Raw genomic sequence first — 72,089 nt, 5'->3', positions numbered from 1 at the left:
AAGGGAGGTCTTAAAGAAGCATCTCCCCGAGGTGTTGAACCTATCTGTCCCCCCTGACTACTGGAATGATGCAAGGGTTGCTTTAACTTTCCTTCTCGGACCAGCTGATCCAAATGGTCCCCCTAAATTTCTTTTGATAAAAAGAAATTTGGGGGGACCATTTGGATCAACTGGTCCTGTGGTGTCCCTAGTCCTGGTGTTATTGGCAATAAATGTTTTAATTGCATCTCGTGGGGTTTCTTGCCATCTTATTTGGCCATTTGAAAAATGACTCATTCTTAATCTTCTCCAGAACCTCATACACTGGTTCTCAAAACACAGCATTAACTGCCTGAGTATTGGCAGACCCTGACTGCCCAGCAAAGTCTCTCCGAGGTCGGTTATTGTTGTATCGGTCCAACCTGAAATCCCTCTTCTCTTAAGGGATAACTTTAGCATTTCCTTTCCCCTGCCGCATCTTCCTCAACCCTCTTATACTTATCAATCCGGTCCAAGAGTTAGCGCACACTGATGATAGGTTTGCCAGTCAAAGATTTCTTTAAACTGTGCTTGGCTAGAAGGCTAACCTTAAAAGTACTAATGGCCACGTCATCAAAGTTACCATCTATCTCATTGAACATCTCCCAGTATCTGTCCGAGTACGTTTCAATGTTTCCCCTTCTCGCATGGATAAGGACAGTAATGAATCCAAAGGTCGAGAAACCCTATTACACATAATAAAACGAGAGCCAAATGCCCGGGTGAGCTCCTTGAAGGAATCTATGGAATTTGCCCTCAAGTCATCGAACTATCACATCGCCACGAGTCCCAAACTGGATGGGAACACCTTGCACATCAAAGTTTCGTTCTTTGAATGGACAGTCATTCTCTAATTGAAGTGGCTCACATGCTCTACAGGGTTTGTCCGACCATTGTAAATGGTGAATGTGGGCTGATGGAATCGCTAAGGAAGTTTTGCCCCCTCTATCTTGTGCATGAAAGGTGATCTCGAAATTTGATTTAACGCCTTGCTCATAGCATTATTTCTCATGCCTTTACGAAACGGGCTTTTATACCTACATTTGTGATGGTGCTCCTCGTCGTAGGAGAAAGACTCGCTAAGTGGAGTTCTTGACCTTCGCCTATAACTACAATCTTCTTCACCCTCAGAGGAAACGTCAAAGTTGGAAGGGGTCCGTTCTCGCCGTGCATGGTGCAACTTCCTCTTCAACTGGTCAATCTCTAGTTGCATGGCTCTATTATTTTGTTCTTGAGAGATGTGACTTCCAACTCGAGAGTGGCTTCTGCTTGTATGCATAGTGTGCACGCTCCCTCTCGATTTCTCCTACGTTTGAGATTAAGAGGGCGTTTGGACTTAGCTGAAAGCTGAGTCCACGTTTTGCGTTTTTCCTTTTTTTTCTTTTTTTTCTTTTTTTCCCGGCAAGTGATCAGTAAAATCACATGATTTTACTGTACAGGAGACAAAAAATACTGTTCATACACTGTTTAGCACTGTTCACACACTAAAAAATATTAAAAATGGGTCCCACTGTACTATTTCCTCATTTAAAAATTATTTTGCTACAGTATTTTCAATTTTCAGTTTCAGCAACAATAAGTTCAATCCAAACGGACCCTAAGGAAATCATCTTGTCGTTAGGACCCCGTGGACTCTTGCTGATAGGGACTTAATCCTACCATAGCTAATCATTGCACTCACTATCACACAAGTTATTCCCACAGACAGTGCCAATTGTAGATGGGCGTTTTAGGGTCTTGGCCCAAGGTATATTTGGGTTCAACCCCAATAAGCCCTATACAATGAATTTGTAGAGAGTGAGTTAGAAAACGAGGCTCTAATGAATGGGACAACAGTTAGCTTAGGTTTTCTTAACAATCAAACAGATATGGACTGGGTTTTTATGAATAAATTTGTCCTCGGCACAATCCGAGAAGGTCTGTTCTAATATATATTGATTGAAAAAAGGTTACACAGATGGTTCAAACTGCTACAATGCTTTCTCTTACAAATTTTCGATCCCTTTTCTTAGGGTCTCCATCCTATTTTATACCATCCCTTTTCTTTTTTTTTCTTTTTTTTTTTTTAATTGATGCGGAACCTCACCAAGGCAGGGCCCTTTGGACCCAACCCTAGGGAGGTGTTATTAATAAATAAAATATCAAAGAGTTGCAAAATAATAATCAATGACCTCATACCATGTTTCTCACGTGTGAAGTGTCAGGAATGTTTGGTTGAGGGAAAAACTAGAGGGATGGAAAAGGAAAGTTTTCCCTTGTTTGATGTGGTGGAATTGAGGGAGGATGGAAAAGGGGAGTGGGTGGAGATTTTTCACCCAGTCCCACCAAAACTCATTTTCCCAGATTGGGAGGAAAAATTCAAGAGAAAAGACATACTTCCATGAAATTTATGACTTTCCCCTTTTTTTTTTTTTTTTTTTTTTTTTGGGGTTTATCACATGGAGAATAGAATTAGATAAAACAATGAAAAAAAATATATTGCATTTTATTATTTAAGTGATGCAATTGGTCTTTCTTTTTCTTTTTTCTTTTTTTGGTTTATCATACGGAGGATAGCATTAAATAAAACAGTGAATAAAAAAAAACGAATATTGCATTTTATTATTTAAGTGATGCTACAATGAAAGAAGAAGAAGAGAATATTGCATTTTATTATTAAAAATATATAAAGGGACATTAATATATATATTTTTTGTTTGTCAAACTTAAATAAACCTATTCACCAACTTAAACATTTCAAGGTCAATCAAGCATCTCTTGCATGTAATCACAAATTCTTCATAACCATAAGGATGCGGTTCATCATGGTTCCAATGTTCCATTTTAGTTTTTTGGCAAGCTTGAAAGTTTGGACTTTCAAAAGGTTACTTATGCCTTTAGGATTCGATTCACAAAGCAGCATGACTCCATTAATATATGTTGCAATAAAATCACCACATGCAACAGCTTCTTCAATCAATATTTTTCCTTCAACGACTTCTTCATTCAGGAAGTATTTTTTTGTACCCATTATGAGTAGTGCATGGGGATTCTTTGCTATCTAGTAGAGTTAGGTGACTGAAATATGGAGTGAGTCGAATTCTTTGGAGTACTAATCTGTTTTTTGTTAATTTGTTGAAGCTTTTGCATCTGATTAAGAAAAAGGAAAGAATTGAATTAACAGATTTCATAACTTATATAGAGGGAAATAAATTAGTATATATACACTGAAAAAGTTGTTTTGTTATACCTTAACTTGATATTTTCCAATTATAGTGTTGCTAAATCATTTCCCACCTTTGAAAATATTTCCACCAACATGTCATTTGGAAGATTTTGTAAAGTATTCATATTTTTTTTTGGTTTGAAATAGTGTTCTAATATTTCATTCCCTATTTATAATAAAATGATTTTTAAAGATTCATAGGATCATATTAAATTACAATAAATGATAATAATGTGTTTTTAGACTTTTTAATTGAATATACATGAATTCTGATAGGCAAATGGTTAAACGTATCTAGATTTTTGTCTTAATGAATTTGGACATGTGAAGTGTTCGGTTGGATCAAATCGTGGAATTTGAAAGTTCAAAATGTGTATAAAACACCCTTAAACGTTTAGACCCCAAATTATAAAAATACCAATTCAAGCTTTATATCAAACAATTAGTGTGCGGAACATGATAACAAGCTTATAATAGAATTGATAAACAATCTAAGCCAAATATAAACACATCCACAGCAGTAAATATAAAGCAAAGATAAAGAGAAGGAATATGCAAACACACGGACAACATACGATGTGTTATCGAAGAGGAAACCGAAGTCCTCGGCGTAAAACCTCTCCGCCGCCCTCCAAATGGTAAATAATCCACTAAAGAATGTAATTGGGATACATGAACAGCAGAAGACCCTTCAAGCCTAATCTACCCAAGTACCTAAGCCCTCCAGCTTCTTGCTCCAATGAGGTTACTCCGAACCTATTTCTTCTTTAACTTCCCGGATTTTGCTACATACCATAGCATCAATTAATGTATATTGGTTTCTTCCAAACTGCTTCCCTTAGCACCAAATGAACCTTCTCACAGACGTGGGTATGGTCAGATAAGGATTTGGCTAAAGGCCTCTCAAGAATGTAACAATGGAAAGGAAGAGAGAAGATGAATTTGTAGAGTCTCTAAGGTAAAGATTGGGATGAGGCAATCTTGTTTTTCTCTAGAGTTTCTCTCACAAAATTCTCTCTGGAAGTTCTTTCAATTTAATGGGTATAAGGGTCTATATATAGTGGTGTGTGTTTGGAATACGAAGAGTCAGTTTTTGCCAAACAGGGCTGATTGGCGGCTTGGCCTCACGACTGGTTTGAGTCGCGAGTTCAAGCCGCGAGATAATGGCCTGGCCAGCCTGGGACTTTTGTCCTGTAGTGCGACAGCTAGCGCGACCTTTAGCTCCCCATGTGTGCATCTCACGTGCCTGCAGTTGGCGGCTTGTCAGTCATGACAGCCGCGAGTCCTAGTCGCAAATCTCTGTCTTCTTGCACATAATTGAGCTTTTCTTCACATCTTCTCACACACTACCCTTACAATAATCTGACCTAAATATAGGGTTACTAAGTGCTTAAATTACAAGCAAATTGGCACGGAATAAAGCCAATAAGATGGTTGATAAATTTCAACCTTACAATCTCCCCCTTTAGCTATTCCGTGACAAAACCCTAAAATAAACTCTAGACTTAACGCGTGAGTTGGAAACAGTTGGAAAACTCACTCACACCTAACTCTAGAATTTGTAAAGCTTTAGAACCATAAGAACAAGTAACTCCTAAAACACAACAACACAATAAGTTCATTGTATGCAGAAAACTTGTAATGCAAATGGAGCAAACATAATGCGATCAAGCACAATGGAGTAAAGCAATAAACCATGGCAAGACCAAAAACAGGTAATCACTTCATACAAGTGATCACAATGTTCATCACACTTGGAATGAATATCCGGACATTCAAGTTGACAAACATAGGGCAAATCACTTGAATGACCAACACTCAACCAATGCACAATACATGAAGTATAAGCATCTAGAAAAATCCTACACGGGCACAAGAGTGACAATACTTAAAAAGGAATGCATAGCATTAGGTTAGAAGTACTGATATAACAAAGCACAAAGGCTATATAAAGCATGGTACAAACCACAAAGGCCTACAAGTGCATAAAAGTGCATGTAAACAAACCCTTAAAGCTTACAAGCAACATGGATACAAACCTTAAACATAAACCTTAAAACCTACAAAGGTAGCAGGTACAAACCAAAAGCATAACAGTACATATGCTGAAAAACATCATATTATCACAGTGTAACAAACCAATAAAACCAGCATTTAACCAAAACATAGTATCAAAGCTATAGACATAACAACACTAGAAAATTTAAAGCTCCCCCTCAACCAAAGGTTCAACCAAAGGCTCCCTTTCAAGAGCTACCCCAAAAATTCTCCCCCTTTTTGACCGGAATGGCTGAAGGATCACTGCTCCTAGTCGGTGTGTATGCTGTCAAACTTGGCTGAAAGTACATCAAGTTGATCCTACATTGCTGTCATCCTTTCAATATGCTGATTTTGAACATCTCTAAGTCCATCAAGCCTTTCCAAGATGATCTGAAATGCATCAGGAGGTACAGTTGATGAAGTAGAAGCTTTGCTCCTCTTGGCTCTGCTTTTGGGTGGGGATACCTGTCCTGTCGCCTCAGCTTCAGTCTCCATTGGATCACCTTCTTCTTGGACACCCTCCTCTTCTTCACCTGGAAGATGACTTTGTATCCTTGTGAGAATGAATTTGTTTATGGCTGATAGAGTAGTAATGAGACTGATATCTTGTGGGATTGTAACACCCTTTACTCTGAAAATCCTCATAAGAAGACTTGGAAATACCAGCTTGGGCCTCGAGGTGGTTCTAGTCTCATCCATTATAGTATCAAAAATGTGAGAACTAATGTCAATGAAGGTTTTCTCCTTAAGTTCCATGAGAAAGATAGCTTTGGCATTTGTCAGTGTAGTCATCTTCCTTATAAGATATAGGTTGTACATCATTATAGTGGTTAAACACCTCATATCTTTAGGAAAATCAGAAGTGTTGAGACATCTCTTTTCTATAACCCCACAAATTCTTTTCTGAACAGTTTCTAGAGAAAGCATTCTGTCCTTGTAGTTAGTGAATTCATAATCTTTCAATCCCTCAAGCCCTAGAACCTTATCAATATCATGAGCATCTAAGGTAAATTCCTTTCTTTTTACCCAACAACTCAACTCTTCCTCCCTTATCACAGCATTTGCATAAAATTCTCTAATTAAAGGTTCACAAACAGGGGGAAGATCACTCAGCAATTTTTCCCAACCTCTACCCTCAAAATAGCCTGGAATGAAGGTGTCCTTCAATTCCTTGAAATCAACAAATCTCTCCTGAATGATGGTTCCTCTTGAGAAATAATCCATATATCTCTCAAAGTGTTGGATTGACCTAAATAGGTTAGGCTCCATTTCCAGTCTTTTGCCAGTTTTCTTGGCAACAGTCTTCTTCTTTGTTGGAGATGCAGTCATCTGTAGACAAGCAGAAAAGGCCACAACAAGACATAACATAGAATGGGGAAATGCATACACATTAGTAACAAGTTAGTTACATAGTGAGAAACAGAGTGACCAGACAAAACACAAAATAATCACAGTTGATAACCAAACATTGGATAGAACAAGTTAACCAAGTTTAAACAGTATGTATGCAGACAAATTCAGATAGATTTGAGCAAATGACAATGAGTTATGACCTATTGGGTATGAACAGTGCAGAAAGGAAAACACATGCAGCAATACCTACAAGATATGGTGATTTAAAAATCAAAACAATGCTAATCATAAACACCAAAAGCACAACTAAACAGACAAACTTAGAACCACAAAAAAAAATTACAGAAAACCCCACATCCATATGCCTAAAAACAAACTGTCAAATATCAATGCTTAGACTAAAGATAAGCAAGCTGATGTAAACTAATAACCCTAAACACACCATTGCAACAAGAGCAAATAACATCACACACTCATTCTCAACAATAGCAAACCCATGTTCGAGCCCCTCAAAAACACAAACCAACAACACAACACCCAGATTCAAGAGAACAACAATGAAATCATGATGAATGAAGTGAAGACAAGAAAACCCATACCTTTTTCTTGGTGTTTGATGAAGACATGATGCAGAATTTGAAAGCTTTTGCAAAAAGACACGAAGTGTTGAGAGAGAGATTTTGGGAAGAAGATGAACAGACACTGATATTTGAGGGAAAAACTGAAAAACCATTTTAAAACTGTCTTTAAAATGCAAAACATGCGTTTTTCGCGATTGGATCAAGTTGCCAGGGCAAGCCGCGAAACACTATGAAACCAAGATTCTTGAAAAATCTTCTAAGTGTTTTTCGCGACTGGAAGATCTACTCGCGAGGGAGTCGCGAGCTGAGCCGCAAAAATCTTTGTGTACCCCTCGCGACTGGACCTTCCACCAGCGAACAAGTCACCACACTGAGCCGCAAAATATGCCAAAACACAAAATTTGAAAAATTTTCTAAGTCTTTTTCGCGATTGGGATGTTGACTCGCTAGTGACTCATGAAAGTCTTAGAGAGAGCTTCGCGACTGGAGCATGCGACTAGAACAACCCGCGACTGAGTTGCCAAAACAGGGCAACACTGTTTTTGAAAATTTTTGACATTTTTGTAAAAACAAAAACACTTTCCAAAAACAAACTAAAACACTCAAAAATATTTTTGTGTTTGATCAACAAAGATTAAGCTTGTAAAAACACATTTAATCAAGTACAATCACACAAATGAATATGGCATTCATTGAACATAGACTTGTGTGTTGTGTGTGAATATCAAAATGAGATAGTCCTTAGTCCAATGTGAAGCTTTAATGATCAATTCAATCAAGGTATACACAACTAGCACTAGATAATGTGACCTATTTCAATTATAGAAACATGTATATATGACCTCCCACATGCACTTGATAACAATTCTTTGAAACCTTTTATTTGGTTCCATATTTACTATATCATTTGCACTTTTTTTGAGCAAAGAAACTCTCATTATGAGATAGATGCTTGAAATTTTTTATATTTCAATTGATGAGTTAGCCTTTGGTTTTTTGGGAATTATACATTTTATATTGGTCGCTTTCCCTTTTTCCTAGTCGAATACTAGTATGTGCGACAGGGTTTTGCAGCTTTATATCTCTTTTCATTTGGAGATTTACATTTAGAGAGCTCTTTTAAGCATAAAAATAAAAAGTGGGAAGATATATAAGCATGAGTCTATGCATGTCTCAAGATCAACAAAACTATTCACTAATTATTCATGACAAAGTTGAAGATCTATTTACAACAGTCACATAGATTTCAGAATTTCTTCCACAATGATATTAGTGCATGAGAGACAAGCTAAGCTTGTTAAATGTACAAAGCCATTAGTACAAAGGTATAAGGCAAAACATGCTTTGAGACAAAACTCAACAAAGTCGATCAAACATTTTGGATTTTCTACTTTTTATGTGTTTTTGGATTTTAGACACAAAAGCAGTAAAAGATTGACAAAAAAACATAACAAAAAAATGTAAAAACATTTGAACCAAAGACAAACACACACACATACAAAATAACAATCTAAATACTAGCAAGAAGCACACAACCAAGCATATTCACAAATATGGAAAGTATTGATGCATGGACATGTTATAATGCTTATACATGAGTACCCTTCGTCAACCACACGTCACGTGCATTTGGGGTGATATCCTTAACGGATTGGGTACGAGAATTAGGACTATCAAACCTTCGTGTGAAGCTTTCCAGGCAATTTGTGAAGGTACCGATCATCTTCATCACGTCCATCATTCCTGGATCACGGTTTTGACTTCTTGGTTGCTCACCACCCCAAAACCTCATGTCATTTCTTCTTTCTCATGACTGAGGTGCACTTGCATTGTTGTTTGCTCTCAGCTTTTAACAGTTGGGTCTGGTATGTCCTTGTAATCCGCAATAGTGACAAACATAATCCGTTCTAGGACCTTATTGTGATCTTGGAACTGATCTCCCTCTAGCTCCATATCTGGATTCTGATTGATTACGAGACTTATTTAACACTCGTTGATCAGCCGCATTCTTCTTCTTCTCAACCTTAATTTTCTCAGGACTGGACCTATCTACAGTTGTCTCCTTAGCCTTCACAAACTTCACTTCTTTGGTGACCTTGGCTGACGAGCTACTTCTTCCGGTGTATCCTAACCCAGACTTGTCTGAGGAAGGTTGTTGTGATGAAATAACATCTTCTAACTTCTCAGAGGAGACCCTTTCTATCTTGGCTTGTGCTTGCACCACCTCTTGCTCAAGAAATTTTATTTTGGTATAAGCTTCCGATAGCTCACCATTTAGTGTCTCAATTTCATATTTTGCCTCCTTGTATCTCACCAGCAGGCTTTTGTAATCTTCCTCAGCTCTCTTCATCTTTTTCACAGCTGCATTTGCTACCTTTTTATATTCACCTGATTTTTCAAGAAGTAAGGTATAATTCTTCTGAAGACTAGATGTATCTTCTTCTTCTTCAGCCTCTGATTCTTCAACAATCCCAATAGACTCCTCATCAGAATATTGGCCAAGTTCCTTCACAAGTGAACCAAAATTATCCGAGGATTCCACATGTGCAATGGTCATGAATGCGGAGTAGTTTCCTTCTCCGTCATAGCTCTCTTCAGAGTCAGAATTTGATGAATCAGTATCACTCAAGGTAGTAGTATAGACCTTTCCTTTTGATTTCAAATAATTAGGACATTCCTTTTTGAAATGTCCATGTTCGTTACACTCAAAGCACACAATGTCCGCAGGAAATTGAGAATCCTTCCCTTCACTTTTCTTAAAGTCTTTTCTATCACCTCTTGAGGATGGAAACTTCCCTCTGTTGAATGGTTTCCCACTGTTCTTCATCTTCAGAAATTTGTGAAAGTTTTTCACAAGATACGCTACTTCCTTCTCCACTCCATCTTCTTCAGAAGGATCATCCATTCTTTCGGTGATGGTTTTGAGAGCAAGCGATTTACTCGTCTTGTGTGAAGGCAGTCCCATTTCTTATGTTTGGAGAGAGCCAATCAGCTCCTGAATTTTGATCTCATCCAGGTCTTTACTCTCTTCTATGACTGTGACTTTTGCTCTAACGCTTTCAGACAAGGACCTCAAAATTTTTCTCACCACCTTAGTATCTTCAATCTTCTCACCAAGATTGAGCTTAGCAATGACACTTTCGTTGAGCTTCCCATAGAATGAATCAAACGATTCATCTTCACCCATCTTGAGCTCTTCAAACTTGGTGGTAAGCATTTGGAGCTTTGTGTCCTTCACCTTTTTAGTCCCTTCATAAGTTGTCTCCAAAATCTCCCAAGCTTCCTTGGCCATTGTCATGTGAGATATCTTGTGGAATTCATCTGGAGACACACCACAGAATATAGCATTTAAAGCTTTACTGTTAGTATTGGTTGCCGCAAGAGCTACCTTATCCCAAGTAGATTTAGCAGCCTCTGGCCTAGTCCAACCTATTTCAACCGTATCCCACACGGTGTCATTAATAGAACATAGAAATGCCCTCATTCTAACTTTCCAGAAGACATAATTGTTACCATAAAAAAATAGTCGAACATTGAGAGATTGAGACCTATCCATCTCAACAAGGGGTCAAGGAACACACTCAGGTATTAAAACCACAACAAGTGTACCCGCTTTGATACCAATTGAAAGTTCAAAATGTGTATAAAACACTCTTGAACTTTTAGACCCCAAATTATAAAAATACCAATTCAAGCTTTATATCAAACAATTAATGTGCAGAACATGATAACAAGCTTATAACAGAATTGATAAACAATTTAAGCCAAATATAAATACATCCACAGCAGTAAATATAAAGCAAAGATAAAGAGAAGGAAGATACAAACATACGGACAACACACGATGTGTTATCGAAGAGGAATCGAAATCCTCGGCGTAAAACCTCTCCACCGCCCTCCAAATGGTAAATAATCTACTAAAGAATGTAGTTGGGATACATGAACAGTAGAAGACCCTCCAAGCCTAATCTACCTAAGTACCTAAGCCCTCCAAGCTTCTAGCTCCAACGAGGTTACTTCGAACTTATTTCTTCTTTAGTTTCCCGGATTCCGCTACTATACCATAGCATCAACCAATGTATATTGGTTCCTTCCAAATTGCTTCCCTTAGCACCAAATGAACTTTCTCACATATGTGGGTGTGGTGAGATAAGGATTTAGCTAAAGGCCTTTCAAGAATGTAACAATGGAGAGGAAGAGAGAAGAGGAATTTATAGAGTCTCTAAGGTAAAGATTGGGGATGAGGCAATCTTTTTTTTCTCTAGAGTTTCTCTCACAGAACTCTCTCTGGAAGCTCTCTTAATTTAGTGGGTATAAGGGTCTATATATAGCGGTGTGTGTTTGGAATACGAAGAGTCAGTTTTTGCTAAATAGGGCTGATTGGCGGCTTGGTATCGTGACTGGTCTGAGTTGCGAGTTCAAGCTGCGAGATAACGGCCTGGCCAGCCTGGGACTTTTGTCCTGTAGTGTGACAGCTGGTGCGACCCTTCAGCTCCCCATATGTGTATCTCACGTGCCTGCAGTTGGCAGCTTGCCAGTCGCGAGTCCTAACCACGAATCTCTGCCTTCTTGCACATACTTGAACTTTTCTTCATATCTTCTCACACACTACCCTTACAATAATCCCACCTAAATACAGGGTTACTAAGTGCTTAAATTACAAGTAAATTGGCACAGAATAAAGCCAACAAGATGGTTGATAAATTTCAACCTTATAGAATTGAATTGTAATGATGTTATTGATGTTAATCTTGGATTATTTAATAATTTTCATGATATTATTACACAAGGAAATATTCAATTGTTCCTATTCATGTTAAGAATGGTTTATTAAACATATAGGACATTAGTTTTTGTCCTGTGGATAATTATGTTTTATAATAAAATATGAGAATGTACTTAAAAAGATTAAAAAATATTTTCACATTACATACGCACACAAAGAAAGTAATTTCATTATCTTGTTTCTTTGATAATTCTTCTCAATCCTTCAAAAGATTAAATCCGTACATAAAATTTAATTATTATTATTTTACCTTTTTTTAGCTATTAATCGGTTGACATCCTAAACATTCTCTAAAATTTCATAATCCATTTACTAAGACCATTTTCATCCAATAATATGTAGACAACTAAATTACGTAAATGTCAGGTTGAAGGGATAGGGTAAAAAAAAAAAATACCTCTTAAAAAAATAAGTGGTTATTAGTTGGTTCAATTAATTGAGATCCAACTAAATTTCAATCATTTTTTGTATGCAACAAAAAATATTTTGAACACATGTCATGCAATTTAAGCAAGTAAAAAAATATACAAAAGGTTAGGAAAATGAAATGATCAAAATTAGTTGACTATATCTAAGCCCTCTGGTGAGCAAAATTAAGCTTTAATAATCTCCCATAAAAAAAATTCAATAATCATCAATTTTTTTCAAGCATATAATAGTGAACCTTTATTGTGCTGCATAACCTAAGTCTTTTTGTTTCAGCCAAAGTTTAGTATACCAAAACCAGTAATAAAGAATGCACACGTTATCAAATATTACACAAGCTTATTAGTGAACTTACTAAAACCTTGCTCATAGGTCATGTGATCCATTAAACTAATATGAATATATTGATTTTTCAGATAACCTTTTCAATATTCAGAAATCATAAAATACATAAAATAGAGGACACCTAGATAAGAACTTTTTTTTTTGCAATGCATCTAGGCTTTCAAGTATGTGGCCTTTTAAATGCATGAAAAAACAAAAAGACAAACATTTAATTTTATTATGTAGATAACATAAAAGAAAGACTAAGATTGAATCATACCTTTATCACTTTCGACTATGAACTCCACTGTTGCAGATAATGTTTTATGTAGGTATCCTCTTATTATATCTACAGTTACTAGATACTATCAAAAGTGTTGCTAATCATCCACTATCACTTAAATGTATAAGAAAAACAATGCCTAAATAAGGGAGGAAAAAGAGAGACAAACACAAATGGTACCTTCAACACAAAGGTGAACCTGTAGAGATTCTATCAAGACAAAAACACTCACTTGAGCACTGATATTGGCTCCATGGAAGGTCTCATAAAATCTTTCTAGGTTGTCTTTTCCTGGCTGTCTTAAAAACATGGAAAATGGTATCTGCCACAATACATGAACAATTATAAATTACAGAGGATATAACAGGAATTTGCATTTCACAAATCTATAACAAATAACAAACTAAACCAAAGATCAAAACCAAAATGCATTTAGCATGACTTTGAAAGAGAGTGGAAAAGATAAGGCTACTAAAGACGTAAACCAGACAGGAGAAGAAAAGTAACTCAACCCTTTAAAATTTATTTTATTTTTTATGAGAGGCTGACAGAACATTTAAGCTAGAAAATATGTTATCTAAGTAAATTTTAGAATTATACAGAAGCATTCAAAATTCATGGTGGGAGTAAAAAGGGAAGTTCGCACCACACATGAGGAGGAGAGAGCTTCCATAGCAGAACCTAGGAGACTTATAACTAATACTTGAGGACCAATACCCAAAGATACAACATTGCACATTTCTAGAGATAAACTATAGAAAAGGCCAATTAAAGAAGACCTTAAAGTTAAACTCTTTCATCAATAGTGCTGCTCCTGCACCATTTTTGAAATCATAATATTGTGTTTGGTAGAATATTAATCATATGACTAAATTCACAATGTCCTAATAACTTAAGTTTTTGGGATAATCAATAATTCATCATGGTCTTAAGTTTGAACCCTGTCTCCACTCTACCACTCATTGAAAAATTTTAAAAAATCTCGTGTTGGACCCCAATTATCAAGAGAGAATATGGTTCACATGTAAGATAGAGTGTGGAAATAATGGTCAAGTAATTAAATTTTCATTTCCTAACTGTTTAAACTTTTGTGACAATTGGTAATTTATCAATTTCAAAGTAAAGAATTGTAAAAAAAAAAAGAAAAAGAAGAATGGTTCTTCGGAGATGTAGTACCTCTATTGTACCCGAACCAATCTTCTCGGAAGGTCTAACCTCTGTACTCTTGTTTCTATTTCGAAGTAAGAGAAAACAAATTATCTATACAAATCTCCAAATGAGGCAAACATAAAAGTTAACTATCATGAAAGAAACAATCAACTAAGTAGCTCAATGGAATAGCTATTAATATTAATAGTTTATTATATCACAAATCATCACAAACAAAATTAACTTAGACCAAAAACAAACACAAAAACCGCAATTACACATTATATAGGAACTACAATTCACATAAACTGAAAGGTATAATTGAGTTATGCTCTCAAAATATGAACTTTGCAAAATTAGGGCTTCTCAAAGATTGAACTTACAAAATGGAGATAGGCTTGACAACACCATATAAGGACTCTATAATTCCAGCCGATCCTCCACGAATCTTCAAACAAACAAAAGCATTTCAGTTGAGATTTTACTATGATAGAGAAATGAAAAGAGAAATAGCTCTGTTTGGTTGCTGAGAAATAAGGATAAAAAATACGAATCTCGTTTAAAAACAATATTTTCCGTCATTTTTTATGAGAAACCAAATGGAGGACTGATTCAAACCCACCTACAAATTGATGGATCCATTGACAGTGAGACGAACAACATAGTGAGAAATGGGAGAAGAAGATTTTACTATGATTTTTCCCTCCAGAGGTTCCTGAAATTCCAATACTCATCCTTTTAGAGAAGAGAGAGAGAGAGAAAGAGAGAGAGAGAGAGACAGAAATAGTAGGTATCTGTGTATATAGAGAATGAGAGAGAGAGATGAGTTACCGAAGGGTGATAGATATGACTTGCACGGGAAAGTTTGAGCTCCATTGACATTAAAATACCTAAATTAATAAAAATCAACCCAAAATAACAAAACCTAAATCATATTTGATACGAATTTTTATTGTTTAAAGATACCTGTATCAGTAGTGGTTCGGCAGTATATATCGGTGGCAAGAGGCTGGGTTGAAGGTGGGAGATGGTCTGACATGGGTGGTCCTCAATCTCTCCTTCACAGTGTCTTATGACTCTCTCCCTCCCCTTGTCTCTTGTGAAATAAGTGATTTCATCGGGTATAAAAATAGCCTCTTTGGTTTTCACGTTTGACAGCAAAATCAAGAAAAAAAAAAAGCTTGACCTGATACATAGAAGTTGTTTTAATGAGAATGGGCCACATACATTTAGCCAAATGAAACAAAATTGAACTTTAATTTCAAATTTTAATTGAAAAATTAGAAAGATAATTATGATGATATAATTCATAGACACATGGCACAAAATTAGAGTTCTAATTTGGAATTGCAATTTGAGTTTCTCTCTGCTTCACCTATTATTATATATATAAATTATCTCTTGTTGTACCCCATACGAGAAAATTAACTTGATTTGGATAAATTGTACTACCTTTTTAGAATTAAAAACCTTAAAAGATACTACTTTAACCTGCTTAGTGAAATAATCGATGACCACTAAGATGTAGTCATGGTTGTCATTGCTCACCTTTTGGGTTTATTTTGCTAATGACGTCAATCTCATTGGTGGAAAAAGGCTAGGGAGACGTCAAACAATGCAGCAAGATCAGAGGTCATCTATTATTTCCATCATGCATAGGGTGCATGATGGTCATGTGCCTCCTTTTTGGACACATCCATCACGTGTTACCTTTGGATGCATTTTCGACATTGTCTCGAACTTTCGAGTGTGTTTTGGGGGCCTTTCAGGACTTGAAATTCGATTAATCATGCATGGATAGAAAATGTTGGGTTCACTTTAGGTTTAAATGTATTAGATCTTCAATTTGTAATGTTGGCAAACCATGATTTAAATGTTTAGTCTTGTTTTAGACTTGCTCAAAGTATGTTTAAGTGTAAAGTTGGAATCGAGTGTACTGCAGGATTTACTGTGTAAATCTGCCTGAAAATTAGACTCGATCGATCGAAGCTCGTGCATATTGCTTTTCTATAGAATTTTCCAACTTAGCCCAAACCCGTTTGGATGGAAGTATAGACACTTCATTTTGCACACCTTAGACTCAAGCCCTCATTTCACAATGTCAATATCACTAAGAGGCCTATGACTGGTGAAGGGCATTGCTAAGAAAAGTTTTTAAGTGGAAGGATCATTTTATACTTAAAAAATCTGGCAAAACCTAAGCCTTATGTATGGAGGAACGAAGCCTGCATACGCAACCTTATGGTTGTGTACCCATATTTACAAGCCTGCGTACATAGGTTTAGCTAGTAGAGTTATGTAAGGAAATATTTTGACATAAATTGGTGCAAAGCTAATCCCACATTGCTTGGGAATGTCTTGTCTTTACACCTCCTATTGATACTACAAAAGGCCTTTGTGGACGCAATGGGAGGGGAGTACGTCTCAGCCGAGTGAACCGGGGCAGAGAAAAGAAAATTGGAGTTGCCACCTAGATTAGGTCTAGGAACCATATGTATAGTGCCTTTACATGAAAAGACTGATCTTACTACCAGAGTATGGGTTCAAAGTTTAGGTACGGCTTGGAAAGGTGTTAGGCACTCAAGACCAACTAACCTGTGGGTCGGCTTCCACTCATTGTGTCTTACGTTTTAATCTCATTAAAGGCATGTCAATATTTATCATTTTAGACTTACACACACGCTAACATGCATCTAACAAACAAACATGGCATTTCGTTCCAAACCTTAGCATACATCTATCATGGCATTGCATTACATATCACAACTTAAGCCTAGCATACATCTATTACACATAGCATATTATCTCATCCAAAGCAGTAAACAAATCATGGCAAAAACACTAGCATGGTAAGATAAAAATAAAAATGTGATTGTATCTAATCATTAAAAACAACTCATCCAATCCAAGCATATTCATATTCATCATCAAAGCACAAGATAAATGCATGTTCATAGGAATGCATGACTTACCTCACTTACCTTGCTGCACCACAGCACTAATACATCAATGCATGGTCATACGAATGCATGTTTGTGGCAAAACAAAGAAAACATTAAAGGAACCCTAATCTAGCATGTGAAGAGCAATCAAACAAATAAATAGAGATATAGAGACTTATAAGCATAAAGAAGAATAGAGAAAGAGCATATAATATAAGAGAAATAAAAGAAATAGAAGCAGAAAGGGTCAGATTAGGGCTTTTGGGCACGAGTATGTGTGCGCATACGTAGGGCATGCATATGCAGCTCTGCGAATGCATACTTCGAGTATGTGTTTACGTGCAGAATGCATAAGTATGCATACACACCCTAAAACTGTAGCCCAGAAACTAAGAACATAGCAAGGTAGAATTTAAATCTAACAAACTAGTAGGCTTAAGAATAGAAAAGCTATGCAAACATAAACTAAACAAACATGTTAAAGCGTATTCAAACAAGAAAACTCAAGAAAAACTAGAATTAAAACAAGAAAAGGCTAAGAAAAGAAAAAGAAAGTTTAGAACTTATACCTTAAAAACACAAAGCTCCTTAGTTTGATTTTGATCGTTCCTCTCAGTCAAATCTATTCACAATCAAACAAAGAAGTGATTAGTAATCTTAAAACAAACTCCAAGATCAAGGCCAGAAAATGCCTCAATCAGAAAAATATTGACTTGAGGATGTTTGAGAAAAACTCTCTCTTTGATTCACTATCTCTAATGAATCTTAAGTTTTCCCTTAGGATGTTCTATGTCTTTTGAAAAGGTACCATTTATGGATTTTTATGGTTGAGAAATGGGGGTTTGGAACGTCTCCCAGACGATATGGGATTCATTCCAAACCTCACACTTAATGCTGAAAAACTTGTCTTTCATAGTTTCTAGAACCCTAGGCTAGGGTCCCTAGCATGTATGAAACATGCGCACACAAATTTCAGACATGTGTGCGCATACATGTGTATGTGTACACATGCCTTAGGATTTTTTGGCCTTATTTTTCCAAAAATAGATTTATTTAATTCATAAAAAAGTTATATTTTTCCGAAATCACTTTCCTCAAGTCAATTTCAATTTGATCAAGCCTTAAACCAACCTTGGGCTTTAGAATTCCAACATCATTGGGGAACGGGGGGCCTGAGTTGTGAGAAGTGCAAAATGCAGTGTCTACAGATGCCCTTCTTTTGATTCATGAGCTTTATTAATGGAATCAAAAGAACAAGAGACAAAACATTTTGTTTCGACGTACGGCTCGGGCCCAACCCATGCACATAATGCAGAACACACATACATGGGGCAGGGTGCAACTCTGCAGAGTTGCGTGAGATTCATATGTTCAAATTTCCACCTTTGTTGCTCAAGAAATGAGCAACAACAAGTTTACTATCCCATAACCTATTTTGCCAATTGCAAGCAAAAGGCAAGTGACTTATTATCCTAGAGTCACTAAAAACGAAAAACAAACATGGCCAATGGCCACAACCATTAACCAAACAAATTTGGTGCTTTTACGAGCTTAAAAGGATATATATCTGTGGTGTCCATTTAGAGCTCTTACCTCAAACTTCTCTGGGTGGCCTGTGCCTTTGTGCAATTCTTGATTTCTATCTAAATCTCTACCTTTTTAGGTAAGGCTCTTGCCTCAGGGTTGTGAGAGACTGCACTTCTTAAGGGGGTGCTCTCAAAAAAGAGATTTGGGTGCTTGTAAGGGCACCTCTCTTTTAGGTAGTGGTGTGGAGTCGCTACTTTTTTTTTTTTTTTTATACAAATAAATAAGAAAAAATAAATACAAATTACATGATCAAAATATTTCAAATGTTATTGATTGAATAAAGACAAGTATAATTTTGGTAAATTATACCTTACATGGCTTTGGGTCCTAGTTACAATCTATGCAAAAGAACACAAAACTTTGGTCCTAGTTACAATCTATGCAAAAGAATACAAAATTTTGGTTCTAGTTACAATATACCAAAATTAAAAGACAAAACACTAATCTACCTATCCAAAAATCCTAAGCTCGGGGGCTAGGTTACGGAATAGGAAGGTGTTTGGCACCCATTTCGCCTAGACATAGTTTGGTCTTCTAGACTCTAATAACCAATATACCCTTTTTACATGATATTGAATGATATATTGAACATACATGATAGACGCTTGACAAAAATTAATTTATATAAATCTGCCTTGTGGATGTGCCCTCTTTTTAAAGAATATTCAGATCTGTTTTGTGAATTAAGAAAATTGATTTGGTTCGCAAAAAGAAAAAAAAAAAAAAAAACAGGTCTGTTTTTATGTAAAAGAAAGAATAAGATTTTGTTAAAAATGATCAGATCTATTTTTATGTAAAGTTAAAAAGAGTGGTTTTATCAAGAAAGAAAGAAAAAATTAGATGTGTTTTTAGAAAAAAAAAAAAACTTTTTGAAAGAGGATTCACATTCATGAAGTGAATTTATTATGCATGCATCACATTTGACTTACAACCTAACTTTCAATACCTTCTTTTAAATTTCAAAATTTGCAATTTTGTAACAAAGAAAACCTTTTCAAAAAAATCAGATCTGGATTTAATGAAAATATAGATTAGTTTTTAGTTTTTTTTTTTTAATCAAATCTAAAAAATACAGACCCTTTTTTGTGTTTAGAGGAAATTAGATCTGAAAATATAGATTAGTTTTTTGAATTTTGAAAAAAAAAAAATCAAATCTACTAATACAGATCAGTTTTTGAATCTTTAAAGAAATCAAATTTGAAAAATACAAATCAGTTTTTTGTTTTCATAAAAGAATTTTGTTAGTCATTGCAGATTTTGAAACTTAAGAAAAAGAATTACAATAAACAAACACCTAAGCACATGTTAAAGAAAATTCTAGCAACGTATTTAAGCAAGGTAATTATATATCAAGAACAAAACATAATAAAGACATGCTAAACATATTCAGGGGACTCTAGCCTTTTACCTATATTTTTAAAAATATTTGGCAATATGCCCTTGTTTCCAAACTATTTTGGTGCATGCCTTTGTTTTGAAACTTAATTTTCTTAAAATCGAGTTTCAATGAAAAACTTGATTGGTTTAAAATCGAGTTATGCCTGATCAAACTTAAAAAAAAAAAAAAAAAAAAAAAATTGCATGGAACTCGAGTTCATGGAGCTTGAGTTCCATTTAAAACGCCACTATAGGTCTTCTTGAACGCAACTATAGGTATGGGCTGATCAAACTTAAAAGAAAAAGAAAAATTGCATGGAACTCGAGTTCATGGAGCTTGAGTTCCATTTAAAATACCACTATAGGTCTTCCTGAATGCAGCTATAGATATGTGTAGGGACTCAATTTGGATTGGACCCAGAAAAATGGTGGGTTTCTAGCCCAATAAGCCTAAACAATAAATTTTTAGAGCATGGGTGCAAGAACTAGTTCCACGTGGTAGAAAAGGTCACAGTTGCAGTGTAGGCAAAGACACTTCAAGCTGACTGTCCGATAAGAATTCTCCTCGGCTAGGTTTCAGGGGATATCTTTCTAAGTCTCCTCCCCCTTCTCCCTTTTTCTCCTTTTTTTTTTTTTTTTTCCAAAAGTCCTCCTTAATGTCACCCACTTTCTTCTTATATACTCCGTTCCTCACTCCATTTCCACCGTACATGTGTAGGCTTCGTTCTTATGACTCCTTCATGTCCCATCCAGCACCTCTCGGGACCTTTACTTAGTGGCCATAAGGTTGCTTGATTACTGTTCAGGTATCACCTCCACATTAATATGGCCAGTGAGTTAGTTGGGAAGCATTTAATGTGGAGGTGGCAGCTCCAGAAGATATTTGTTATCTCCCCCGGTTCTTCCCTTATTCTACGTTCACCATTCAGTTCCAATGTAACTTTGTGGGGTGCCCTGAATAATCAGATAGTTATATCTACCTCGAACCATGGTATCCGAGATGAGACTTATCCTCAGATGCGATTTGGGCCACTGCTTATGGCCTCCGTCCCTCTTTCTTAGACTGGTCCCATGATACATTTCTTTAATCATCCTCGGACAAGCGAATGTCCTCGGACTGGGCCGTTGGGCCCTAAGCCCATATCCTATGGTTCTTGTATCTTTTTAGATAACTGGCCCCATAATAGCCCCTCAAAATCTCATTTTTTGTCATCTCGGAAAAAATGAGATTTTGATATCCTTCCCACATTTCTTTTGTGAAAATTTTTAATCTTCAGAGTGTTTTTCTATCTGCCCAAGGCACGCTCCTGACGCTTCGATGCCAGGAACACGCCATCATTAAATGATGGCGGCTTCTCTGTCCCCCACGTTCAACGGCAAGATGGGAATCCGACGGTGGAAGGCTCTCAATATTTATGAGCGGGATTTTTCCCGCTTACAATTTCTGCACCGCTATAAAGAGCTTTTCAAATCAACTCTCTTTTCAGTTACACAAATCGCACCGTCTCAGCGCATATTCATTGCACCTGTCCCTCTCTCTTTCATCATTCCACGACCTCATAAATACTAAGAGTCTGTCCGAGGAGCTCATTTTCCAAACCTGTAAGTTTCCTTCACCCTTCTTAGCCTTCAATCTTCTTCGCTAGTTTTTCTTCGCAACTTTTAGGAAATAGGTAGGTTCAAGCATCTAGTCGAGTCCGAGGAGGATATAGAGACGTTTAGAGTTAAGTACAAGATTCCCCCCACGGTGGGTATGAGGTATGCCTCCACAGAAACGTGGTTAAACGATAGGCAAACAGGGGAAGTGGTCATCCCTATGATCGCCTTTATAGAGGGAGGGATGACTATCCCTATGGGTAGCCTTACTAGAAGTTATCTTAGGTTCTTTAGGTTATCTCCCACATAATGCGCCTTGAACATGTTCAAGGTGTTAGGGAGTATAGAAGTACTAAATGCAAAGCTGAACCTAGGTTTGACCCATCACGATGTGAATTGGGTGTACAATCTTAATCATTTGAAGCGTCAGGGATACTATTTGAAATCTAGGTTCCCTGAAGTAAGATTGATTCAGTGCCTCCCCACATTGAATAAGGGCTTAAAAGATGATTTCCTTATTTTTTCTGGGGAATGGCATGATGGTTTACCCTGTCCGACCGAAGAGGGGACACCAGGTGGGGTTTTGAACATCTTTAGATGCTTTAAGTGATGCTCATGGAGTTTGCTTTGATATACAAGTTTATTTGCATGGACTTCACCTGAGAAGCATCGATCCCAACTAAATTTGCTGTATAAACAATTTGCCACATCTTAATCTCTGTACCCTACTTCAATTGAGATCACGGTATATTGATTTTCACTAAGTTGTGGTCTGAGGACCTGACATGACTTAGTTTCTGTTTAATACTTCAATGGATTTCAGTGTATTAATTTCCACTAAGTTGTGGTTCGAGGACCTGACATGACTTAGTTTCTGTTTAATACTTCAATGGCTTTCAGTGTATTAATTTCCACTAAGTTATGGTCCGAGGACCTGACATGACTTAGTTTCTGTTTAATACTTCAATGAATTTCAGTGTATTAATTTTCACTAATTTGTGATCCGAGGACCTGACATGACTTAGATTCTGTTTAATACTTCAATAGATTTCAGTGTATTAATTTCCACTAAGTTGTGGTCCGAGGACCTGACATGACTTAGTTTTTGTTTAATACTTCAATGGATTTCAGCGTATTAATTTCCACTAAGCTGTGGTCTGAGGACCTGACATGATTTAGTTTCTGTTTAATACTTCAATGGATTTCAGTGTATTAATTTCCACTAAGTTGTGATCTGAGGACCTGACATGACTTAGTTTCTGTTTAATACTTCAATGGATCTCAGAGCACACATTGCAGAAATAAGATAAGTTATAAAAGGAAGTAAAACAGAACTTGTCAATAATAATACCTCTTTAGGTTGCTTACATTCCAGGGATAGAGTACAGTTTTTTCATCTAAATCTTCTAAGTAATAAGCACCTATCCCTGCTACGGATGTGATACGATATGGCCCTTCCCAATTAGGCCCCAACTTTCCCCAGTTTGGATTTTTGGTAGCTCCCAAAACTTTCCTAAGCACCAAATCTCCAGGAGCTAACGGCCTCAATTTGACATTCGATTCATAACCTTGCTTTAGCTTTTGTTGATAGTAGGCCAATTGAACCATCGCATTTTCTCGTCGTTCGTCTATTAAATCCAAATTCTTCTTCAATAGTTCATCATTTCCCTCCAAGGTGAATGAGCTGGTCCTTAGCGTTGGAAAACCTATTTCGAGAGGAATCACAGCCTCAGCCCCATATGTCACTGAGAATGGGGTTTCTCCTGTTGACCGCCGAGGTGTAGTTCGATACGTCCATAGGACATGCGGCAACTCCTCCACCCATCTTCCTTTTGCGTCATCCAACCTTTTCTTAAGCCCGCCTACTATGACTTTGTTGATAGCCTTGGCCCGTCCATTTCCTTGTGGATAAGCGGGAGTAAAGTATCTATTCTTTATTCCCAAATCAGAACAATACCTTCTGAAAGCCTTGTTATCGAACTGAAGACCATTATCCGAGATAAGAGCTTGGGGAACTCCGAACCGAGTAACAATATTTTTCCAAACAAACCTCTTGGCATCCACGTCCCTAATGTTGGCCAGAGCCTCAACTTCCACCCACTTCGTAAAATAGTCCGTGCCAACCAGTAAATATTTTTTATTCCCTACTGCCTTAGGAAAAGGGCCAACGATGTCTAAACCCCACTGAGCAAAAGGCCAAGGGCTAGAAAGAGGATTGAGGACTCCCCCCGGCTGATGGATGTTTGGTGCGAACCTCTAGCACTGATCACACTTCTTAACATACTTTTGCGCTTCTTTTTGCATGCCTGGCCACCAATACCCCTGGGTAATTGCCCGGTGAGATAAGGATCTTCCCTCAGTGTGACTACCACAGATCCCTTTGTGCAACTCTTCCAGAAGTGCCTCTGATGCTTCAGGGTGTACACAGAGCAGATATGGCCCTGAATAAGAGCGTTTGTACAATTTCCTGTCCTTGGACAGCCAAAACCGAGGAGCTTTTCTCTGTATCTTCTTTGCCTCAGACTTGTCCTCGGGCAGTATATCTTTCTCAAGGAATAGCTTTATAGGATCCATCCAACTAAGCGCTGACCTGATTTGATTGACCTGATGTGAGTCCCCCATCATTGGGGTGGGTGTGGTGTTCAAGTCTTCAACCATGATCACCCGAGGTAAGTTTTTCGCCGAGGAGGTAGCAAGGGTAGCCAAAGAATCTGCGTGGGCATTTTCGCTCCTAGGGACATGGGTCACTTCAAAAGATTCAAAATTTACTTGCAGGCACCTAACTCGGCCCAGGTACTCCTGTATTCTGGCATCTCGGGCTTCCAATTCCCCGTTGACCTGGCCTACGATCAGTTTTGAATCTGAGAAAATCTCCACTGTTTTTCCCCCCAACTTCCTAACCATCGCCATCCCCATTAACAAGGCTTTATACTCTGCCTCATTATTAGTGGCTGAGAACCCCAACCTCAAAGACTTCTCGATAATGACCTGTTCAGGAGATGTCAGAACCAGCCCCACTCCTGACCCCCTCTGATTTGCTACTCCATCCACATACACTTTTCAGGGTAAGGCATGCTGCGCGGAGATGAGGCCAATTGATTTTTCATCCATGCCACGTGGGCTAGTCTCTATTTCTTCAGGGCCTTCAGCAAAATCAGCCACCAGGTTGGCGAGAACCTGACCCTTCACAGAGGTACGGGGCATGTACTTAATATCAAAAGCTCCTAAAATTGTGCCCCACTTGGCAATCCTACTAGTGTAATCTGCACTCCGAAGCACTGCCTTGAGCGGATATTGGGTTAGGACAACCACAGTATGTGCTTAGAAATAATTGGGGAGTTTCCTTGTAGTGTGCACCACTGCCAAAATGGCATTTTCCAACGGCATATAGCGTACCTCAGCCTCGTGAAGCGACTTGCTCACATAATAAACTGGCCGTTGTACGCCATTATCTATTCGTATCAAAACAAAACTAATAGCGTAAGTGGCTATCGCCAAGTAGGAAAAAAGAACCTCATCCACCTCAGGACTAGACATAATGGGTGGCCGAGATAAATACTCCTTAAGCTGCTGGAATGCCAGGGCGCACTCCTCTGTCCATTCAAATCCTTTCCATTTGTGAAGCAGTAGGAAAAAAGGTTTGCACCTATCCGCGGACCGTGAGATGAATCTGTTCAAAGTAGCGGTTATCCCAGTCAACCTCTGGACCTCCTTGGGATTCCGAGGTGGCTACAAACTGCTTATGGCTTTAATTTGATCAGGGTTTACCTCAATCCCTCGGTAAGTCACCATGTAGCCCAAAAACTTTCCTAAGCTTACCCCGAACGAGCACTTGGATGCGTTCAGTCACAATTTATACTTCCTTAAGACCTCAAAAGTGTTGGTGAGGTCTGTCACATGCTCGGCCACTACCTTGTTCTTCACGACCATATCGTCAATATAGACCTCGATGCTCCTGCCCAGCTACGGCTCAAACATCTTCGTCATCATCCTCTGGTAAGTAGACCCCGCGTTCTTTAAGCCAAAGGGCATTACCTTGTAGTGATAATTTCTAGTAGGAGTAAGAAAAGCGGTCTTCTCTTGGTCGTCTAATGCCAGTGGGATCTGATGATAGCCTTGAAAGGCATCCAGGAAGCTCATCCGAGGATGGCCTACTGTTGCATCCACCAGTTGATCTATACGGGGCATAGGAAATGGGTCTTTTGGACAAGCTCTATTAAGATTTGTGAAGTCAACACATACGCGCCATTTTCCGTTTTTCTTTTTCACCACGACCGTATTGGCCAACCATTGAGGGTAGAACACCTCCTTGATAGCCCTTGCCTGCTTGAGCTTGGTTCTTTGATAGCCTCGGCATGTACTCTAGACGGACGCCGAGGTGGCTGTTTCTTCGGGATAACAGAAGGATTGACATTCAAATGGTGACAAATGAAGTCTGGATCCACCCCTGGGGCCTCGTAAGCATCCCATGCAAACACATCAATATTCCTCCTAAGGACTTCAACCAACTGCTTCTTCTCTAACAAAGGTAACTGTGCTCCCACCTGAAAGTATTTTTCTGGTTCGTCACCAACACTCACCCTCTCCATATTCTCACACTCCGTTTCCTTGGCGGTTATACTGAAGTGGGTTCCCTGAGTCTTTGATTGCTATAAGTCACCCTCGGTTGCGGCTGAAGCATCTGTCTCTGGTCGATGTTGAATGGCCATTATCAAGCACTGCCTAGCCATGGCTTGATTTCCCAAGATTTCTGAGACTTGGCCCTCTAAGGGGTACTTCACCTTCTGATGAAGAGTGGAAGAAATAGCCCCCAGGAATGCAACCAGGGCCTACCCAAGATAGCCGTATACGGAGAAAAAGAATCCACCACGATAAAATCCACTTCCACCACTTCTGAACCAGTCTGCACAGGTAATCTAATCATCCCCACCGGAACGACCGACCTGCCCTCAAAACCCACAAGTGGGGAGCTGTAGGCTGTCAAATCCTCGGGTTTCAAATTCAACCCCATAAATAGGTTAGGATACATTACCTCAGCTGCACTCCCCTCATTAACCATCACCCTTCTCACATCATACCCTCCAATTCTAATCGTAACCACTAAAGTATCATCATGTGGTTATATGGTTCCTCTCTTATCTTCCTCTAAAAAACCTAACACCAGTGAGGTGCTCAGTCTGGCTCTCTTCGGCCTTGAACTGGAGCCCTCATCCAAGCACTGAGACACCGACATTACCCTAGAAGGGCAAGACTCAGTTCTCCCTAGGGCAGCAAATATAACGTTTATCGTGCCTAGAGGGGGTCTTGAAGAAGCATTCCCCTAAAATGTTTGGCCTGCCTGGCCTCCTCGGCTGCTGGAATGGTGTAGAAGCTGGGTCAACTTCCCTTCTCGGACCAGCTGTTCTAAGTGGTCCCACAAGTTTTTACAATCTTCAGTGGTATGTCCATGGTCTTAGTGGTATTGGCAGTAAAGGTTCCGGTTGCGCTTCACAGGATCCTTTGCCATCCTATTGGGCCATCTGAAGAATGGCTCATCCTTTATCTTCTCCAGAACCCATTGCACTGGTTCTCGGAATACAGCATTAACTGCCTGGGAGTTGGCAGATCCTGATTGCCTTCCAAATTCCCTCTGAGGTCGGTTATTATTGTACCGGTTTGCCCTGAAATCACTCCTCTCCTGAGGGACTGCCTCAAACTTTCCTCTACCTTGTATCTGATCCTCTTATACTCTTTTATACTTGTCTATCCGTTCCATAAGCTAACGCACGCTAGTAACAGGTTTACCAGTCAAAGATTTTCTTAGGCCATGCCCGGTTAGAAGGCCTTCCTTAAAGGCATTGATGGCCACGTCATCATGAGCTTCGTCTACCTCGTTGAACATTTCCCAATATCTATCAGAGTAGGCCTTAAGGGTTTCCCCTTCCTGTATAGACATGGATAGTAACAATCCCAAGGGTTGAACAACTCTCCTACAGGTGATAAAGCGAGCACTAAAGGCATGAGTGAGCTTCTTGAAAGAGTCCATAGTGTCAGTTGTTAAGCCGTTGAACCATCTCATCACCACTGGACCCAGGCTTGATGGGAAAACCTTGCACATTAAGGCCTCATCCCTAGCATGAATGGCCATTCTCTGACTGTAGTGGCTAACATGTTCTACTGGATCTGTTCTACCGTTGTAAATGGTGAACACAGGCTGATGGAACCACCGAGGAAGATTCGCGTCCTCAATGCGTCTCGTGAAGGGCAATTTGGAAACTTGACTCAGCGCTTTATTTAGAGCGTCATTTCCTAAGCCCTGATGAGGTGGGCTCTTATGCTTTCGCTCATGGTGATACTCTTCATCATACGAAAAGGACTCAATGGGTGGAGTTCTTGACCTCCGTCTGTAGCTGGTGTCATCTGACTCCTCAGAGGATCGCCCGGAGTTGTGAGCCATACGCCTTCGTCGCTCATACCGCAATGCCCTATTCAACTTGTTAATCTCACGCTGCATGTCCCCTTCGTTCTGTACGTGGGAAGCATGGCCTTTCCCCTTAGAATGACTTCTATCTGTGTGGGTTGTTTGTGTACTTCCCTCACAATCCCCCCTATGATCATGGACTACCAACGGGTTAATATGCTGAGAGCCCCTAGACTCTGCTTAGTGTGGATTAGCGTCCACCTGCTATGGGCTAGCCACTGGTTGCTGCGGTGTTCCCCCTTCCATCACAAACACTGCACTTGCCTTTCCTTGTGAGTAGATCAAGTTCTTCCCACAGACGGCGCCAATTGTAGGGACTCAATTTGGATTGGACCCAGAAAAATGGTGGGTTTCTAGCCCAACAAGCCCAAACAATAAATTTTTAGAGCGTGGGTGCAAGAACTAGTTCCACGTGGTAGAAAAGGTCATGGTTGTAGTGTAGGCAAAGACACTTCAAGCTGACTGTCTGATAAGAATTCTCCTCGGCTAGGTTTCAGTGGGTATCTTTCTAAGTCTCCTCCTCCTTCTCCCTTTTTCTCCCTCTTTTTCTCCCTTTTTTTTTCCCCAAAAGTCCTCCTTAATGTCACCCACTTTCTTTTTATATACTCCGTTCCTCACTCCATTTCCACCGTACACGTGTAGGCTTCGTTCTTATGACTCCTTCCTGTCCTATCCAGCACCTCCTGGGACCTTCACTTAGTGGCCATAAGGCTGCTTGATTACTGTTCAGATATCACCTCCACATTAATGCGGCCAGTGAGTTAGTTGGGAAGCATTTAATGTGGAGGTGGCAGCTCCAGAAGATATTTGTTATCTCCCCCAGTTCTTCCCTTATTTTAGGTTCACCATTCAGTTCCAATGTAACTTTGTGGGGTGCCCTAAATAATCAATAGTTATATCTACCTCGGACCATGGTATCCGAGATGAGACTTATCCTCGGATACGATTTGGGCCACCACTTATGACCTCTGTCCCTCTTTCTTAGACTGGTCCCATGATACATTTCTTTAATCATCCTCGGACAAGCGAATGTCCTCGGACTGGGCCGTTGGGCCTTAAGCCCATATCCTATGGTTCCTGTATCTTTTTAGATAATTGGCCCCACAGTATGGAACTCGAGTTCCATGCAAGCTTTGTTTTGTTTTGTTTTGTTTCTTTTTAAGTTTGATTTCCCCAAACTCGATTGGTAGAATACTCGGTTTTCTACCAATCAAGTTTTTTGATTGAAACTCGATTTTAACAAAATTAAGTTACGAAATAGGGGCACGGACCTAAACAGTTTCAAAACAGGGGCATATTGCCAAATATTTTAAAAAATAGGGGTAAAAGGCTAGAATCCCCAACATATTCATGCATTAAACAATAGAAATCAATGAAAGAAGAAAAGAAAAAAATAAGGAAAAAAAAAAAAACAGAATACCTCTTGCATGAGTGTGCTCTTCCATTGAAAGAATATTTTAGAATTCAAAGAAATTTGTTCACCTCTTTAAAGCCTAAAATACTTTACTTACAAAAAAGAAGTTCCTAAAGAAAAAGCCTTCGGAATGCTTTAACGTAAGGGGAATTGAAAAGCTTGAAGAGGAGCCCTTAATTCTGATTTTTTTTCTTCTATTTATAGAGGTTGGGATGCTTCAATAAGATTAGATACGAATTGGAATGCGTCCTTATCTCTAAAAAATCGAAAAAGGTAGGCCTAATCTTAATCAGGGAGTCCCTGGGCTGAGCCACAAATTTGGGCCAATCGGCACTCCAAGAGTGTCGAATGGCCCTCTTAGTTGCTGAGTTTGTGTTTCAATTTTGGTCCAATTTGGACTCCTTTTTTGAGGATTTTTGAGCTGAGAATTGCACCTAGACTTGTTTTTAAACCCGTATTCTAAAAATTAATTAACTTTTCTTGATATTCAGGTCTTTAAAGTGATAATTATCTTATAAATAAATATTCCAAAAAGACTTGATTTTTCACAATTTTTTTGTTATCTGATTATTTGCTTTATTCTCATGCAAGCAAGCCTATTTTTGACACTAACAAACAACCAATCACAAAATTATTTAATTAATTTTAATTGTTTATCCAATCAGAATTAATTTAAATTAATCATGCATGGTCGGCTCCACCCAAACAAAATGCATGCATACCGTGCAAACTTGATCATGTGATATCTTTCAATCCGACGGTCCGATTTGGAAACCGGACACATTGTTGTGACCGTTAGAACTTCAAGATTATTTTTATAATATGAAATGAATGAATTAATGCATGTAATGCAACTCTAAATTTTGGGTATGTGAATGGTCACTCTAGTCATCTTTCTAGATTAAATTATGGGTGCAAAATCAAGTGTCTACAAAATGCCTCTCATTGACAGAGCTTGTAAAGCGAATGTCAATGTAAAACAAAGACACTGATTTTAGCAGCCATGATTTAATCAAGGTTGACTTTTCAAAAATCACCTAGCCTTAGAACCTAAAACCTTAGAACATAGAACTAGTGTTTTGCAGTTTTGAAAAATGAAACTTGTGGATATTTGACCTACTTGATAACTGATAAGTTTTGAAATGAATCTTGAAATCCGGGTTGACTGAGAGGCTTCTCTATCTCAGTTTGTGACATGTGACGACCAATGGGCTTCTCTACCTTGATTTGAATGGAAGGTAACCAAGGGGCTTATCTACCTTGAAACCTAGGACGATTGAGAGGTTTCTCTACCTCAATTTTGAATTGTGGCAACCAAGGGGCTTTTCTACCTCGATTTGAATGGAAGGTAACCTAGGGGCTTCTCTACCTTGGAACTTATGGTGATTGAAAGGCTTCTCTATTTCAATCTTGGATTGTCGCAACCAAGGGGTTTCTCTACCTCGATTTGAATGGAAGGTTACAAAGGGGCTTCTCTACCTCGGAACCTAGGACGATTGAGAGGTTTCTCTATCTCAATCTTAAATTGCGGTGACCAAGGGGCTTCTTTACCTCGATCTGAATGGAAGGTAACCAATGGGCTTCTCTACCTTGGAACCTAGGACGACTGAGAGGCTTCTCTATCTCAATCTTGAATTGTGACGACCCTTTCTCTACCTCGATCTGAATGGAAGGTAACCAGGGGCTTCTCTACCTTGGAACTTGGGATGATTGAGAGGCTCTTCTATCTCAATCTTGAATTGTGACGACCAAGGGGCTTCTCTACCTCGATCTGAATGAAAAGTATCGAAGAGGTTTCTTTACCTCGAAACCTGGGATGATTGAGAGGCTTCTCTATCTCAATCTTGAATTATGATGACCAAGGGGCTTCTCTACCTCGGAACCTGGGGTGATTGAGAGGTTTTTCTATCTCAATCTTGAATTGCGGTGACCAAGGGGTTTCTCTACCTTGATCTGAAAGGAAGGTAACCAAGGGGCTTCTTTACCTTGGAACTTGGCGCGAGTGAGAGGCTTCTCTATATCAATCTTGAATTATGGCAACCAAGGGGCTTCTTTACCTTGATCTGAATGGAAGGTAACTATAGACACTCGATTTTGCACCTATAATTTAATCAAGGAATATGACTAGACTGACCATTCATATACCCAAAATCCATGATTGCATTACATGCATTAATTCATTCATTACATATCATAAAAATGATCTTGAGAGTCTAACGGTCACAACAGTATACTGGATTTCCAAATTAGACAATCGAATTAAAAGATATCGCATGATCAGGTTTGCAAGGTTTACATGCATTTTGTTTGGGGGGAACCAACCATGCATGATTAATTTAAATTAATTCTAATTGGTTAAAAAATTAAAATTAATTAAATAATTTTGTGATTGGTTATTAGTGTCAAAAATAGGCTTGCATGCATGGGAATAAAGAGGATAATCAGATAACAACAAAATTGTGGATAATCAAGATTTTTTTTGGAGTATTTATTTACAAGATAATCATTTCTGAAAAAAAAAAAAAAAAAAAAGAATTATCAGAAAAGGAATTTAATTTTTAGTTTTTTTTTTTTTTTTTTTTTTTTTTTTTTTTTTTTTTTTTTTTTTTTTCTGTATTTGAGTGATCATGATTATGATGTTTGTGTGGTAACAATAACTTATGTAGAATTGCAAGTGTAGCTATGATTATCTTGATAGGATTAGTTGCAAGGTGGCTAGATCTGCATGTTTATACCTTCCATTTGAATTAGAAGCTTAATGATTGATATAACTGTACTGATTTAATGATGAATACTTTTGATAAATGAAAACTAGGAACTTTTAAGAAAGCTAACCCATTTTAAGAAATATCATTATAGGCTAAAGAAAAATATCTTAAAAGAAAGCTAGAACCTATTAAGAAAATCACTCCACACCACACACTTGTCTTTGTTTTTGAATGTTGACAAACCAACATTTACCACCTCCAAGACTTCTACCAAATTAAACAAATATGAAATATGAAACACAACTTCTCATATATACCAGTTTCACAAAAAGCCCACATAAAACTATCAAATCTTATCTGAAAGCAATTCAATATGTATTCTCTCAATTTCTTAATAATCATTCTCCTTTTGGTATGATCCATGATGGAAAAGAGTGAGAAAACAAACATATCGCTGCATCATCAGTATTCCAATGATCAGCAAGTATATCCCAATCTTCTGGTATGCATCCCTTGGGTTAGTTGTTCTTTACTCGTGCTTTGTTTCTTGAATGCGGTATATAATGCTTAGTCTTCAGCCTAGACTTATGATCCCTCCAAGCCTTCCCAATTTTTTGTAAGGTAAATGTCTTCAAAGCCACATACGCAATAGGATTAACAAGGACACAATATATTTGCTACAATCAAATAGTTGAGTTATCAAATTACAAATGTTTTCATGCTAAAATACTTATGTAAAACCTAGTACAAAATGTCTTAATTACAAGTATTATAACTTCTTCAATACCTCTACAACACGCCAACACTCTTCTTTAAGTTCTTCTGGCATGTCCTTCTAATTAAGATATCTAATTAGGCACATATGGGGTTTCCGTGCAATCGTACCCAAGAAACTAGTGAAAGTCCTCGCCCCGTCATCAACCGATTGATGCATACTATTTAATGGCAACTCAATTTCTTGGTCATCGGGAAGATCCCAAATATCCAAGTACTTGCTTGGCCCGTGAGTGACACGTACAGCTAGCTACACATTTGAATTTTGAAGGAGACAATATCAAACAATGTCAAACAACAAAGCATGCAAAGCTAAGGATGAGTCTAAATATTCTATTAAACAAGTGGTCATTATACGCTAAAGAATATAAAATATTAGAAACATGCTGAAAAACTAATATATTTCAAGAAACAAACAAATAAATTTGCATGCAATTTATAGCAATTTGCTCCCAGTGCCACTTCATAGCAATTTGCTCATTGTACATGCAAACAAACATGTAAAATCTATTTTTAAATAAATTATGTTATGCACATAATGAAGTTGATAGTGCAAGTAACATTATTGTGAAATGCCTTATAAGATGTGCTATGGGTGCAACCTATACCTTTGCATACAAATTTACTTAGTTGTTCATAGACTACTTAGCCCTAGGTATGGGCCACAGTTTCTTTCATTTGGTCTTAAGATTATATACCATCATTTTAGTCACTTATCACAAAAAGACATCTGCGTAGTTTCTTTACATTCTAGACCTTGGTGCATCAACCTATCTCTCATCATCTCCACTTGGTTCATAATCGGAAGTCAGAACCAAATAGAACTCTTAAATGAGAATAGTTCTCCATTTGAACCAAGCACGTGATGTCTATTTTGTTTCCATTTAACCACCATATTATTAACAGTCTACCTCTTAAAAATAGGAAGAATTTCAAATGTACATGCAAGCATTGCGTCATAGTAATAGAAGATCATAAAAATGAGATAAATGAATTTCTTTCTAGGTATATACTCATGCAGAAGCCCAGGAATAGTCCTACAGTGGTAGAGATGGAGTTGATGGCGGAGATGAGGACGATTGGGATTCAATGCAAAGCTCAGGGTTTCGTGGTCCTCCTAAGCTTGACAATGGCAAGCGAAAGGTACGCCTTTGTGAGATTTTGAACACAATATCCACACAAGTTTAACCCACAAATCATTCATGCCCAGAAACTGTTTGCCATAACACTTAGCCTAGAAAGGGTTAGAGTTTCCCTTGAAAGTCGACACAATATTGGAATCATCGATCTTTGGAAGCACCCATTCTTTCCTGGACTAGACGCCGGAGTCATAAGGCCACGTGGGAGTAGGACTCGTCGGAGGTTTGGTGAGATGGGTCCGGGTTGAAAGGGAAACATTTGGCGGAGAAGAGGTGGGAGTATGTTGGATTGTTGTGGCGAGCCTCATTATAGATGTTTTCGTCGAGTAGGCAGTGGGGTTTGGAGACTGAGATGGGTTTTGGCTGTTGTTGTGATGACACAAAACAAAACCTAGGGAGAGAGTGAAGAGGTTTTCAAAGTGTCTGAGAGAGTGTGTGTGTGTGTGTGGGAGACTAAAGAAATTGCTAAAAATGTAAAGATGCTATAAATGAAAAGCCAAATGGAAAGAGACAAAAAAGGAAAGGGACAAAAAAACAGGGGAAAATTTAGGACTAGGTGCGGGCAATTTAAAGGTCTATTGCACGGTCCAACCTGCCGCTATAGCTAAGAAAACGAGCCGCAAAATAGGTATGTATTGAGGCGGTTTTATATACCGCTGCTATAGTATGCCGCAAAATGTTATATTTATTGCTACAGGTTTTTGAAGCGCTGCTATATCTAAGTCTGCTAAAACACATATATTGCGGTGGTTTTATATACCGTCGCTGTAGTATGCTGCAAAAGACTAGAACTATTGCAGTGGGCCAATGAAATGCCGCAATAGAACTCATGTACAGCGGCGGTCCAAAAAAGCACCATAATATGCGACATATAGCGGCAGTTTTCGCACCTGTTGCAAAAAACCAGCCGTAATAACTCATTTTTCTTGTAGTGTTAGTATGATTTTCTAATTTTCTTATTCGTTCAGTGGGGGCACATATGAACTATTTTAATCTACTTTGAGTTTTAATATGTAGTTATGCATTATTGATTAAGTAAAAGGTAGCACATATTAATTTGGTTCCTCTTTCTTATCTTAGCCCTGCAACATTAATTGCTGAGCGTCTTTGTTACTGTTTGAGACTAGAGATTTTTTGCTCATTTTGAAAGAGCAGAACCATATATATATATATATATAGTTCCTAGTATGTGGAAGAAGAGAATTTTTTTTCATATATATATATAAAAGCAATGGAAGTAAGTAGTGTATTATATTAGCAGTTTTATCTACGAAAATTTCATTTCATTGTCTTTTCATAATTTGTAATCAACTAACGATTACTTCTATTTTTAAGTGATTAAGAAGTAATTGTAGTGCTATTGGGCCTATTAATTTCATTTCACAAGTTGTAATATTGATGTTGATTATGTTAAAAACTTAACAAGGACCATTAGTTTATTAGCAACCTATTAGTTTAAACTCTTCAACTTGGCTTTATTGGCGAAACAATGGTGGAGATGGCTTCATGATACCGTACTCTTAAATCCTACTAGTTTCTCAAAAAAATTTAAAAATTCTTAATTAGTCTATCGTGTATGTATATGTGTGTGTGTACATATATATAAAAGGATAAATACTTCCCAATTCAACTTTTATGTATGCTCCAATCCATAGAATTTCTTCATATACTTGGAGGAGTATTTGTCAAGCTAGGGAAGATTAATTGGGAAATGGGGAGACTGGACATGTGGCTTTCGTTTCCTTAATCTAGCAGAGTTATCTCTCATTGTTTTGGCTTACAAGCAGGGACTGACCCAGGTGGGGCCCAAGGGGCTCAGGCCCCGTCAATTTTTTTTTTTTTTTTTAAAATATTCACAATGGTGATTGTATTTTAGCCAAAAAAAAAAAACTATTTTACCATCAAAGAACCAAAAAACCATGTGTTATTGAAGAAGGTAAAGCTAAATTTTTTGCAACTACAGTAAGCTAGTATAAATACCAGTTGATTGTAGTAAGTTGTTAAAAATAAAATAAAATATTTTATTCTTTCTAAAAAAAATACAATATTTTATTAAAATTATCTCTCTACTTTCAATTAAAAAACTCAAATTCTCTTTCTTCCTTTATTATTTTAATGAGTTGTTAATATTATTTTAAATGAAGTGGTAAAAAAATATAATATTTGATATTGGGTGTACTGTAAAGTGAGGTGGTAAAATAGATAAATTAGCTTTCTTAGGTGCTAAAAGCTAAATTTTTTAGCACCACTATTGTGAATGTTCTAACTTCAAAAAATAAAATAAAATAAAAATCCTAGCTAGCCTAGTATTAAAAAACAAACATTATTTATTTATTTGTTTTTTGTTGGTAGATGATTGCACTTTAATGTATTAAGAAATAACGATTTTGTGTATTTATAATTTGTTAATACTATATGGATGCCTATTTGGAAATTTTTTTCTTATACTCCAATCCCCTCTAACTTGAAATCCTGAGTTTGTCCCTGAGGCCAAGGATATTAAGCCTTTAAAGTCGCCATTGATAAGTTCATTCCATTAAGCGAACGCTTAAAAAAGGTAGAATATATTGGACGTGTTGTTTTATGGAAGCCAACAACCATCTCAAAAAGTTGAACTCACATTTTCAGTTATTAAACAAGTGCATATGTGTGTAACAAACACTTCCTGATTTATCGAATGCGAGACTTATTTATAGTTGTTGTATACTATGTGTGTGCCTTGATTATCTAGGACAACTATTTTGATATGTTGTCACTTGTTGTATAATTTTCGGGATTTTTTTCTTTATAACGTACTGTTTGTTTAGCTAATTCTCCAAAATGTAAATGTTAAGTTCTTATCAATTTAATACATTTCAGAAAAGGGGAAATGAAAGTTGAAACATAAGAGGCTAGCTATTTTGGCGTAAACCCAAATGGATTCCAAGTTTTTCCTGCTAAAAAATCAGTGTGACAATCATATATATATATATATATATAACGTTGCAATATGTATATTATATGGTGGTTGTATTTAGGCATTGATGTGCTTCATTATTAGCAGCATAGTGCATGTGCCATGTACACATACAAAAAAAAAAAGGCCCAATACAGAGAAAGCACACTTTAGGAAAATGTCAATAAAAATGGAGATGCGGGGTATCGATCCCCGTACCTCTCGCATGCTAAGCGAGCGCTCTACCATCTGAGCTACATCCCTTTTGATGTTGTACTCTTAAATATTTGTAGTAACCGTTAAAGAACGGCGCACTAGCACAGCCTTTTCTCTTCGCCACCAAAGCCTCTCGTTTCTCATCTCCTAAAAACTTACGAGCTGATCACCCATTCAACAATGTTCTCTCACTTGGTGCCTCAATCACTGGTGCCCTATCCAAAATAAGGACAAAAAAAAAAAAAAATGCTATATATAAGTTCATATCTTTATGTATACATTCTTTATAGTTGGAGTTCTCATTTGTTAATTTTAGCTCTTACTAGTGAAAAAAAGGATTCACACCTCAGTACCTCATGTGTTTTGGACGTGGGAATGTTGTCAATAATCAATAGGGACAAAAAAAAGGTTATGCTGTCGTAGTTATATGAATCAATTGGCATGTTACTTGTATGCAATCTTTTAAAAAAAAAGAAAAAAAAAAGGTATCCATATCTTTGACAAGTAATTTGGTCTTATTTAGGATCTAAAGGCCAAGCTATTTGAACTGTTTCGTCAACACTGTTGGGCCATGTTGAAATTCATCACTTTTGTGGAATTTCAGAATGCCTTTGAATTTGGTTAACACAAAGTTTCTTGCTTGTAAGATTTGCTAATCTCCTTGATCATGTCAAATAGCCAACCAACCCGATGTTGTTAATTCCTTGCTCAAGTCAATTTAACCTTAAGGAATTTTATTTACATATGCTTCTCCCTATTCCTTTATTGCATAAATTTGAATCCTTAATAAATATAGCATATGCGACTAAGAAAGTTTTATTTTTGAAAGAGCAAGGTGGAAGTTGAAGTCAATGATTCAAGACCCAATTAGACGCGTGTGTAAATTACCAATGAAGAATCTAATTGGAATCATCAAAATTTTACTGGGTGCTCGGTCTCTTGTCCCATTTAACTGGTATTTTTACTGAATGTTCTTTTTAAGTGCAGTTTTGAAATCTTGCAGATAATTTTGCTAAGTTTGCTCTTTTTATTTATTAGTTTCAAGATTTGTGCACTATACATAAACTCCTTTGGCCATGGTAAAAATTGCACATAAAAGGTTTTGGTATGAAAATGTAAAGTTATCTGCAAAGTATAATCTCATAAAATTGCAAATGATGAACTTGCTTTTTCTTTTTTCCTTTCTAACGTCACGAAATAGTTACTAATCCTGCTATTACAAGAGAAACAATGATTACAACTTCTAAGTACTGCGAATCTCACTCTTTGCATTGGCAAGGATTCAATTATCTTAGAATTGCTCAATCTTTTGCAATAGCAAGTAAGGAAGATGCATTGGCGGGCACATATGATACATTACCAAGAGGTTGCTTTTGATTGAAAAGTTTAACCACGTATGCATAAATAGGCAGTGTGTTCATGTACATGTCACCATAACTTTGTTTTACTTTTGTGCTCTTGTGTATTTGTACCGGCAGGCCCATAAGAGATAGTGCAAGAAATTCAATGCACTGAGCACACACATGAGCCAGTAAAATCTATCCAGGTGGTAATGATTTATGTTGTTACCAGAAAGCCATGGCTTGTGTTTGGAGTGACCAGTGACATTGTTAACTATTGAAACAATGACTGTGCTGAGGTAGTACCCCATTGCCAAGGAGGCCCAAGAAAGAGATGTAGCCAAGGATCTCATGCTTACGGGTGCCTCTGTAAAGAAAAATTCCAACAAACCAGCCAGGGTGAAAAGATCTGCTGAACCAAGGAACAAGTATTGGAAAGCAATCCAAAAGAATGTGATGGGCAATGGATTCTCAGAGTCAAGCATTCCTAAGTTGGTAGCCACTCTCTTCCGCTTTATCTCAACAAGAGCTGCTATTACCATGGCTATAATTGAAAGTACTAGACCAATACCAATCCGTTGGAGATGAGTGATTCCCATTTCGGATTTAGTTGCTTTACGAGCAAATGGGATGATGAAATGGTCGTAAAGTGGTGCAAGGATCATGATGAATGTTACCGGGAAAATAGGAAGTGAAGCTGGTGGGACTTTCAAGGAACCAAGCTTGGTGTTCATTGTAGCAGCTTGTTGGACAGAAAATGTGGATAGCTGAGCTAGGCAACAATTGAGCATAATGGTGCAAGCAAATATTGGAAGTACTTTTAGCACAATTTTGACATCTTCTACTTGCTGCACTGTGCATTCTAGTGCGTTGTGGACTGGTTTGTCTACCACTGCATTATTTAGGAATTTGAGACTTTCTGTTGCAGTTTGACTGGACTCCATTGTTTTGGCATTTTCCTCTGATTCCTTGCCATTTGGAGATGGAGAAGAAGGGTTTGTGGTCATGCTTGCAATAGCATTGCTTGGGCTTCTGCTCGTGCAGCAATTGAGTGTGGCAGCAACCAAAACCTTTTTAATCACAAAAGAAACTTAGTCTGTTTACATGGAGGGATGAAGCTAAATTGTGATTAAAGAATCATAGTCTATTTACATGGAAGGATGAAGCTAAATTTTGCTATTAAACTCAGCTATTAAACTCATTCAAATGCATACTCAATTGGGAAGTCCTTAAATGGTCTGAATGAGCAAAATTGAGCATTCTAGATTGGTTTATAAGGTTAGAATATCATTGAAGACTATTTATGGGATTGTCCTGGAAGTTGTTTCTTTGGTTTGCAAAACACATTTGCAAGCTTGCCACTCTTAGTAGTGCTGCAGGCAGAGTTAAATGGTTCATCAAAGTACTCTTGCTTTAATTAGTGAAGCACGACAAAGCCTATTCCATGATATGGTGCATTGTGGTGGGTGATAAAACAATTGGAAATCATCTTAGCCTTCATAATTTATGCAAACCAAACTAGAGCTATCCATATTGTGCCAAAGGCAACTTACCTTGAAGATGGTTGTAAGTGGACTTCCAGAAGGTATTTTGTTCCTATAAAAGGCTGAACCAGCGAGGAAGATTGGTATTGATAAGAATATGCTAATGGTAGAGAATCCAAAACCCCATTGCCACCCTTTATTGTCTTCAATCCACACCACAAATGTTACTGCAATAAGGCCACCACATGAGAGACAGAAAACAAAGTAGTTGAAGAAGGTTGATCTTTGCTTCCTTCCTTGTGGTGTGCTTTCATCAAATTGCTCAGCCCCATGTGATGGTAGTGATCCCTTTATCCCTCCAACACCAAGGGCCACAAGATAGAGGCCTATAAACAACATTGCAGCTTTTGCACCATAAACTTCCTGGCAAGGAATATTGAGGTTGGTTGGGTCACATACTGGTGGCATTAGTGAAGGTGACCGAGCTTGCACAAAGAGTACACTCAAACCCTGTTTGAGTAGTTGCATCATTAGGAACAGTATATAATGTATATAGTTCATAAAGTTCAGTAGCTTATCATTCTAATATATATATTTCAATTTAATTTAGGAATTACAAATAGTGTTAAACTAAGTTTAAACTTTAAACTAATTAGAATTTGTATCTAAAGAAAAAGCTAATTAGAACTTATTGTTAAGTGATTTTCTATAAATTCTCTAATTCTACTTCATATATATATTAATTCTACTAATTAAATATGCATTTTTGAATTTTTATAGCATACTCCTTGACAGTAAATACGTTTTTGGAAAATTTTGTGTTTATTCATTTAGTTGGACTTTTTAAGATTGCGTTTGGATAGATTAATATTTGGCAACTTATTTTATTATTTAGCTTATTTTTACTATTATTCATAGGTCTTACGGCACTTTTTGGTACTATTCATGAGTCCTACTGTACTATTTCAACTAACTTTTACCTTTATTTACAGTACTTTCAGTAAAAAATTTTCAATTTCAATATAATAAGCAAATTCTAAACATACCCTAAATTTAAACTTTATCCTTTCCATCACGTACTGGGGCCTTATCCTATCCAACACGTAATGGGGCCTTATCCTATCCACCATGTTGGATATATTTAAAAATTCATCATTTTTTTGGGCCCTTATCCTAAACTTAAAGCCAGGAAAATTGCCTAGTCACTTCCAACCTAGAAAGGTAGCCCACCTTAGTGAGACAATGGTTTGTGACTGGCCCAAATATTTGTACGACAAATTGTCCAGTACAATCGTGGCCCATATTATAGACAAAAAGGACTACAACAAAACAAGGTTTCTATAAAGAGACCCCCTTCCTTGGGCCCATAGAAAAAGAAGAAAATGACCCTTTTCCCTCCTTTTTTGTTTTTGCTTTTGTTTTTTGTTTTCTGAGTAATCCTTTTCCCACTAAACATTATGTTTGTACACTGCCAATATTCCAAATTTAGGTGTTTTAATTAAAAGAGAGAAACACACAAATATATACACAAAAGTAGAATAAAAAAAAAAAAATAAAAAAAGAAAAAGAAAAATTAAGATCAATCAAGCCCTTTGCTAGGTAGCTTAAAAATATGAGGTATTTCATGAAATTGCTATGCAAAATTAGGCTATTCTCTGATAACATGTGGAACATATACACGAATATCACAAGTTGTAAGAGAATAGTTTTATGGAGTTGCTCCATAAGATAATTTGTTAAAAGTAGGACCAAACCAGTTGGTTGGCCCCCACAGAACTGGGCCCATAGGCCACGTGTTGACCCCACAGGAACTCCTGGACTGTATTGCAAAGACAGTGACACATTTGTCGTATTAGGCAATGAGATGTCACTGTTGAAATGTTGTTGGGTCTTGAAGTGGGATTGAGGTATGGGCCTACTTTCATGGACTTGAATTCTGCTCTATCAAGATGGAGACTATACATGTGGTCCATGCCATCCATATACGGATCATCTATATATAGATCGTTATACTTATAAACGTGATCCATTAAAAGCGTAATCCATATGGAATGAATTTTCTGTATGGATCAGTGCCAGACTGCCAGTGCTGCATACACTTTATTGTTTAGTCACCGTACACCAAAATTGCCATGTCTTATGTAAGGATGATAATTGTACACGTGTATCCTAACACCCTAGCTGCAAAGATCAGATAGTGTGAGGTGCCACGTGGCTCAAAAAGGTATGACGTGTGTTTGGTGAGTTTTAATAGGGGCTAAGCTTATGGCTAAACACATTAAGGTAAAAATACGTGTCCAGTTTGAATTTTATTGTGTTCAGTGGATTACAATATTGTACATAAATCGTGTCATTTAATAAGAGGGTCTCATTTGTATAAGGTAGTAGAGACAATATTTTTGACACTCTTCTTATATTAAGGTGACAAGATTTTAAAGCTGGAGGACAATATAATTGTACAGATGTGGCCTTGGAGCTGAAATTGAGAAAGTGAAGTTTCTCTATGTACTAGCAAAACAGAAATAAATATGGGACCATGAGACACTCACTGTGAATGGATATACGTTGCATGAGTAGTATGTGTGGGACCGAGATGTTCTAAATATGGTTGTGTTTTTGTGTGCCTAGCTAAAATGATAAGTTTGGTATGATTTGAAAGTTTTCTTCAACTTAATTAGAATTTGCTCTTGATAACTTAATCGATTTCTTCACGGGAAAATCCTTCAACAAATGATAACTTTCTATTTTTTTGGTTAATGGAACATAATATATCAATGTTCAATGAACACGTCAAATGTTTTTAAGCTAGAAATCATGTTAACTTTGTTTGTTTCGTACCACCAAACTAGAAGAAACATTAAATGATTTTTGCCTATATTCTCTTACTTCACTTTTAAAATTTATTGTTTCTACCAATAATAAGGCGGTTTTTTAAACCCATGTTCTCCAAATAAGAAAAATCAGACAATTGAGTTACAACTTTCAAGGCGTGTAGTAGTTTCAAATTTCTAATTAATCACCCATTCTACAATCTAAGAATTATTAGTTGACGTCATGTTATTAGTTTTTGTTTTCAAAGTTATTGTGGTACAAAAATCAAAGTTGAGAATCTTGGTAAAAAAGGGGAAGAGGGTGTGGAAAAAAAACAAAAAACATGGGATATGAATTATGAAATACAAAGTTAGACAGGCCCTACAAAAGTATTTTTCTTTAAAAAAATTCTAACTTGTTTCAAGCCAAAAAGAAAAGGAAAATTTATAAACAGGTGAATTAATTCGCAATTTAATTTGCAGAAAATTGAGTGCATCCATTTACTACTCTCACCAATGAGAGTGTGCCCAAGTAATGTTCCTGAAATCCAAGTTGGAGTACCTTTATTACAACCCCAGAATTGTATGCTTTGAGCTCCAATGACATTCAAAATTCATGCAAGTCCTTTTCTCTCACAAGAAATGGAGTTGGAATAAGAGGTAATTAAAATAAACCAACTTGAATCATACTTTTCAATTTCGTGATTTTGATTTGTTGCATTTTATGCAATCATGCAACCCACTTTACAAGTGACTGATTCTGGCTCTTAATAATTGCTTAATGCAAGCCACGTTTACTTTAGATTCCCATTAAGAAAGTCTTAGCAGCCTTTTTTATATAAATCTATTTAGCTTTTCTTTTTTTCTTTTCTTTTTTTCTCTTTTTTATTTTCAAAATAACAAGATTGACGTACAAACACTTTACCCAAAAAAAAAAAAAAAATTAAAGGGGGAAAAAAAAACAAGTCTAATCTTTAGGAAAATCCAAACTAGTTCACTAAATAATTAACAGAGAATTTTTATGGCTAAAAAATATGAGTGTGTGAAAGAGGAGGGACTGAAAAGAGTATTAACTTACCAGGAGTTCAATGACTGCACTTATCAAGTAGATGTGATAAGTAGTGAAAAAGGCATCAGATAGGAAGCCCCCAAGGAGAGCCAAAAGGAAAGCTGTCCCCATGAAATTTGTGACATTGTTGGCTGATTTGGAAGGAGAGAAGTGCATGTACTCTGATAGATACAGTACCAAGTTGCTTGCGTTTGCTAAATATGCCAGGTTCTCCAATATCTCCACCACTACAAGCAAAACCAAATGATTTTTTTACTTTTAGCAATATATATATATACACAATTAGAGGGAGTACCTTTTCCAGACAAATAGACACACACACACACCCACTTAAGATATTTTCTTGTGAATTGAAAAACATGAATCAGGTGGTAACTTTTAAAAAGAAAGATCAGCTTGTGGGTGATGAGAACTTTTTTGCACTAACCCAATACAAAAGAAGCAGCAAGCATGCCACCATGGTTGCCTCTGAGAGCTGGTTTGTTCCTCCAGTTCACATAGCCTTCCCATTTGCTGAACTGGTGCTCTTCTTCCTGTACATAAAAACTCTAGAGGAGTTAAACAAAAATAAAGCAATATTAGTTGTGATTTCCAATTAAGGAAACCATTAACATGCAGAGATAGAAAGAGAAAGAAAGATGGAGAGAGAGAGCAACGAAAAGGAACCCACCATTATCTCCTCTCTCTTTTTCTCTCTTTTTCAAGTTGGGTTGATTGGTTTGGATCCCAAGTGTATAGAGGACTTTGATGATAAAAGTAAGAGTGTGATGACTAGTGGAGGGAGATATATCATATATATAAAGAGGTGGGGAAATGAAAAGGGTCCAACTCGGGCGGGGAGTGGTCTAGAACAAGACAAAGACTTTGATACCTTCAAAGTTCACACTCTCCCTATGTTTCCACTCATAATTCCTTTCCTTTATATATTTATTTTTTTGTTGTGTGTGTGTGTGTTTTTTATTTTTTTTATAAATTATATTTTTAGTTTCTAAAATTTGGCAAGGATTCGATTTTGGGCCCACATAAAAAAAATCGGATTTAGTCATTTTAAAAATGGAACAGTATGGCCTAAGTTTACGTGATGAGAATGATGTTAGGGCACCATATTTTTAATGGACTAATAGTTGAATAAACTCCATATTAACATAATTAACCTAATGAATGCGCATGGTAAGAGAAAGGGATTTTATTTATTTATTTTTAATATGGATAAATCTTTAAGAGACTTTCATCTTTAGGTATTGAACTTACTATTAAAAAGAGGTAAGGTTACCAACCGAGCTATGAGCCTTGGTAGGGAAAGGGATCAATAGCTTGGTTAAAAATATTTAGTATATTTCTAAAATAATGAAAGATAGGTAAGGAGAGAAGCATCAAATCCTCACACCAAAATGAAAAGAGATATACTAGCGAATTAGGGAACCCTTGCCTTGTTTGACTAAAAACCAGTATATTAAATGTGAAGCTCTTGACCCCTCACCATCCTAATTATGATATGCTAGCTTTCAAGTTTCAGCCTTTCACAGAATGGCAATGTTAAAAGGAACCTATCTTTTATTTTATATTTTGGTAAATTTTTTGTATTTTCTAAATTATGGCGTGTTAGCTTTCAAATAATGAAATTATAGATACACTACATATAAAACGATTCACCTCTTTCAACTAGACTTTTATGTAGTTCAAAAATACTTTCATTAATGAATGGTAACTTTTCTTAGAAATAAGATCATAAATGTCAAATAACAAATTTTATTTTGAATTTAAAAAGAGAACTTCTAAAATTTAATATTTTTTTCCCCTTCACATTCATCTTCTTATTCCCTAAAATTTAGCATTTTTTATTCAATTTTCATTCAAATAAAAGTAAAACACGCCCAATTTAAAAAATAAAAAACCAAGAGAACTCTAGAAATTTAGCATTCTTTCCCCACACGTTTATCTTATCAATAAAGTTTATGATTTTTATTTGTTTGAAAAATAAAAATATATATTTCCAAATTATAATAGATACAAATTATTAATTTTTACCAAAAAAAGAAAAAATAGAAGAGTGTGTGTGTAAAGAAGATTCTCCCTTTTAACTAATTAAAATTTTTTGTGGTTCAAAAATATCCTCATTAATGAAAGGTAACTTCATTTAGAAATAGGGTCATGAATGTCAAATAATAAATTTCATTTTGAATTAAAAAAGAGAATTCCTTAAATTTAAGATTTTTTTTTTCTTTCACGTTCAAAAAAGAAATTACGGTTATTGTTTATCTCTAAAGTTTATTATTTTTATTTGTTTGAAAAGAAATATTTCTAAATTATAGAAATAGATCTAAATTATTAATCTTTACCCAAAAAAATAGAAGAGCCTCTAAGCACGTGCAGAAACACGTGCCCAGAAGCTAGTATATAATTTTTTTTTTTTTTTTTTTTTTTACAGAATGTGAATATTCAAAGGAGCCCATTTTTTTTTATTTCCATAGTAAACTTGTCTTTTTCTTTTTTCTTTTTTTTCCTCTTCCCACTCCACTTTTATTCTATCAATTATGTGTAAATTACAATAAAATAAACTTTTGATTCTTTCAAATTTATAAACGCGTAGCAACATGATCATCTAATTAATGAACTAGACCTATAAGGTGGATCATGAAGATAAAAAGATGAACAACATGATGATCCAAGCTTTTGTCTTTGATGGCCATTGGATTATGAAAGTTTCATCATATTTCACCAACAAAATATATAAATAGAAGAGCAATAGATGGAATCATGGAATCCAGTGTGCATGAGAGAGTGGAGCTTTAATTTGCTGATTTTGGTTAAAAGGAATGCGCATTTTGATTTTTGTGAGGGTCACAAAAAAACAAAGGAAAGGTCATGGAGGACCGAAAGTGAGTCAAATTCTAACTTTTAGTAACATACCCACCATCCTCCACTAAACCGAGCTAGTGGTACGTACGACTGGACTTGGCTTTAAACTATTACCTATGAATATGGAGTTCAAAGTTTTACTTGCTGGCATGGATGGAATTAAAGAATTTAGTAACTTAAAATCTAATTGTCCTGCCTTATGGCCAGGGTAGAATCTTTGGCGTTTTTTGTTAGCATATATAATATAGAGCAGTAATAATTACACAATGTATTTACGTAACAATAAAATACCACGTTAGCTAAAAATCATGTTTGGAAAGATAATTTCATCATTTTTCAATTATAATTGAAATGTGTGTATAAGAAGTGTACAATAAGTAGTGTGTAACAATATTTAGCTTACAATATATAGCAAAAAAAGAAATAAGATAAGTTCTTACGTCTCTCTCTCATGTATTATATGTATATGGTTAATTGTTTACAACATATTTTTACCATCTAATATTAGGAAAATATCGAAACTTTTGAATAGTTATGAAATAACATACGTGAAGAATGATAAAAGATCAAAATGAAAATAACCCCAATTTTAAGGGGGTAAAAGTTGTGGTATAACAATGACAATTGTTATACCATGAGAGAGAGAGAGAGAGAGAGAGAGAGAGAGAGAGAGAGAGAGAGAGAGAGAGAGAGAGAGAGAGAGAGAGAGAGAGAGAGAGAGAGAGAGAGAGAGAGAGAGAGAGAGAGAGATTTTTTTTCCACAGTAAACTTGTATTTTTCTTTTCTTTTCTTTTCTTTTTCTTTTTTTTCCTCTCCCAACTCCACATTTATTTTATCAATTATTTATAAATCACAATAAAATAAAGTTTTGATTCTTTCAAATTTATAAACGCGTAGCAACATGATCATCTAATTAATGAACTAGACCTATTAGGTGGATCATGAAGATAAAAAGATGAACAACATGATGATCCAAACTTTTGTCTTTGATGGCTATTGGATTATGAAAGTTTCATTACATTTCACCATCAAAATATATAAATAGAAGAGCAATTGATGGAATCATGGAATCCAGTGTGCATGAGAGAGTGGACATTTTGATTTTTGTGAGGGTCACGAAAAAACAAAGGAAAGGTCATGGAGTACCGAAAGTGTTCTAACTTTTAGTAACGTACCCACCATCCCCCACTAAACCGAGCTAGTGGTACGACTGGACTTGGCTTTAAACTATTACGGTATTACCTATGAACATGGAGTTCAAAGATTTACTTGCTGGATGGAATTAAAGAATTTAATAACTTAAAATCTAATTGTCCTGCCTTATGGCCAGGGTCGAATCTTTGGCCTTTTTTGTTAGCATATATAATATAGAGTGGTAATAATTACACACTATATTTACGTAACAATACAATATCACGTTAGCTAAAAATCGTGTTTGAAAAGATAGTTTCATCATTTTTCAATTATAATTGAAATGTGTGTATAAGAAGTGTACAATGTGTAACAATATTTAGCTTACAATATATAGCAAAAAAAGAAATAAGATAAGTTCTTACGTCTCTCTCTCATATATTATATGTATATGGTTAATTGTTTACAACATGTTTTTACCATCTAATATTAGGAAAATATTGAAACTTTTGAATAATTATAAAATAACATATGTGAGGAATGATAAAAGATCAAAATGAAAATAACCCCAATTTTAAGGGGGTAAAAGTTGTGGTATAACAATGACAATTGTTATACCATGTGTGATTTGACACTAAACTTTTTGTTTAGTTTTTGTGTTTTTGTGCGTGCATGTGCATGTGCATGAGAGAGAGAGAGAGATGAAAATGCTTTGAATTGAATTAAGTATTACTATTCCCTTAAAAAAAAGGAATTAGGTATTACCATATGCAATGCTTTGATCCTATAAATTAAAAGAGACATAATCACTTCAAATAAAGTAATTATTTAACAAGAAGTTCTACAATTTACTAGAAACATCAATACGAATACGACTCCAGCACACAATAGCACAAAAAAAAAAATACTTTTAAGATTATTTTTTTTATTAAATCCTTTTCAATACTATAGTAAATAATGTTACGAGTTTATAAACAAATGATTTTGGGTTTTGTCGAAAGTTAATACTTTTTTTATCATTTGAATTACATTGTTTAAGTTGTTGAGATATGTATGTATATATATATTGAAAAGTACTGCTTGCGAGTTGATTATTTTGAATAAATATATCATATAAACTATAAAGCACTGGTATGCAAGTAGTTTGTTTCTATATATATAACTAAAAGAGAAAGAGAAAAGGGGAAGGGGATTCTATTAATTTTATTAGCCAAAGAAATCTTTTTTTTAAAGCCAAAAATCAACTATAATGTCTAGTCATCAATATTTTTTATTTAAAAAAAAAAATCTTCAACTTCTCGTTCATCAGCAACCTCCTAGTAGTGCCACATGATTACATTTTTGGCCTGTGAAAGACACTTTCACTGTTCTTTTTGACCATTGTTTTAAGAACATGGTATATACGACTTTGCCAATTAATTGAATAATTAATTTGATTGTGCAGGCAAATACATATGATATAGGCACATTCTTCAACAGCTATATATTCTAGCAATCCGAGTTAAATAAAATGGAAACTGGGAAAAAGAAGGGGAGGGAGGGATTGCTGCGATTCCTTTTGGGAGAACATTTTTTGTCAAATTTCAGCACTTTAGTAGTGCAATATTGCTTTTCAAATTTCAACTCTTCTTAAAACATATTAGGCCTTTTGGTTTAGTAACACTTCCAACTCCTATGAGCTTAGTTTTGATCTACTCACTCTCATTTGGGTGTGAGTTTTTCTTCTTAAAAAAAAAAAAAAAAAAATCTTAAAACATATTAGCTTTTGGTTTAGTAACACTTCCAACTNGGCCTGTCACTTACATCACTTTTTTACTTACTAATAATCACTCACTATATCAGCAAAATACCTCTAGCACTTTCCTCATTTTAAAGGCCATTAAAAAAATTTATAGATCTAAAATCTAAAACAACATATACTAGCCCAAAAACATTTGTGCAACAACAAAAATCACCAATAGCAAAGCTAAATAAAATTAAGTCCAATGAACCAATTTTACTCAAACAAACAACTAGCCCTTTAAAAAGTTTTAAACAGAATAACTTTGCCTTTACCTAGCAAACACACACATCAAAAAAACAAAAAAAAAAAAAAAAAAAAAAAAAAAAAAAAAAAAAAAAAAAAAAAAAAAAAAAAAAAAAACCTCTACGGCTAAGATGCCGTCAAACTAGAGGTCAGAGTCGCCTCCCTTAACTCAAAGTCTTGGCTCCATCCCTGATGATATAGGCACATTCTTCAATTGCTATATATACTAGCAATCCAAGTTAAATAAAATGGAAACAGGGAAAAAGGATGGGAGGGAGGGATTGTTGCGACTCCTTTTGGGAGAACTTTTTTTGTCAAATTTCAGCACTTTAGTAGTGCAATATTGCTTTTCAAATTTCAACTCTTCTTAAAACATATTAGGCCTTTTGGTTTAGTAACACTTCCAACCGCTATGAGCTTAGTTGTGATCTACTTACTCTCATTTGGGTTTGAGTTTTTCTTCTAGAAAAAAAAAAAAAAAAAAAACTTCTATTTTCAATCATAATTAATACTAATAATAGTCAAATCTTAGTCACAAAATTTTGGAATCGACTATAACTACTCAACAAACTAATCATAATTGCCATATATTTTTTAAAGGATGCCTCAATGTGTATGAATAAGAAATCCATTTATATATAATAATAATAATAATAATTGTTTTCAAGGTCAGGGTAGTCCTGTCACTCATGTGACCACCTTGGCTTCAATGTAGAGCCGACTTGATGCTAGTCATAATTGCCATATATTTTTTAAAGGATGCTTCAATGTGTATGAATAATGCATCCATTTATATATAATAATTATATATATTTGTTCAAAACTAGGGCAGTCTGTCACTCCTGTGACTACCTTAATCAGGGACAGAGCTAGAACTTTGGGTTAAAGGAGGCGTTTTATTGTTAACTGTGTGCAGCGGTTTTTGTGTGGGTAAGAACAAAATTATTTTGGTTTAGAATTTTTTTAAAGAGTAGGGTTGTTTATTTTGGATAATATTGGTTGATTGAGTTTAATTTTTTTTTTTAGTTTTATTATTGGTAATTTTTGTTGTTGAGCTAATTTTTTTTTGGGCTTGTATATTTTGTTTTAGATTTTAGATCTATAGATTTTTTATGGTCACTAAAATGAGGAAAATACTAGAGTTATAAACTTTTTTATAAATTGCTGATATGATAAGTAATTATTAGTAAGTAAAAAAATGATGTAAGTGATGAGCTCATATGACAACCAATAAGAATTTGTTATCAAAACAGTTTGTAAAAAAGTTGTAAAAAGTTTGTGAGTATAACATTATACTTAAAAGAATCAATGATATTATTTAAGGGAAACAAAATATGATTATATAGAACAAAATTGCTAAAATTAGTACTCATATATATAATAATAATTTTTTAAAAAAAATTAGGAGGGCCATTGCCCCCTAAGTTTAACAGTGGCTCCATCCTTGACCCTAGCTTTAATGTTGCCCCTTAGTCTAAGAGTGGCTCCATCCCTGAACCTAGCCTAATAGTGGCTCTGTTCCTGACCTTGGCTTCCATGTAGAGCCGCCCTTGATGTTAGTTATTAACCTAACATAATCAATCTCTTTTTTCCAAATCTGAGGTCGACTGTAAACAAAATATATGGCATTTAAAGACATATTTTTGAATTATTAAAAAAAAAAAAAAAAAAACTGAAATCATGACAAAGCGCTCTTTGATAGCTAGTAGGGTTGAAGAGGTACACTTGTAGTCTCTAGCTAGTAGCCTTACCCGACAGAAAGACAAGGTTTTTGTTGAGTCAACCACAGAGCAAAGCCACATAACAGCATAGGATTGGGCACCTTATCCTTCAAACTAAAGAGACAAGCAAATGATAGCAGATTCAACACGGGGTTTCCCTCGTCTTCAAATGTTTCTGATAGCAGTGTTCAATTTAGCCAATGAAAATCTGATACGTGGATCACGTGATAAAAAAAAAAAAAAAAAAACTGAAATCATGACAAAGCGCTCTTTGATAGCTAGTAGGGTTGAAGAGGTACACTTGTAGTCTCTAGCTAGTAGCCTTACCCGACAGAAAGACAAGGTTTTTGTTGAGTCAACCACAGAGCAAAGCCACATAACAGCATAGGATTGGGCACCTTATCCTTCAAACTAAAGAGACAAGCAAATGATAGCAGATTCAACACGGGGTTTCCCTCGTCTTCAAATGTTTCTGATAGCAGTGTTCAATTTAGCCAATGAAAATCTGATACGTGGATCACGTGATGGTCATTGTCCTTAAAAATATGCTGTTTGAAACACAATCTTGTGATTACACCTCTTTGTTACTATTTTTGTAAAAGAAAGAAACTGGTCATATGAATTATTGAACAAGAACAAAAAATGTAGCTATTAAGGATTTGGATGTAGTTTTGTGTTTTCAAAATAAAAATAAAAAGATTATTATTTTGAGAATTTGTTCTCAAAATTTTTTTTTTAGTGTTTTTTCCTCTTAAAAAACCTGTTTAGCAATTTTATCAAAATATTTTTTTTTCTACTTACTCAATTTTTTATTATAATTTTTACACCAAAAATTACATTGAAAATTTTAGAAAATTTAAGCCCTAAGTCACAACCAAAACAAAATCAATACTATAACAATCTCCATAACCTCAAGTAAAAATCCAACAATAAATCAAGATCTAAAGAACAAATAATCAATAAATAAGTAAATAAAAACAACCCACGGTAACTCTTTCTAACCCACAAACCATGGCACCAACTCTAAAGATCCAACCTACAATGGCGACACCTTGGATTGTTGTCCTCTCTCTTGGAGTTGGCAGTGTTGCGAGTGGGTTAATAACAAACTCAAAGTAAGTAAGCGTGTAGTCGATCGATTCACCATCGTTAATTGGGCCTAGCTAGGTTAGACAAATCAAATTCAGACTTAGGTTTAGTGTCTTGGTACTTAGAAGGATAAGAGAGCTTTTGAAGTGTTCAGGGGAATATTTTCCATTCTTGTATATTACATTTTTTTTTTCTCTATTTTCTTATATATTTTTTCTAATAAGGGATCTATTTCTATGTTATAAGAAAAGTTTGCCCTGAATGTATTCCGATATCAATAAGTCCAAATATACAATATTTTTTATAATTTTTTTCATAACACCGGATATTACTTACTATGATTGGTATAGAATAAAAGTGGTGAATCTAATTGAAAACAATGTTACTCATATCGATCAATAAGTTTTTTATATTGTAATCTTTGTGGGATGTGAGCTAAAATGACTACCCTTAAATTTGAAAATGAAGTTTTCCATTAGAATTTTTTTATTTTTTATTTTTTATTTTTTAAATCCCTTTCAGAATTTTGTTATAGTAATGACTTTTACGTACCACCTATCATATATGGTGATTAAAATTAACACGTAGGGGGGAAATGAGGTCCACATTATATATTGTAAACCAAAATGACGAATAGGTTTATTTCACAAGCAATGACCTTAGACTCCAAATATGGCAGCATTATAGGGGAAAAAAAAAAGGAACAGAAAATAGTTGCATCATTAATTACAGGTATATCCGAAGAAATTTCAAAATGTCCTTTTCAAAATTTTAAAAGATGATTGCAAACTTAAAATCGCAACGTGGAGGACTGGAAGTTATTGTCGGGAACAAGTCAACTCCAGTTAGCTTCAATCAAAGGATATAATATATACTCATATCATGCAAAAGTGAAATTAAAGCTAGTCTTCTAATAAGGTAGGTAATTTCAAGGCCAAGCAAATATATATATATATATATATATATATAAATTTATGAAGATCTTCTTTTTGGGGGGGGTGGGGGTGTTAGTGTTGGTTTGCTATAATTTGTTTTTGTTGGTTCATGTAACTTAAAAAATAAGTTAGGCAAAAATACAATTGTATCTAAAATTTTTTTTTAGAAAATTATAGATAAACCAAATAAACTATAAGCAATAAATTTTTATTTAGTTAGAAATACTGACTTACATTATGAATGAAAATGTAATACTTATAGAGACCTGAGAAAGTACATTGAGATTTATTTATTTATTTATTTATTTTAATTTTGAGATAGAATTTTACTCTAACCTAATTTAAGTATATGTGTGTAAATTTCTTCGGAAGACTTGAATCTAACCCTTACCCCTCCACACCTCATATGCATTTATACTTATAGAGTGACCATTACGCCAAGTGTGTACAGTGACAGGATAAAAATTGCACCCTTTAAGTTGGATTGAAATTTATTTTGGTCTGTTGGGTTAAAAATGAATTGACCTCTTGCAATTAATTAATTAATTACCCAAGTTAATCAATTAGATCTAATTTCATGCAATAACGTGGTAGCACAAACAAATCACCAACTAAATTAAATGCAGCGAAAAATAAATTTGACACATGTGATTTATTTACGAATGGGGAAAACCACTAAGGCAAAACCTCACAGGGTGAATTTAAGGTCACCACTCCCAAAAAACCACTCCAAAAAATCCACTATTGTCAATCACAAGCGATTACAAGTATAAGGAATCTTATCAAAACCTTTGGTTTATCCTGAAATACTAACTTATAGTTAAACCCTTACCCCAATACCCAATTGGACTTGTATTGTGACAGCAATCTTTCCGTTCAATGCACGAATGATGCACGGATCCTAGTACGTGACTAACTCCTCCAACTTGAAGAAGATATTGGCTGCAAAGTTCTTCATTTCATCAATAATAAAGATCAGGAAGCTCCTTGGTCACAAAACTCTTGGCGTAAAGACGCAGTAGCTTCTACAGAGAGAATGATGAACTAGAACACTTTTTGCATGTATTATTTTTGCATCATCTTATGACAGCACTTAAAATAATTCTTATATATATCTGGAGTTGTGAGAAAAGAAACCCTATACAAATACATAGGAATATGTGTGTAATCAGATCTGAAAAGTCTGATTTTATAATTCTTGACAGATACAACTTGTGTTATCTGTCGAGAATTTGTTGAGTTTCAACATTAATTCTCGATAGAAAGGATTCTGTCGAGACTTCTGTTGAACTTTAAAGAACATCACTTTCTTCACTTGTTTATTGGTCAGATTTGCATGATTTCAATACTTAACTTGAATACTTGTTTCTTGAAATACTAAACCCATCCTAAATCTACCTAATTACAAGTAAAACGTGTTTTGTCAAATGATTAGTCAATTTACATAGAATATGTCACTAACACGGTCCTTTAACTTTATTTTCATTCAATTAAGTTTTCGAAATTTCAATTTATTTAATTCAAGTCTTTTATCCAATTTCATTAAAAAATTAAGTCCTATATATATAGTAAACTCTATTTGTTTCTGTCATCACTTTTATCAATAGAAGTGCACCGTAAAAACACATAAAATTATTTACATGAATTTTCTCTTCAATTTTTCTTTATTATTTACTAAATTGATTAGTTCTACAATCAAAGACAGCTTCTCAAAATCTCACCACGTTCTTGTTAATATGGATTAAGGAATGCTCAGCTTAATTACCAAGTTCTAATTCATCTACAATGTACTTAGGTTGTAACTAGTAAGTAAACGTGACCCACGAAAGTATAGTTTGAAACTTTGAAGTGTTCTTTATTGTATGAGAGGGACATAGAAGGAAATCGTGATGCACGAAGCAGCACCCCACATTGATTAAATGTTAGTTATTTAATAGGGACAAAATGTTAATAGAGGGACCCAAAATTAGGTAAGAGGAAACAGAATGAGTCTGCATTAATTGAATACGATTTGAACGTAATGTGGTGTACATGCATTGAAAGTTTGAATCTCAGGAAGACGCAAATGAAAGCAACAACCAAAGAAAAATATAAGTTGTTTCTTCACGCAGCTGAGTCAAATGAATATGTCTAAGAGCACAAATCTTTTCACTTCTTATCACCAGTGTAACGTGACAGATTGCGATTAAGAAATAAAAAATGGTGATTCATAATTTGTCACATCAGAGTTATTACAAAAAACTTATAGAACAATTTGTGGTTGTAGAATTAGTCAAGTCAAATTGATTCAGATATTATTTTATGATGATTTTTATTTTATTTTTTTGTTTTTATTGTTTTTTTATACAGTATAAAAATTCAACTCAAATCTAATTAAGTATATATATGTGTGTGAAGTTCATTCTTGAAAACTTGAACTCCGACCTTTATTTTTTTCATCCAACAAATATTTATACTTATAAAATAATCATCGTACCTAACGTGCACGGCACTTGTTTTTATTTTTATTATCACCAACCCCAGTGTTGCTACCTGACCCAAAAGGAAACAAAATTAATAATACCGATAATTTGAAATGTACATTTACAGTTTACTACAATTACATGTTGACCACGCTAACCAAATTTGGTGGGGTGCATTAGGTGGGTCCAGTTGCCCAGGTCCATTCTAATTTTCTGCTGGAACTGACATTAATCATCCACGTGAACCTCCCCAAAGTCACCGCCGCTCCAATCGTATCGGCAGCTCTCAAAATCTTCTCTCATTATGCACTTTTTTCTTTAATCTCTTTTAAATATTTTAAAAATAAATAATGTCACTTTCTTTAATCTCTTTTAGAGACATCCTTCTTTAATCTCTTTTTTTTTTTAGTAGTTAAAATTCATTCTAATTTATTGAACTTTGGTAATAAAATTCACTCAAAGATTACTTTTAGTTTTCTTTTAGGTAATGTTGGTTAGAAAGTAAATAGAATGGATAAACGGTTGAAAAATTAAAAAGGGTAAACAAGAAAAGAAACAATGAATCAAACAAAAGATAATGGCTTAGAGGCATGAATCAACATTGTTCTTGGACAATACTTGTCTCCATCATAAGTTTTACTCAATGGTGACTATAAATTTGTCCTTGTGATGCAACCAAGCAAAAAAATTGAAAATTCTACCAGCAAAAACATTTGAGAATTCTTACGAAAAACTTTTATAATAAAAAAAAGTTATTGAGGTGTAGCCCTTTAATTGGCACCTTTAGAGAGCCACCTTAATTGATTCAAAAAAGAAAAAAAAAAGGAGAAGTTACAAAACCTTAACTTTCTAGCCATTTCAAACAACATTTTAACATAAAATGTGTGTGTGTGTGTTTTTAAAAAAAAAAAAAAAAAAAAATCCCTATGCAAAGGGTTTGCTTGAGTGGGCTTTAATGAGCCACCTTTGCTGCAATTGTCAATTCGCTAGAGTAAACTAGGCTTTGCTTAACCCCTACAATCACTATGCTCGAGTAGGCTTGTCCCCTCACCAAACGGTACTTCAAAAGGTGCTTTATTTACTAATTGACACTTCAAAATTGTTCTATTTGCCAATTAAAAGTTGAACCACATAGGTCTTGCTCAAGTTGGCCCAAGACCCCACTTGAGTGGCTCACTATATTACAATCTTTTAAATATATATATATATATATATGCAACATAGACTAGTATAGGAGGATTGAGATTTTCCATGATTTGATAAAGCATAATAAAATGAAGGAAGGAAAGGAGGATGGTGGAGATAATCTATCCAAACCCACAAGGATGGCAATTTGAACCTATCTAGAGGATATCCGATCCAACTTGGCTTGAATGAGATAAAGATCACTTACACCATAGAGTATACGAGACGATATGTCAGATAGATTATACATTGTAAATAAATAAGATACTTTTGAATTATTGACCGCGGTAGATAATGATGAAGTTGTAAATATACATGTAATAGAAGGGCACTTAGACATGTACTAGTCTTCTCTCTATGCCACCTAATGTACTAGGGGATTCTGCGTTGTTTTTATTCATGCATCTCTCTTCAGATTTATATAAGAAATGCCATTCATTGTAGGGAAAGCAATGAAATATATAACAAGTTCAGATTTTCTTAGTTTCCTCTTTGCATAATGCTTAAAGTTAGACAAAAATGGGCATCTACCCATTTCGCCAAAACTTTCCAGCAAAATGCCCTATGTTTGAAACTATTTAGGGAAATGCCCCTGTTTTGAAACTCGATTTTTTAAAAATCGAGTTTCAATTTAAAACTCGATTTTTGAACAATCGAGTTATAGTGAACTGAAAATTAAAATTAAAAAAAAAAAAAAATTGTGGAACTCGAGTTCCTTGAAAATATTCAAGTGGAACTTCAGTTCATGAACTCGAGTTCTTTGAATGGAACCCGAGTTCCAAAAAAAAAAAAAAATCTAAATTCAATTTCACTATAACTCGATTGTCCAAAAATCAAGTTTTACATTTGAAAGTCGATTTTCTAAAAATCGAGTTTCAAAACAGGGCCATATCTGTAAATAGTTTCAGACAGAGGGCATTTTATTAGAAAGTTTGTGAGAAAGGGGTAAAACCCCATTTTGACCCTTTAAGTTATTTCCAAACTTTCTGTTGTGATATTATGCAAATCTCATAAGGGACCTTTTACAATTTTTTTTTTCTTGATTTTACTTTCAACACTATCCGGCACCTTAATATGGACTTTATGCATAATCAAAACTTCAAACAAGGTTAAATTCTGAGTCTTCTGACCTTTGCTCTCATTGAAAGATATTGACTCTCTTCAATTAATTTAAGGATAATATGACCATAAATCTGTTTTGAAAGTAACAAAAAATTGACAATAACAATTTTCTTGGGAAAATTCAGAATTTATTCCAGTAAATGGGGGAGGCCCAAATGAGTGGTTGGGAAGTGATGGAACCCATGGCCCTAGAGCTAAGAAGAAATGTCCCCAAATACAGAGAATGAAGTTCAAATAAAATGACAATGACTAAAGTAGAAAGGAATCAATGAATTATCAGATATTCTCTGGATGTGGCTTATAATAAATACTACTTAAGCTTCGTAAAGTAATAAACGAAAGTATACACAAAAGGATCGCAATGAACATTTTCCATGCAGAAATTCTTATTCCTTCACAGCCAAAAAAAAAAAATGGCATATTGGTGACAAGAATTCAAGAATATAATTGAGCAGCTTTAGCTAGGCTATGCTAGCTATGCGCATCATTTTCCATTGCTCAGGTGATCTAGTTTTTTATATTGGCCTGGTTCACGTACCACAAACACAAAACGTGACCAAAATGATAGGTCATATCCCATGCTAGCTTTCCACTTTCTTATAGTGCAATAATTATATTCTAATTAAGTCTAAGTTATGATTCATCAAGTTATGTAAATTACTTGTTTTCTAGATTTCAAACCATGAATGTTTCGTTGGTGCTGAAAAGAGATCCCAGCAAGAGGAAGATTCCCAAACTAGAAGTTGTAATTGATGTCATGAAGAACTTTTTTTTTTCACTACCACCATGTAAGGTTGTTACTGTTCTAACTTCCATATCCTCCCTCTCTCTTATGATGTGAAAAATTCCACCATATAGATGCCGAGGTCTTTTAGGTTCTTGCTTGGTTTAAGGATTTAAAACCAAAAGTTTGATGAATAAATTGCTTGATATGCATTTAAAACAACACCATCATACATATTAAATGCTTACGTAAGTTGAATACTATCGATGTTTTTTGTCAACTCTTGAAAAGGGATTATAAGAATATTATTTGGTAGAGTATACAAATTATTCGATAGTTGGGATATGGGAATTTGAATCCTAGGAGAAGGTAATTTGTCACTTCTTAATGTAATTTTTGTCATTATGGTGTAATGAATTTACTTAATATTTACTTTTTTCAAATAAGTTATGAATATTAATTTATCATTTATTAACTTATTATTAGAAGATATTGAAAATGATCAACTTTTTTTTTTTGTTAATTCAATTGTTACAAGGAGAGGGGAGATTTGAATCTTAAACGTCTCCATTGTAAATATTAGAAAGTGTTAGTTAAACTACAAGGCACTTTGCAACAACTTATTTAATTGTTTAAAATATAATAAAAATTTTCATTTAAATTTATTCTTAAATTAATATTAAGTTTTTATATGAAAGTTTGGATTAGTTTCAAATGGATATTGAAGATATAGTTTTAAGTAGACTAGAAGTAATTTTAGATGACTGTGAATTTTTGTTTTTTGTTTTTGAATTATAGCATATGAAATATAATTGAAATGACACTTGACACAAAAATTAGAATACAATTAAAATCTAATTTTGATCCTTAATTAAGATTCCGTTTTAATATATTATGTATACAATTTGTTCTTTCTTAATTGTTTTATTATAGAGAGAAGAAGAAGAAAATAGTTTGTTATTTCTTACCCTGACTTTTTTTTTTTTTTTCTTTTTACGATGAAATGAATTTTATATAATGTTTATATTTCACAATAGTAAACAAATTTGAGTTATTATGAACATACAACTGGTTTTAATAATATAATAAAAACATCCTTTAGATTTATACATCATTAATAATAAGTTTTGGTAACTGTAAGAACCTGATTTGAGTCCCTAGCTCAAAGGATGGACAAACTTAGGCCCAAAAAGCCTAATACAATAAATTTGTAGAGAATGGGTTGGAAAACTAGACTCTAATGAATCAGACAACAAGTGAAGTGGATTCAGATGATGAGAAAATGAAGATAGACTAGTTTATTCTAAAGAAAATCGTCCTCGGCACAGTCCGAGGAGAACAGTTCTTATTGTAAAGTTGTGATTTACAACTATATTTTATGTTGGCTTTATTCCATGACAAAAAGTGTTGTAATTGCTTTAATTTTGTTCCTTGTATTTTGTGAGATTTTATTGTATTGGGTTTAGTATCAAATTGGTGAAAACTCAAACTAAAGTGAAGAATCAGTGGATTTCGCAAGAAGCTTGTGAGAAGCTAACCCGCGAAAGAGCCATGTGAGAAGCACATGACTAAAAGTTGAAGAGTCGTGCCAGGTTGTTGTTTTCGCTAGTGTTTCGCGGGTAAGGCCTTCCCGCGAGGTACTCGCGAAACATTCTGACTGAAAGATTTTTTAGTGTGACTTTCTTACCCTTCACCCATACTATATATACCCTTATTACCCATAAATGTAAATGAGTGCTTCTGAGAGAAAAACCTTAGATAGGTTTTTTACAACATACACACCCATCTTTTTGAGAGAGAGCTACTCATTCTTAGTGAGAAATCATTATAGCTTCTTCTCCATCCCTCTCCCATTGTCATACATTGAGAGGAGATTTGTACCTAAACACAACCCACACCTATTCAAAGTGTAGAGAGTGTTTTGGAGCTTGAGAAGTTTTGGAGATTTGCCAAAAGAAGTCAGTGAGGTTTGGTGGATGCAATCAGGCGTATTGCGGGATCCGGAAAGTTAGATAAGACACGGTTCCGAGAAGCCTTGTTAGAGTAGGAGCTTGGAGGGCTTAGGTACATTGGGTAGATTAGGTTTGGAGGGTCTCTTACTAAACCATGTATCCCAACTGATTGTCTAGTGGATCGATTTCTGCTTGGAAGGCAGTGGAGAGGTTTTTCGCTGAGTTCTTCTCTTCTATAACACATCGGCGTGTTATTTTGTATTTGCATCTTTCTTTCCTACTCTTTTACATTCCATTTTACTGCTGTGTTACTTTGATTATGGATTAGAGTAGCTTGTTTGTTCATCCGCTCGCTTTTACACTATTCCGCACTTAGTATTAAGTTAGTGTAAAATTAATCGAGCCGTAACTTTAATTTGGGGTCTAAACAGCTCCTGTATTTTCAACACATTTTCGAGCTTTCAATTGGTATCAGAGTGGGTACACTTATTTTGGTTTAAATACCTATGTGTGATCATTGACCCCTTGTGTGTTTTGCCATGGATAATGCTTTATATGCTTCTATGGATGTTGTTGATTGTAACATGCCATGTGTTTGTAAAAATGTCTCTATGAGTGTTTATCCTCATGATTGTGATGACTTGTTACTTGAATCATTTGCTGTTGTTGATATTCCAAATGACAAACTTTTGAAGAAAAAAGCTAAGAAGTTTCAAAAGAATTTGGGCAAGTTATTTTGTGAAAATGATGAGTTGATTGCTAAGCTCAACGAGTCCAACAAATTGGTTAAGAAATATAAGAAACTTACTGAAAATTCTCTTGAAAAGCTAAAATAGTTTGAATGTTTGAATATGGACTTCGATGCTAAACTTGTTTTGTCTAACAAACTTGTTGATGATCTTAAATGTGAAAATAAATCTCTTAAGATGCATGCCAAGTGTTTGATTGCTGAACCTACTGTTAAAAATGATGAAAATATTTGTTGCAATCATATTGTGGTACTTGATTTTGTGCTTATTGTATGTTCTACCTCAAAGGACAAATCGGTGTACATTCCTCCATACAAAAGAAATCAAAAAGTGGAGAGAAAGGCTGTTAAGCCACAGCCTCTATTTAGATCTCAACCTAAGGTTTTGGATGAATCTAAATTTGTTCCAACTTGTCACTATCATGGTGTGATTGGTCATATAAAACCTCAATGTCATAAGTTGAAGAAAGAACAAAACCATGTTGCTAGATCCATTCCCAAAAAGCCTAATGGACCTAAACATATTGTTTGTCATCATTGTGGTGCCTTTCGTCATCTTAGACCTCATTGCTCTAAGTTTCAAACTTTTAAAAGAATCAAAAGAAAAGAGAAACTTGAGCTTCTTGGAAGTTGTACTAAAAAGGGTAAACCGGATTTGAGTAAAAATAGCATGTTGTTAAAGAAAGTGTTTAATTCTCTTAACTCATTATCTATGTGCATCTCTTATTCTCATTCTTCCAACCCTCGTCTCACTTCTCATGAGACATTCATTCCAAACAATCATTCCGTTTGGATGAGGAAGTGTTCCTATGGTTGAGTTTTTACTTTTTTGGTCCTTGATCTAATTCTTTCGATCTTTGTAGGACCCTTCATGCATTAGGTGCTTCATTTTCATGCATTTGTGCATCATGCATCTCTTTATATGCTTTATTTTGTTTTTATTTTTTTATCTTACTTTTATGTCTTTGTTTTGCATGTGTAAAAATCCAAAACCACATAAAAAGTGAACAATTCAAAAAATTTGATCGTATATATTTGAGCACATATCACATGTGAGTTTGGCCCAGTATCTTCGTACTAATGGCGTAGTGCATTTACGAGCTTAACTTGTTTTGTATGCATATATATCTGTGTGGAAGAAATCTTGAAAACTATGTGTGATTGTTGTAAATAGATCTTCAAATTTGTCATGAATGATTAGTTAATAGTCTTGATGGTCTTGATACTTGTATAGACTTGTGCTTATATCTCTTCCCACTTTATTTTTATATTTTTGCAAAAGAGCTCACCAAATGTAAATCTCAAAGTGAAAAAGGGATATTGAGCTGCAAAAGCATGTCGCACATACTAGTATTTGACTAGAAAAAAAGGAAAGCGATTCTTGTTTTGAAATGTATGGTGCTAAAAAAACTAAAGGCTAATTCTAAATGTTGAAATATCAAAAAATTTCAAGCACCGATCTCAAAAAGAGATGTATTATCCAAAAATGATCAAATGTTATGATTTATGCAGAAGCCAAATGAAAAACTTCTAAATTTTGTAATAATTTTCTTGTGGGAGGTCATATATGTTCATTTCTATAATTGAGATATATCGCTTGACTTAGCATTAGTTGTGTATGACTTAATTGAATTGATCATTGAAGTTTCACTCTAGACTAAGGATTATTCCACATTTGATACTCACACACAACACACAAGTCTATTGTTTAATGAATGCTTATTTCATTTGTGTGATTGTACAAGTTCAAATGTGATATGTGTGTACTCAACCATATGTGATTCAAACCAAATAGATTTTTGTTCTTTTTGTTTGCTTTTGGAAGTGATTTGTATCACCTATATTTTTCAAAGTTTTTAAAATGTTTTTGTGTGGACAGAGAGTTTCGTGACTATTTCGCGGTTGTTTCGCGAGTAAGACTTACTAGCGAAATACTTGCGAGATACCAGCGAAATTTTCGTGGGAAGCTAACCAGCGAGATACTAGCAAAAATTTCTAGATCAGCTTTTTAAAGAGCATTCATTTGTTTTAAACGCCTCCATCTTCTCCCAAACCCTTATTTGAATATTTCTACATCAAAACCTAACTAATTTCAAGAGTTTTACATTCCATAAACATCTCTAAGTTAATCTTTATCTCCTTTCATTGATTTTGATCATTAGATTACGTTTTTGGGGGTTTTATGTTCATAGTTGGGATTTTCTCAAATGGGAGTTGGAAAACTTAATTTTTATCAATATTTTTTATTGGACTTTATTTTAAATGTTGATTTACTTTGGATGTTGACCCCTTGTGGCAAAAATAACATGTATTTAGGCAAGATTTTCATATGTTTTTGTATTGTTTATCATACATGTATAGTGTGTGCACTCTAAGTGTTTGATAAAATGCCCAAATGACATTTTCTTGTCGCTTTGGACTCCAATGAGTACCAAACTTTGGGATTACCATAATTATTCATGTTTATCATGTTTTAATCATTAGTTGTGTGTTTTATACACTTTACCCCGTGAGTGCTTATTCATTCATTGATCATGCATCTCACATGCACACTAGATGCACCTTTGTTACACACACTTGAACACTAGACATGTTTCTGCATTCACTCATGCTAGTTAAGTTTTTTTAGACTTTTTAGCACACATAACATGTTCTTGTGTCTTTGTCATGTCTAGGTTTATATCATGTTTCATCGTCCTTAGCATATCATGTTCTTTATGCTTTGTAGCATTTTTTTAAAGATGTTTTATTTTGCGTTTGAACTTCATTTTCTTATACATCTTGCACCGCTCATGCATCATCTTTTACCCTTGTTCATATCTTATTTTCTTTCCCTCCTTCCTCTTAATTAATTTGTATATTCGTGACAAAAAAGGGGAGTGTATCGTCATTTCTATATAACTCATGTGCACACTTTTAGGGGCGGAAATTCTACCTCATGCACATTCGTAGGGAAAGAAAGCCATAGAGGAGATGCATATACCAAGGAGGAGAAGACATTTTTTTTAGAAAACCTTGATTTACTTTATGCTTGTTTTCTCGTTGCTTTATGGTGCTTGATATGCTTTATTGCTCTTATTGCATCGTGCTTATGTGTCGGACATGCATTTATCCTTATGCTATTGTGCTTTATTGGTCGCATGTTTGGATGATCATTTGCTTTGCTATATGATCATTGTAGTCATTTCCATATGACTGTTTTGGTGTATGATCAAGTTGCTCATTTGTTTCACATCATGTTTACTTGATCGCAATTTACTTGTTACATTATACTTGTCCTTTTATCACTTGATTTACCTTGAGAGTCTAATGTGTTTTGTGCATGCGTTTTAGGTTACAGGTATACATGTTCCAATTTCATTACAACTTTTAGATTTCAGTCTGAGTGAGTTTTTCCATTATTCCCAAACTCACGTTTAAGTCTAGAGTCTGTTATAGGGTGTTTTGTCACAGAATATCCTAATGGGGAGATTGTAAAGTTGTGATTTACAACTATGTTTTATGTTGGATTTATTTCATGACAAAAAGTGTTGTAATTACTTTAATTTTGTTCCTTGTATTTTGTGGGATTTTATTATATTAGGATTAGTATCAAGTTGGTGAAGACTCAAGCTAAAGTGAAGAATCAGTGAATTTCGCGAGAAGCTCGCGAGAAGCTAACCTGCGAAAGAGCCATGTGAGAAGCACGTGACTGGAAGCTACAAAGTCATGCCAAGCTGTCGTTTTTGCGAGTGTCTCACGGGTAAGGCCTTCTCGCGAGATAGTCGCGAAACATTCTGCCTAGAGAATTTTTTAGTGTGACTTTCTTACCCTTCACCCATACTATATATACCCTCATTACCCACAAATGTAAATGAGTGCTTTTGAGAGAAAAACTCTAGATAGATTTTCTACAACACACACACCCATCTTTTTTAGAGAGAGCTACTCATCCTTAGTGAGAAATCATTGTAGTCTCTTCTCCATCCCTCTCCCATTGTCATACCTTGAGAGGAGATTTGTACCCAAACACAACCCACACGTATTCAGAGTGTAGAGAGTGTTTTGGAGCTTGGAAAGCTTTGAGGATTTGCCAAAAGAAGCTGGTGAGGCTTGGTCGATGCAATCGGGCATATTGTGGGATTCGGAAAGCTAGACAAGACACAGTTCCGAGAAGCCTTGTTAGAGTAGGAACTGGAGGGCTTAAGTACATCGATTATATTAGGCTTGGAGGGTCTCTTGCTAACCCATGTATCTCAATTGATTGTCTAATGGATCGATTTTCGCTTGGAGGGCAGTGGAGAGGTTTTTCACTGAGTTCTTCGGTTTCCTCTTCAATAACACATTGGCGTGTTATCTTGTATTTGCATCTTTCTTCCCTACTCTTTTACATTCTATTTTACTGCTGTGTTACTTTAATTATGGATTAGAGTAGCTTATTTGTTCATTCACTTGCTTTTACACTATTCTGCACTTAATATTAAGTTAGTGTAAAATCAATCGAGCCGTAAATTTAATTTGGGGGTCTAAATAGCTCTTCTGTTTTTAACACATTTTCGAGCTTTCACTTATATATTTCTCTCAAGTTTGATTATAAATTCAGTTCTTGATTGCTATAGTATTTTTTTCTTAATCTTTCGATCCCCACCACCTAGGGTCTTCTTTCTTTTTTATACTATCCTCCTCCTTTATCTTTATCCTCCACGTGTAGACTAGATTGCTGACGTTGATCCTTATCCCATCAGCACCTTTTTGAAGTCTTTGAGGAATAGCTGTAAAGCTGAAAGATATTGTTCATGTATCACTTCTTCATTAATGTGGCCAGAGAGTTAGCTACAGAGTATTTAATACACTGGTAGTAGCTTTCCCTTTAGATATTTCATGGCCTTTCTTTGTCTTATTCCTTCTTGATACTTATCCTTATCAGTGGAATCGTAGAAACGTTGCTCTGGATGTCAAACCGCTTCTTTTGATCTCAGCTTTGCCCAGCCAAGGAAGCATTCATCCTCGAATCCCTTCCTTGGAACATAACGCCCAAATCCCTTCCTTTATTTATTAGTGCCAACCTTTATCACATGTTTATCCATCCTCGGACTTATGAGGTGTCCTCGGATTGGGCCCCTGGCCCAATACATTCTAATGGGCCTAATATCCTTATATAGCCCCTCAAAATTCCCCTCTTTTACTCCTCAAGCAAAAAGAAGGATTTCGATATCGCCACAACCATTATGCCCTTATCATACATCACTCATGATTGCGCAGATGCCTTTTTAACTACCCAAGGCCCGCTCTTGATGCTTTGGCATACGAGACTTGCCTTCATTAAATTTTTACGGCTTCATGTTACTCACGCTTTACGGCGTGATGTGGATCCAATGACTGAGGATTTTGCTGGAACCTGAGCGGTAATTTTCCCGCTAGTAACTTTCTTTATTATATAAATACTGCTCGAATCAATCACTCATCTCACTTTAGCATTCATTTCACTTTAGTGCTCATACATTGAACCTGCAAACTTACCCAACTCACTCGTGCCCTCACACCTATTAAGAGCCAGTCTGAGGAGAGTTTTCTTCTTCATGTAAGTCTTCATAAATATTTCCATTTATTCTCTCTAGCTACTTCTTTTTTTTTTTTTTGTCTATTCCTCATCGGCCTTCTTAAGTTCTCTTTATCTTCTTAGTATCTCCAAATCTCTCTTAGAAATGGGTAGATTCACCTGTTTGGTAGACTCTGCAGAGAATATGGAGAATTTTAAAGCTCAGTATAGGATTCCGCCAAGAGTGTCACTTAGGTACTGTAAGGAAGGGAAGTGGCATGAGAGAAGGCAAAAGGGAGAAGTGGTAATCCCGATGATTGCCTTTGTAGAGGGAGGGATGACAATCCCTATGGGCACTGTCACTAGGGATTACCTTAAGGCTCACAAGTTAGCTCTCACCTAATGTGTCCCAAACATATTTAGGATCTTGGGGAGTATAGACGCCCTTAATGAGAAAATGGGCTTAGGGCTTACCCACTATGATGTTAACTGGGTTTACAACCTCCACCATCTAAAGGGGCAGGGGAATTACCTAAAGTCTAGGTACCCTGAGTTTAGGCTCATCCAATGTCTCCCCGATTCTGACAAAGGTCTAAACAATGATTTCTTGATCGTTTCAATCGCATGACAACCTCCCTTGCCCGACGAGAGAGGAGACACTAGGTGGGGCTTTAGGTCTAGGCTGATCATTTCAAAATCATTTCCTTTACTTTTTCTTTTGTTTGTATTTGTATATGAGTTTTCCTTTGACTCGCTCTGTTTTTTTTTTTTTTTTTTTTGCTAACAATGTTTTTCTGTTTTTCCTAATGGTTTTGCAGATAAGAATGTTGCTGTGCTTAACTTTAATATTGTCAATCAACCAAGCCTAGACAAAATACTAAAGGCTGAGGTGTTCATCCACAGTGATGGTCAGCTCAGAGCAGCACACCTCATCCTCGGCTACATCCCCATCTCTAAAAGCTACTAGGTACCGAAGTGCGTCATCAAAGCAAAGGACCATCGTCTACATCAGATAAGCATTGCCGCTCTGGGTTTTCTCACCACCAGTCCTATCCCAAAAGGCATGCTCACCACCGATCCTATTCCAAAAGGCATACCAAAGGTAGCCTTGCCACCACAGTATACAACTGGAGAGACCACTCCTTCTCATCCTACCATCACAAAAGAAGAAGAAGAAAAAGAAGAGGAAGTAGTTGAAGTGTTTGAATCTAAGGACAAGCTCAAAGTCTTTAATCAACCTTTGTCCCCAGAAGCTTCAACTGGTGACCTTGGCCATCCTTTCCCAGCCCAATCCAACCATAACCAAGAAGCTGCTAGCATATCAGACGATATGGGTATACAACGCAAGCAGAGGTCCACTCTCCAAGAACTATTGGAGTCCTAGCTTGGGGGGAATGCACCTAGGAAGGTAGCCCAGACAAGGCTTCCCACTCTCCTACCTACCCAACCCCTCTGACTTGAACCCGCCAACCTTAAAAGGAAAAGGGAGCAGAAGGGTAAGGAGGTGGTGGAAGAAGGAAAAACCCACCCCTCCCAAGAGGATGAGGCCCAAAGAGGGGCCAAACAAGCTAGGGTGGGGCAAAAGGGTGTTGACCAGAGGAGTGATTGTTAGGTCACACCTCCATCTTGGACCCCCATTCTAGTGCTGGATGCAGCTCCTCTGCCTGCCAAGGTCGGTTCTGTGACCGACACGGTGGAGTAGGCATTGCTACTCCCGGAAGACATGGCCGATCTAAGGTCCCTAAGGGGGCATGAGGTCTTCCTTAGTCTGAAAATGGACCTCGTGATGGTAAGTCTTTCAATTCGCCCCCTTTTTTTTTACAAGTTTTCTCCCCTTTCTTCCTTTTACTATTCCCTTTTATTCACCTTTACCATGTTTCTTTCCTCGGCAGGCCGTTCAAGCCACATTTTGGACAGAGGAGATAACAAATTTTTGCCACTGTTAGATGAAGGAAGAAGAAGGGAGGTGCAATGTCGCCATGGTGGCCTTCAATCTAGCTGAAAAAAAAAAATAAATGAAATGAAGAATAAACTGTCCGAGGTAGAGAGGGACAAAAAGAGCACAGAGGCTGCCTTGGATAGTGCTAAGAGGCAGGCTGAAGGTCAGCGGGTGCTCCTTCGTCAAGCTGAGGATCAGCTGGCTACCTCCAAAGGATAGATCACCGCCTTAAAGAAGAAATTGGAGGAAGCCAAGAAGGCAAGGGACCAAGTCGAGTAAGAAGGCTATGATGTGGGGGTAGCAAAGATCGAGGAGGCCCTCAGGGCTGAGGTCTCAGGGGTATGTAGAAACTATTGCCTCCAAGTGTGGAATGAGGCCCTTAACCAGGCTGGGGTTAAGGCATCTTCTGCACTTAGGAGAGCAGAGAGTGTATACTACCCTCCTGCTATCTGTGCACCAGGCTCAGCTAGTTCCAAGGTTAACACCTCTTCTGAGGTGGCAGAACTTAGAAAGGGTAGCCTGGCTAAGGCCCTTCCTTCTTTAGGTAGCCTGTCCGAGGAGGCTCAACAGCAGGGAATTGTTGAAAAACAAGCTAATGCTAGCAAGGGAGTGGCCCTTGATGCCACCAAGCCCCCAACTGTTCCTCAAGATCCACCTAAAGAGAAAGAGGTGCCTTCTATAATAGAGATAGTCTAGTAACTCTCCTATTACCTACCTAAGGTGATCTTAAAAGCAAAGACTCAAGATCTTCAGAGGCAGCACTTTCCAAAACTACCAAGGGTCCACCAAAAGAGAAAATTGTAATAAAGAAGAAGTAGTTTAGAGTAATAGTTTTTTTTTTTTCCAGAACTTGTTATTCAATTTGATCTTTTGTAATCAATTGGCCTTTTTCTAAGGCTAAGATCAATGATAATTATGAGTTTTTCCTTCATATTTGTGATATTGATATTGATCCTAACATAGTTTTTGTTTTGTTTAATACTTAATTGACATGGAAATAAGATATAGCTCCATTTAGTCATCTACATAAGCGATAGCACAGTTATTGCATCCTACATGATTAGCAACAGAATAAGTTAAACTTGCTAAGTCCATAATCCCAGCAAAGTGTAACCTTAATCTCAAAAACATACATGATTGTTGAGCATCTGTTTAAATCAAGCTCTACTTAGTTTTCCATTTATTAGTAAGTCTAAGGAATTGGGGATGATAATCAATGTTCAAACTGAATCATGGACATACTTTCAAATGCTTTAAGTGATGCTAATGAGTGTTCATTTGATCATATCATTATAACAAATATTTTTGCCACTTAGCATGGCCAGTTCTACTCGATACTTTGATAGATAATAGAAAGTATGAACTTGCCCAATGTATGTGGGTTGATGAACCAAGTATAACTAGGGTTCTATTTAACACTTAGAAAAATAGCTTAAAATATCAATTTACCCTAGGTATGTGGTCTGAGGAGCTAGGCATGACCAAGGTTCTGTTTGATACTTAGGAGAATAGCTTAAAATATCAATTTACTCAAGGTATGTGGTCTGAGGAGCCAGGCATGATGAAGGTTCTATTTGATACTTAGGAAAATAATAGAAAGTATTAATTTACCCAAAGCATGTGGTCCGAGAAACTAGTCATACCTAAGGTTCTGTTTAACACTTAGAAAAATGATTTAAAAGATATCAATTTACCTAAGGTATGTGGTTCGAGGAGTTAGGCATAACCAAGTTTCTGTTTGATACATAGAAAAATAATAGGAAGTATTAATTTACCCAAAGCACGTGGTTCGAGGAGCCAAGCATAGCTAAGGTTCTGTTTAATACTTAGAAAAATAGCTAAAAATATCAATTTACCCAAGGTATGTGGTCCGAAGAGTAAAGCATGACCAATATTCTATTTGATATTCAAACCAATAGTAGAATGCATGATGCATAATATAATAAACCAAAATATGGTAAAGAAAGTTTTCATTAATAATAATACCTTCTCAGGTTGTTTACATTTTAGGGGTGTGACACAACTTTTTCATCTAGATCTTCAAGATAATATGTGCCTATTCTAGTCACTAATGTTATACGATATGGCCCTTCCTAGTTGGGTCCCAATTTTTCCCATACTGGATTCTTTGTAGTTCCCAAAACCTTTCTTAAGACCTAGTCCCCAGGCGCTAGTGGCCTTAACTTTACATTTGAATCATACCCTTACTTGAGCTTGTGTTTATAGTATGCTAGTTGAACCATAGCATTTTCTCGTCGATCTTCAATCAAATCTAAACTCTTTTCCAATAGCCCATCATTGCTGCTCGAAGTAAAAGAGTTTGTCCTTAGCGTTGGAAATCCTGTCTCCAAAGGAATCACAGCCTCGGCCCTATAAGTCATTAAAAATGGCATTTCCCCAGTGGACCTAAGAGGTGTAATCCGGTATGTCCAAAGGACGTGTGGCAACTCTTCTACCCATTTTTCCTTTGTGTCATCCAGCCTCTTTTTAAGCCTACTCACTATGACCTTATTGACAGTTTCGGCCTGTCCGTTCCCCTGTGGATATGCCGGGGTGGAATATCTATTTGTTATGCCCAGATCACCACAATACCTCCTAAAGGCTTTGCTATCAAATTGAAGACCATTGTTCGAGATGTGTATACGAAGGATTCCAAACCAAG

At 35.9% G+C, this 72,089-nt stretch overlaps 2 protein-coding genes and 1 non-coding gene across 3 annotated transcripts; all 3 read right to left on the bottom strand.

The window, feature by feature from the left end:
• Window positions 1–27,425: 27,425 nt before the first annotated feature.
• On the bottom strand, window positions 27,426–28,160 carry LOC111989036 (uncharacterized). Its single transcript, XM_024020842.1, has one exon. It carries the CDS (start codon window positions 28,158–28,160, stop codon window positions 27,426–27,428), a length of 735 nt encoding a protein of 244 aa, XP_023876610.1.
• A 9,128-nt stretch (window positions 28,161–37,288) lies between these two features.
• TRNAA-AGC (transfer RNA alanine (anticodon AGC)) lies at window positions 37,289–37,361 on the bottom strand. The gene has a single exon. It is a non-coding gene; the product is annotated as a tRNA-Ala (tRNA).
• A 1,092-nt stretch (window positions 37,362–38,453) lies between these two features.
• On the bottom strand, window positions 38,454–44,868 carry LOC111994814 (protein NRT1/ PTR FAMILY 4.6). Its single transcript, XM_024026693.2, has 5 exons — window positions 44,687–44,868; window positions 44,444–44,549; window positions 44,026–44,243; window positions 40,207–40,647; window positions 38,454–39,723 (listed from the first exon to the last, which is right to left on the bottom strand). Exons 1-5 carry the CDS (start codon window positions 44,687–44,689, stop codon window positions 38,758–38,760), a joined length of 1,734 nt encoding a protein of 577 aa, XP_023882461.2. The 5' UTR covers window positions 44,690–44,868; the 3' UTR covers window positions 38,454–38,757.
• Between the last annotated feature and the right edge of the window lie 27,221 nt (window positions 44,869–72,089).

Source organism: Quercus suber, unplaced genomic scaffold (genome assembly GCF_002906115.3).
Source record: "Quercus suber isolate HL8 unplaced genomic scaffold, Cork oak 2.0 scaffold_454, whole genome shotgun sequence".
In the NCBI taxonomy this organism is placed as follows: Eukaryota; Viridiplantae; Streptophyta; class Magnoliopsida; order Fagales; family Fagaceae; genus Quercus; species Quercus suber.
This window is presented reverse-complemented; position numbering and strand designations above follow the sequence as displayed.

Excerpts from the sequence above, each read along its gene's own strand:
- LOC111989036 (XM_024020842.1), bottom strand. The coding sequence starts at position 28,160 with ATGCAGCGTGAGATTAACAAGTTGAATAGGGCATTGCGGTATGAGCGA.
- LOC111994814 (XM_024026693.2), bottom strand. Across the intron at positions 40,648-44,025 it reads GTGCAGTCATTGAACTCCTG|GGTTTGAGTGTACTCTTTGT; the intron begins GTAAGTTAATAC and ends CTACTCAAACAG. Across the intron at positions 39,724-40,206 it reads CACTTACAACCATCTTCAAG|GTTTTGGTTGCTGCCACACT; the intron begins GTAAGTTGCCTT and ends GTGATTAAAAAG.